The 52,089-nt window shown below is 29.4% G+C and overlaps 1 protein-coding gene across 1 annotated transcript; it reads left to right on the forward strand.

The window, feature by feature from the left end:
* The first annotated feature begins 17,200 nt into the window (after positions 1-17,200).
* On the forward strand, positions 17,201-47,879 carry LOC129968817 (uncharacterized). The gene is made up of 3 exons (XM_056083084.1): positions 17,201-18,064; positions 45,453-45,611; positions 47,389-47,879. Exons 1-3 carry the CDS (start codon positions 18,007-18,009, stop codon positions 47,610-47,612), a joined length of 441 nt encoding a protein of 146 aa, XP_055939059.1. The 5' UTR covers positions 17,201-18,006; the 3' UTR covers positions 47,613-47,879.
* Positions 47,880-52,089: the final 4,210 nt, after the last annotated feature.

The raw sequence follows: 52,089 nt of genomic DNA on the forward strand, positions 1-52,089 counted from the left end.
GAAAGCATCATGTGCTTACTGAGTATTATTTCTTAAATGTGATGAGAAATATTCAGCACGGCCCAGCCCATTTGGATGAGTTAAACAACAAACGAAATTGCAGATCTTGGACTATATAAAACTCCACTGGATTTCACTAAATACTATCACTTCAGACCTAAAGTAACGTAAAGGCTGATTATCGGAAAATAAAAGATTTTGAGAAAAATTTATTTCAAAGAAAATGATGACCTGATGATCATTCATTCAGATTTCCTAGCCTCTCAATTTGTCCAGAAATTTTTTTTCTTACTCTAAACTCGTCTATATCTTCCCAATATTTCCTTACAACTTTTCATATACTTTAAAGCATCATTAGTCTTTCTAAAATCTAATTACGATGTTGCTGTTCTATCTGATTATTCAAGTTCGCTGCAATCGCTCTTCTTAGTAATCTATAGGAGCAACTTCTCGATTACACTTACCTAATTCCAGAGACAGGTAATTATATTCACGGATATCTTATTATATTCTCCCCGTTACTTACAAGAAATCCTTTTATCTATATGTGCTAGAAGTGTTATTTTCCTAGAGTTTGATTAATGAGTAGTTAAACACACATTTACTCTCCCACCTATCTTCAAGAATGAAATGAATGATGCTCCAAAGATAAGACTGGGTGGGGTAATCTAATGAAGTAAAACGACCTGATATTCTAATTAACTTCGTGTCCAGAAGCTTTTCATTTCTTAATAGGGCATCATTGTTAAGATATTCAAAAATAAAATTGGATTTTTGTCGAGATTCAACAATGATTTATCACCATGATTTTTATCAGATTCATCACCGTGCTTCACTTATGCATATGTTTAAAAGTAAGCGTTAATAAATTATTTGGTTTATGAATTAAACCTCAGTAACACACATATATTGTACAATATTGTGTTATATTTAACAATATTTACAATATTGTATAATATTGGTGAATATTGAACAATATATGATAACGCACAATATTGTATAATATTGGTGAATATTGAACAATATATGATAAAGCACAATATTGTATAATATTGGTGAATATTGAACAATATATGATATCGCACAATATTGTATAATATAGTTCAATATTGAACAATATATGATATCGCACAATATTGTATAATATAGTTCAATATTGAACAATATATGATATCGCACAATATTGTATAATATAGTTCAATATTGAACAATATATGATATCGCACAATATTGTATAATATAGTTCAATATTGAATATATAATATGATAACGCACAATGTTGTATAATATTGTTGAATATCGAACAATATAATATAATACTGCACAATATTGTTTAATATTGTGCAAAATTCTGAGTTACTTGGTCTTGAGAGAAATGCTTCAAATATACGATAATGAAAGAATTTTCATAATTAGGCTAAAACTACAACGGAAAAACAAATTAATGTTGCAATACATAAATACATCAAAACATTGAGATCTTATTACATTGTTTTTATATATTATACGTAAAATAAATTTTATCTTTAATGCAAATTCAAGGGATGTTTCATCTTACTGCAGAGTGAATATAAACCCTTTTTATTTTTTAATGATGAATTAATATATGATGCAAGAATAGAAAAATAAATGGCTTAAACATTCGTAATTTGTATGAAGTTACTCTTTTCATTACTCTTTGTTTCATTGCAAAATTTTCTGCAGAGTTCCCATTCTAATTATGTTCTTGTAGTTAATTTCTAAACCATTCGAGAAAAACATTTGCGTCTTGGTGAAAAAAATGCTCTAAATGACGTAAAAAAGTAATTTTTGAGTCAATAAATGTACTCCTGAAAAATATATGAAATATAAAATTTTTGAGCCCTTACTTGTTAGACATATTAAGTAAAAAATTCTTGACATGTTAATATTTTCAACACAAAAAGCTCCTTTCTCCTGCCACCACAAATGACCGAGTTATGAAGCTCTGAAACATCTCTATATTAAACGCCTGTAGATCATTTTAATAATAACTTTGCCCAATCAAAAGGCTTCATTTCCTCGAGGTGCCTATTACATCGATCTAAAGTAATGAAATTCGAAGTTTTATAACGCGTATAGTTTTAATTGCAGAAGTATGAAACGTTTTTAAAAATTTAAAATGTTAATGTAATTAGAATATTTTACTAAAATTAATATTCAGACGGAAGATAAAATGCATAAAAATTTAGATTTCACAATTTTTCAGAAATCCTTTATTGATTTCAGAAATACAAAAATGTCTTTATTGCATTTAAATGATTTTCCTATTGTAAGTATGTATCTGTCTTTAATAGTTTAGTAATTATCATTGGCCATTATTATCGTGGACATAGTGGATAGTAAAATAAACCAATAACGAGATTTTAAATTTTGTCATATATTATTCAAATTTTGTTTAAAATAGTTGAATTATAAAAATAGTATGTATCATTTTATCAACAGATTGAAGTAATTTTTTACTCGAAATTTCGGCCATTAAGTAGTGAACACTGATTACTTTAATTTCAAATTGTTTTCTGATTTCATAGGTGGTTAGGCTTCTTTAAATTTAAAAAAATCTTTCAAAAAATCATCAAAAGTAAATGAACGTTTTAGAAAGTAACATTTAACAGTCTCAAGGATGATATTTTTCTCTGTAAATGGAAATACTTAAAAAAAATGGTGTGTTTTCTTTTTAATTATTTTTTTTTCAAGAACTTCTATGTAAAGATGCCACATACAGCAATGGTTAAAAAATGATAGGAAATCAAACATTTAAAATTAATGTCTTAAAAATACTAAAATTACAACAATAATGTATATTTAGCTGTATCAGTTTTGAAATGCATGCTATGCAAAAAAAAAAAAAAAAAAAAAAAAAAAAATGTTAATTTATAATAAAATACAAAACTTTCAATAAGAGCGTCAATAAATACAGAAAACCTCGAAAAGCAAAGAAAGTGCTCTAATTGCCATTTTATTTTCTATAGCTTGTTTCTATTTCGCTAGAAAAGAAAGGGAATTATTCAGAATATATGTTGGAAATTATATCATAATTTTTTTTTGCTTGCTTTCGAATCGATTCTTATGAGACATCAGGGACTATTAAAATGAATGGCTCTATTTTTCTAATTTGTTTTTGTATGAATGGACAAAGGGGTGACACATGAAGACCATCTGGTAATTTATGACGTTCATTTATTAATTATCTTGTCGTTACCACCCAAAATTAATTCTTTATGTGGTTTGTGTCGTTATACATAGTCAATAATACAACTACACTCGCGTATTTTTCCGTATAAATAAATGCAGAGATAAGTTATATGCTGATTATTAATGAGTTTTTCGTTCATTTTTCATTGAAGCTTAGGATATACGATGCTTTTATTTCCTTTCATAATAGGAAGGCACATGAGATAAATTATTTTGAACTAAAAGTTATAGTGGATAGTTTTAATAATATATATAACTTTATAGTGCATAGTTTAATAATATTTATAATTTTATTGTGGATAGTTTAATATTTTAATAATATAATGGATAGTTAATTTTATAATAATGTAAAAGTAATTATGGAGTACTTAATGCTATTTATAATTTTAAATCTTTTGGAAATTGTTGAACTTCCAATCAGATAAACATTAATCTAAGTGATGCTTTTATTTCTTATCCATTTATATTTTTAAACCTTTCGGAAATTCTTAAACTTGCAACTAGATAAAAAGTATTCTAAGTGGTGCTACTTTCGTTTTTGCTCTAGTGTCCATAGAGATATTGTGTAGGTTGTCTACATTGGAGACAGATTCCATCTGTGTACTAATAATCATGCTGTTTTGAGATTAAATAATTTTTTAAAGATGCAACTGCTATATGTTTTTATTTCTTAATATATTTTTGAGGACATTTATATTGTTTTGTGATCAGGAAATTTATATTGTTTTAATTCTATATTCAAATGAGCATATTTGACTGATTCGTTTAAAATTTTAACCAAAAATGTCAAATTTTATTATTTAATAATAAAAAAAGTGTTTTAATAATGTGTGGTGATTTCATTTTCGTTGCTAGATATTCTATTTGATTTATTCATAAAGGCAGAAGAAGCAACAAATATTTTAAACTTTTATAAATTTTGCCTAATGTTTTCCTTTATATAAATGCGATAGTTAATAGGAAAACCTAGTATGTCGTAAAAATAATTTATATTTTATGTAGATGTGACTTTTTAAAGAAATTGAAATCGAATTTTTCTAATCATTATCATTTTGATTAAACATGCAAAATAAAACAATTCTGGTCATAAGAAAAGAGAAGTAAATGATATTTCCTTGATTTAAAGCTTAACAGAAAAGAGAAAATTCGAATTAAATTTAAAAAAATGAAATTCAGCATGAAAGTGAATGAAATTATTATGTATTATTATTATTGTTATATTTTTTTACTTACAAACGATTATTTTAAATTATTGCTGCATTCTGTAAAAAAGTATTCATTAATTCTTATTTAAATTATTTATTATTTTTACGAAATTAAAGTTATCAAATTTCAAATCAATTTCAATACAGGAAATACAATTATAAAATATAGTTTATACTATATAAAGTTTTAATAATAGTTAATAGTTTATAGTAAAATATAGTTTATATGTAGTTAGAAAATATAGTTTAGTTAGCGATCAAAAATCATTTTCACTTCTTCTTAGAACATTTAAAAAGTGATAGCTTTACGGAGTCGGGGGGAAAAATTGTTAGTATACAATTTGTTAAAACAGACGATTTCTTTCCCTCTCAGTTTTTTTTTCTTCGTTATTCAGTTTCAGACTTTGCATGGAACAACAATCGTGCTTATTTTCACCAACTGATTCGCACGGTTTAATCCTTTCGTAACTATTCGGTCTCAAATTTTATTTATTTACGTCAACTTTCCCTGAAATAGAACGGTTTTTGCTCACGCTTATCAAACGATAAATTTTTTCTACAGGAAATAATGTCTCTCTCACCAAATTGTATCTAACAAAATAAAATATCCGATGTAATATATTTTCCGTCTTTTAGAGTCTATTAAATTCTGTGATACAAACAAAAGAACAAAATAAACCATTTTGTTTCCTTTCTTCCTTTGAGTCGCATTTTATTTTCCAAACTGGGAGTGGCAACAGCTCATCTAATCCTATTAAATCCGTGACGTCGACGGGTGAGTGACATTTCATTATCTTTTGTTGTTGTAGGAGAAAGTCGGTACAAACATTCCATGTTAGGGGATTTATTTCAGTTCATGCTTGATGCACATTTCATTGATATCAGAAGGGAAATATTTGGAATGCAAATTTGTTTTAGTAGAAATAGATTCTACTGAGATTTATATTTCACTAATAAGCATTGTTTGAGAATTGGTTAAGCTTCAATTTAAACATATTTTGGATATGCCATGGGATGCATTATTTAAAGTAATTTAAATATGCATTGTTATTTCACTATTAATTTTTAAAGAAGAGTAGATTAAATTCTCTTTTAGTATTCATGAAAAATTCCTTTGTAAAACTTCCTTATTAAAGAAGAAAATTACGATATTCTTCCAATTTTTTTGTTTATCCTTAAATTTATATAAAAAATGTATTAAATGTGTACTAATTCGATCGTAAAGATCTGAAATTTATTTATTATGGAAGAATAAATGTGGATAGAAATATATTCTTTGGTATTCGATTTTTTTCCAGGAAACTACTTTGTAAAACTACAACACTCCGAGTATCCGGCCTAATGTGACGGAACGATAGGCCGGATAACAAAAAATCCGGATAGGCCGTAGTTCTATGAATTCATTTGTTAACCCGCCAATACCAGAACACAAAGTTTTTATAGCAAAACTCACTATTACAATACGAATTTTCTCACTTCTTATTGAGTACTAAGCCTTCCATTTATCTTAAGCCACGTAGAATGTGAACGCGGCCGCGGACCGTTGAATCATAGTAGCAGTAGCGGGTAACGAGTAGAGTTAAAACAGAAGGTTCTGTACTTCCTGTTTATATATGTTTATATACTGCACTGCACGTTTCAAGAATTAGAGAAAAAGTAAGTTAAAGCATATAAACTGTTCACATTTTAACATAAATTCTGTAATGCCTAATTTAAATTTATCAAACATAAACAAAACATTAGCGTAAGTCGTACGCCTGATTCTTAAGAAAATTGGCTCAAAATGATTTCCTTTTTCACTGATTAATGATTACACAGATATGAAAAGATAACGCTTAGATAAGAATCAAAATTTATAGTTTTAGGTAGATGATAAATTATTTAATAGACACCCTTAATGGAGGCCTTGCCTTCCTCATTTAATTACGATAAAAGAAAACTAGACCGGATAGTCGCAAATCGGATATTCGAGAGTGTACTGTATATATTTGTGTTATTGGTCATAAAAATATATAAATGTGGGGTGCAAACATCTTTTGTAACACCCACTAGTGCTTTCGTCGTTACAATTCTTCCAAACTTTAGAATAACTGCCCCTCTGAAACAAATTCCCCATTAAAAGAAAAGAGAAAAAAAAATAGTGGGTCATTGCTATGTTCCTTTTAAAAGAAGAATATAAAAAAATGAAAGCTACGATCGCAAATTTCAAGTTATCATGTGAGATTTTTATTTTTAAGTCATTATTTGCCTTAATTAATTTAAGTCATTAACCAGTTTAAACCGGTTTGAAACAATCACGAGATATCGTCGTTACAATTCTTCCAAACTTTATAATAACTGCCCCTCTGAAACAAATTCCCCATTAAAAGAAAAGAGAAAAAAAAAATAGTGGATCATTGCTATGTTCCTTTTAAAAGAAGAATATAAAAAAATGAAAGCTACGATCGCAAATTTCAAGTTATCATGTGAGATTTTTATTTTTAAGTCATTATTTGCCTTAATTAATTTAAGTCATTAACCAGTTTAAACCGGTTTGAAACAATCACGAGATATCGTCGTTACAATTCTTCCAAACTTTAGAATAACTGCCCCTCTGAAACCAATTCCCCATTAAAAAAAAAGAAAAAAAAATAGTGGAAATGAAAAATTTTAAATTGAATATATATATATATTTCAATTTTTCTAGCTGGCAAAACAAAGTTTTGGAGCTCTACCGATTTTGAGATGAAAAAAAAAACCCATCGTTTCTTTAAATATCGTCGTATGCGTAATCTGATAGTCTCGTGATTGTTTCAAACCGGTTTAAACTGGTCAATAATTTAAATTAATTAAGACAATTCGTAAGAATTCAGAAAATGAATAATTTGGAAATTAAGTTGTAACTTTAATTGGCGATAAATTGCCAAATGTGACAACCTTCTGCATTATTTTCTATATACCATAAAATCGAGAAATTGATGCCATAAAAACGATAAATTGCGAATTTGCTGCCTACGCATTTTGAGGCTTCAACAATTTGTTGGCTGCGCATTTTGAGGCTTCAAAAACTTCAAACCAAAACAACACCATGTTTTCACATGATAAAAAAACCCACAACAACAACAAAAAAGAAAAAGAAAACAGAAAAAATACCTGCAGGAAAAATAATATGATTGAAGAACAATTGAGTAACAAATTTTGTCGAGTAATTTTACACTTGGAGGAAACTGAGAAGCTTTGAATACCTGTAATTACGAGATACGGGCGTGCGTTGTCAATATTTCAGCTGGACAAAATTTGTTCTGACTATCGGAATCATGAACTTTTTTCTTATTCAGTAAAAAGGACACCAATTCATTTGCATTTGGAAAGTATTAAAAACTTCAATAATTTTTTAAGCGTGGTATAACAATGCTGCGATGTAATTTCAACGCCTAGTAAAATAAAACAGGCAGTAAATCATTTTAAATTGAATACAACTTCTGAAAGATTGAATATTATTTATCAGAAAAGGACAAAAAAAGCAAAAGCAAAACATGGAAATGTTTGGAAGATGTATCAGATTCAAAAACAATCTATTACGCAGTGAAGTAAAAATATTTTTGTGTAAAAAGCAGCATCATATCTATATTTTATCGAACTGCCTTTCTCTCCTTATCTAAATCTGCATCAGAGAGATACGATGCATAAATTGCTTAAAAGGAAATTCAGAGCTGTTTTGTTGAAAGGGAAAGATTAGACTTTTTTTTAAAATAAAAGACGCTCCAGGCACATTTTTTATTTCTTTAAAAAAACCGAAACTGTTTTTTGTTAAAAAAGTTGAAACAACTCATTTTTTTTGTTTTTAATTTTCCTTTTTAAGATATTAATGTATTTTTTGTTGCAACACAATATTAAATTTTGAGAAAGCGATATTTTTCGGAGTTATTTCATCTTTTATATTAAGGGACCATCTCTATATTCTCGGAATTCTCCTATAGACATTTGTTAAAATGATTGCAATTATTTCCATCATTTTTTTCCTTATTGTTATCACTTGATATAATTTTCAAAAAGACAGAATTCTGAATTGGCTCTAAATAATTCTAACTTTTAATTGTCTCGGATATAAATATATATATATAAATTAATCTTTTGATTTTCAGGATTTGATTAATTCAAATGTTTTAGATCTTCCATACTCAGAAATAAACATTTTTGAAAATATGTTTGTATGTCTCATTGTGTATACGACATCCTGAAAATTAAAAAATAAATAATAAAAAACCGCAAAAAATAATGATGATCTAAACCTGTATTTGGCATATGAATTGTAAGATTGTAAATTTGTGTAAAATTCATTTTTGAGAAGATACACTTTTCTCAAACATTGTAAATTTGTATCAAATTATGATCCAAATTTCTTTTTGAGAAGATAGACTTTGTTCAAGCATTGGAAATTTGTATCAAAGTTTGAGCCAAATTCATTTTTGAGAAGACACACTTTTCCCAAACATTGAAAATTTTTATCAAATTATAAGCCAAATTCTGTTTTGAGAAGATACACTTTTCCCAAACATTGTAAATTTGCATCAAATTATGAGCCAAATTTGTTTTTGAGAAGATGCACTTTTCTCAAACATTTTCCTAAATTTTTCCCTCAAAAATAATCCATTGAAGATATTAAATGTATTTTTTCAAATTTAAATAACATATTTAGAATTTAAAAAAATTAAGAATTTCAGAAATCAAGGGTTGGTAAGAAGAAAATGAAATTGAAGTAATAGATTAAATAAGATTAAAAATCAAGGCAGTATACAGATCCAATAACAAAATAAAAAGTTATTACTGGGGAAACGTATCGTTTGGCAAAAAGAATTTTTAATGCCAAAGTGTTTTTTTTTATTTTTTTTTATTTTTTTTTATAAATGGCAATCAAAAACAATCATTTGCCAAGTACAACAAAAAAGCACAACGCTTTTTGAACATATCTTGTAGAAATAACTTTTTGTAAAAGTATGCAAGAAAATCGTAAAGAAAACATTGCAAAATTACTTTTGAGCGGAGTAACAAATAAAATCAGTTGTTAAAAACCAAAAGATTTTTTACTGGCTCAAAACATAACATCGTTTGATAGAAAAAAAAATGTTATTTTGTCAGAAGGAAAAGCGAATTTCTAGTTTATTTACTTGTTTGTTTTTAATTTAATTCTTAATTATTTTAATCCATATCATTAAACATCATAACAATAACCTGTTTTCAACTTTAGAAGTCCTGAAGCTTCTATCTTGTTTGATATTAATGTAGGCGGACTTCGTTCAAAGAAAACACACTACAGGAAACGTAAATGGTAGAGAAAAATTAGATTACACAAAGACAATGAAGTACGACATAACATATGAGAAAAATAATATGCTATGATTGAAATTAAAAAATGAATACATGTTCTAAGAATAAAACGAACAAAAATTAGGCTATATGTGACGTAAATACGAACGTGAAATATAAATATAAAGCAAAATGAGCCCACTGTATTATATGTAAATTACAAAAACAAAGATTTATAATATGCATATTGTGAAATACAAGATAATTAGAAGCATTGCCCTGCACTTGGCAATAATACGAAATATTGCACTTAATATTAAATACATTAGTAAAATAACAAAATTTACACAATATATGCAAAAAAAAATTTAAAAAAAAAAACTCGTTGAAATATGTGTAAAAAACAAAAATACGTTATAGAAAAATATTACATTTCGTCATTATTGTTTTAAAGAATCATATATCAATTTTTTTCCAAATAATTTTATTGATAACACTTTTAGATCAATTACATCTGCGCTCGTATTTGCTGCATTGATATGTGATATTTGTATGTCGTTTCAAAATGCCACATGTCGACAGTAGAACAAGTTGTATCAAAATGTCATGTGCATCTTTCTATGTGTTTTTTTTTGATAAAACGACATTTTGAGATATAAAAAAATATAAATATTATAATTTACGTTATATGTCAATAAAAAAGTGCATAAGTTACGAAATACCAACTTAAATGAGATTAAATACTGAACAATAGATGAAATGCTGAATATATTGATACCTTGCATTAAATCTCTTCATATAATAAAAATCATTCTGTCTGTGTGTATGAGTGTATGTATGTTGGATTTCTACATGCTAGACCGTACGATTTAGAACTACCAAATTTGACACATTTATCTTTCTTACTCATCTTTATCTCTTTTGGAAGAGTGGATATGTGTACATCGAAGCGATTTTTTAATTAAAGAGTGCTATTTTATGCATCATGAGTTGATAAATGTTCTGATCAATACCGAATTTCATATTTTTATGTAAATCCTTGGTCCTATGAGTCATATTTAGAAAAATATTCTTGAGACATTTACATTTTAAATACAAAGAAGGCCCACTGTATTGGCACTAACTGAGTTATCTAAATTTGAATATTATCTCATGAACATGTACGGATTTAAACCACTCCATTTATCGTTTCAAAGAAAATACACCAATCAGAATTCAGATTTTTCCTAAGGCTGATTGGCCTCATATTATAAAACTATTAATTTTTCTAAAATATTGATATTCAGAACCTCATAACTTGATCACATTTTGTCGCAGAAAATAGAAACGCTTTAAAAAATTATTTAAAAGTTAGAAAGGAAGAATATTTCACTGAATATTTTCCCTTAGGACCAAAGGGCTCTATAAAACTTAGACTTCATAATTTTTTCAAAAGTACATTTACTGACTGAAGAAAATAAATTTATTATTATTTATTAAATTTAAACCCCTTTGAAAGCATATCTAAAAACTCAGTTTTATAAGACATTGTAATTTTTATTTGAATAATTCTTTGAGATATTACGTAAATTATAAAAAAAAATTTCTCTAGTGTACTTAAGACTTGAATGCTGAACGATTCGTTGCATTAAAGACTGCAATGCTAACGGATTTTTTTTGTATTGTCGTTCTTAAGAAAACATGTTTGGTTTTAATATAAAAAGTTTTTTTATTAATTGAAATTTAATCACTTCCACTTCAATTCAAAGTTCAAATGTCCTGGATCTAACTGAAAATTTAGAAACATATATTGTACAGAATCAAGGTTTCTGTAATAGCACGAGTTATATTGAAGTCTTACGCATTATGTAAACTTTAACCTTAAAAAATCTTACAAGATCTGGAACTTAAAAATATTTTACTGAAGAAGTTATTAAGAGAATAAGTTGCATAAAATATTTAATTGAAAATTATATAGAACATTACTCCTGGCGAATTAATTGGTCTCTAAAGGCGGCTAGTATAAAAAATAAAAATAAAATAAAATGCTTTTTAACTCACGAAATGCAGAAATGTCAAGAACTTTACATAAGAAAAAAAATCTGAGTTACCGCACAATAGCAAATATACAAACACAAGCTACAAAAATTTATTGTATACCGTATACTATTCAATATGATGAAAATGTTGCATATCAGTTTTGAAGATCTTTTATATTAAAAATGTAACATATAAATTATTTATATCATGTATTTAGAGTTGATTAAGTTATGAGATATCGGAATTATACTGAATGCATAAGAGTAACATAAAAATCTTGTATTTTGAACTTCTTGTCCAAATCATCGTAACATTATGACGTTTTAGTATTCATTTGCTAACACTGTATAACACCGTCTAGCTTGATTGCAATAGTCTTTGCATTTTGTGAGTAACAATTTCTACATCATGTGATTTACAGAAAGAATGCCGATTTGAAAAAAAACATGTTAATAAAAGATGAAGTGAAAATAAAATTTTATAATTTATCGAAAGAATTTTTTAAAAAAATATATCGGAAGAAAATATTTTTCTTCATCATAATTCCAACACTGGTAAAAACACACAAACGGTAGATCGATGAAATAATAAAATATGTTTAAATTTCATTGCAACAAAAAAAAAAAAAGATATTGTCACAAATTGTATTTATTCAGATTTAATATTGGTACAAATTGTATTTATTCATATTTAATATTGTTATATTGTAATTATTCATAGTGAATATTGTTACGAATTGCATTTATTCGTGTATAATATTGTTACAAATAGTATTTATTCATATTTAGTATTGATACAAATTGTATTTAATTAATTATTTTCTTTAATTGTATTAAAGAAAAAATGCTCGGAAATAAGATCGTTATCAATAAAATCGAATTTTTTTAAAAAATTTAAGAAACGTAAAAATTTTTTTGTGTGATATTATGATTAATTTTTTTGATTAACTTTTACTTTATTAAAAATCAACATAAAATTTTGAAAAACCCTTTCTTAATACGGACCTATTACCTAAAAATGTAATTACTTATCGAACTTAGTAATTCTAAATTCAAAAATTTGTCTTACAGAGAATTAATAGAATTAAGAATAATGATTTGTAAATATAATTATTTACCATGATGGTAAAAGATCTACAGCTGTTCTGTTACTTAAATAATCATTACAAATCATATAACATATTTAAAACAATAACACATAAAGTTATTTGTAAATGAAATAAAAAAGTCCTCTTTTTTCAGCTGTTCTGAAAAATATGACAACTTTTTAAAATAGTTAAAAGATATCAATCCTTTTCGAATTTCATGGAATTCTCGCAATTCCAAAGTAAAATGGAAGGTGAAATATTTTTACTGCGTGAAATCTCAGACATATTGATTTTATTCAGAACAAACATAACATTTGCCTTTTTGTCCAGTATTATCATAATTTTTATCACGACAATTTTCTGCAAGCGGCGTGATTCTGGAAACGTGATCTGTTGTTGTTAAGCGCGAGTATCACGTTCGCTTTTGGAGCGTATCCCTGTAATTTCGCTGAAATATTCTTTGGAATGGAGCCAAAACTCGAACAACCCTTTAAGGAAATTTTGGGAATCATTTTTATTTCATTTTCTCTAATTGTCTTCAAATGCAAGCAGCCTAAAGGCGGAAATCAAACGAAAAAAGAAAAAATGGAAATTGGCTTTCTAATGGCTTGCTTTCTTGTATGCTTCTCTGCGCAAAATAGATTGAAGTGGTGGAGAATCTATCTTATTTCAAGGAATTCAATTTCGAATTCTGTTTTATGTAGCGAACTAGTGAATGAACAATGTAATATTCCATCTTTTCTTTCTTTTTTTAATTTAAAGGAGATTTGAACTTTTAGTCCGAAATACGGTTGCGTGATATTCTCTTAGATTTGATTCGTATGCTATTTATATTATCGCTAAAATTTCTTCCTAACTTTATATAGTGGCGGACTTAGGGTTTTTGCGGCTCTAGGCAGTGTTTATTATGAAGACCCTATTTTAAAAAGATCGACAGTTTTATTTTACATTTCAGCACATTTTAAACAAATTAATGACATATTTTATGTAAATGTTTTTATTCTTTTCTTTTATTTGCATTTATGTTTATTTTTTTACTATTACACATCTGCCTAGGTTGCTAGTTTGATAGGAGGTTCCAACAAAGTCACTTTTAAAACTTTAATTTTCTAGCTGCCAAATAAATATATATGTAAAAAATATACAAATACCATGATTGATGTACAAATATACAAATCCATGATTGTCCGGCATTTATATTTGTACTCAATTTTATTAAAGCACAATATTCGGTTTTATAAGTATTCTAATAACTAAACATAACGAAATATATTACTAAGCACAAATTGGCTACTCCTATCCACACTAAGGCACATGGAAAAACTTTAATGACCGGACTGTCGCAATAGAACACTGGCGGGAACTGTGGGTGAGTCCTCAGGGCCACTACCGGCTACGACACAACCTTTTCCGTGAGAAGTACGTTCCTTCTTTGATGAGAGGTAGCTATTCTCCCACCTTTTTCCCGGGTGGCGAGAACCAACTACAATGCCGGAAGCTTCTCATCCTCAACACTAAGGTGCTCTTCCCCCATGGGAACATAACGAAATATATAGGAACTTATATAATTATGCTTCATTAAGTACTAATATAATCCTACTATTTTATCGATAATGTGTATACTTTTCTTACATACAATTGCATATTTATTTGGTAATTTGGAAAATAACTGACTTACTTGCAACCTCCTATCAGCCTAGCGACATAGGTTCCTAATTGGAAATCGATCACTAACTTTATTATAGCGAAAAATGTACATAAAGAAATGCATTCAATGTTACCGCAAAAAGCTTGTGTATAAATGCAATTTCTAAACAAATACACGGCGCAGTTTACCCTGCAAAATTATTTTGTGTCAGAATACTAGCCTCATCGCATCACTAAAATAATAATAATAATAAATGTTATGAAAGATATTTAAAAATATTTTTAAGCGTTATTAATATTGAGAGAAATTGTATATTGAGATCAGTAAAAATCTTATTTTTTAAAATTTTTTTCAAAAAATGTAAGATGAATTTTTGTATTATAGTAGGTACCTAAATTGTTAAGGAAAATTCTCCTAAATTGTTAAAATTTTGCATTGAGAGATGCAAAGTGATACATTGAGTGACATTACAGTTGTGAATAGCAACTGGTATGAATGAAGCTGTCATTATACAGCAGCACGTTTTTTTTTTGTTAATTAAGTGAATTGGTTTGTTTGCTAATACATTTCAAAATATGTCAGAGAGTTATTAAATATGATATGTTATTGAATATATAATATCTCTCTTGATATTAATACATGTCTGTTTGATATATTCATGCCTGCAGAGATCTGCACAGGACGGAAAATTTTATTCCTTGACCATAAATCAAGTCAAATTGCTATTCAGGTTAAAATTTTTAAAATTTTATGTAGAGTGATCAAAATGTTAATGTTTCATGTTAACAATTTCTCCGATTACAAATTGTTAACATGAAATACGTATGTGAGAGAAGTATTATTAGATTTTTATCGTTGAATAGGTGGTACCTACTCCATAAACATGAAAGGCGTATAAAAAGTTTATTTTTTACGAAATACTGGCTTCCTGGCGTAGGAACAGCGCGTCTTCCCCGTGTTGGGGGAGTCCGAATTCGAGTCCCATTTCGGGCATGGTTGTTCTGCGTTCTATCTGTGAGTTGCGTGAATGTACATCCCCGCCTTTGCAAAAAGTGGTTGTGCAAGCGAATGTGACGCACGAAGTAGCTAAGTCGCACTCTTGGCCCTAGTTGGCGTTACTGAAAAAACAAGAGACGCTCATTTGGCTTAAATCACTGACAGATAAAGACAGCAGGCTTATAAAGTGCCATAAGTCACAACAACATTTTTTAAGAAATGGTGCCAAAAAGAAGAAAAAACCGCAGTGAAGCTCATGGCTTTATGAAAATAAATAGAACATTTATGTTCAAATGGGGAATAGACAATGTTATGAAAGAAATTCTGTTGCCCATAAAGTCTATTAAGTAATGGAATAAAGAGTTTAAACGAGCCGGAATGGTTCCCTCAAATCTTTCTCGCATACTCTCTAATAAAGGTGTTAACCCAGAGAATGGCTTGCATAGCACTGGTGTAGGTAGTTACGAAAAATTAGCCTTTTGGAGGGAATTTGGTATTTTTACTGAATGTATCGTGTGATCCTTAACGAGTTAAATATATCAAATTTAGTATAGGATTAGTTTCAATCGATTTGAACCCCCCCCCTCTCCCATCTAAAGCAGAAATTCCATTTACGGATACTTTTAATGGCATGATGGGGATTAACCGTCAACAAAACTTGCCAAAAATCACTCGATGGATCCAGTAAAATTGCTAAATTCACACCAAAGACTAATATTTTGTAACTACTGTACTCCAGTCCATGCAAGACGTTCTTTGTCTTACGTCTGAGTGTCCTGAAATTCACAAGTTTTTGTGATGGTCAGATGAGAGAGGGATCTTTATAAAAGAATATGCGAAAAAGTTATATGGAGATCATTTCCGCTGATTCCAAAGGTCCGTTGTTTTACCAATTCATTCGATTCTCGGAACAGTGACAGTTGAGCACATTCATAAATTGCAGCATTGGTAAAGGTTTTTGAAAATTGTTGTGGAGGTCTATGATGGCTCCACAATTGAGATTGAGAACTAAATAATGCGGTGTAACTAATTGAAATTAACTATGTAGCTATAAGGATGAAAACGATGCTTCTATAAAATGCGGTTTATTTCTATGAGAAGGGGCATGGAGTCACCCCACTACCAACGGTAAGCATCGCGTTCCGAGTTCTTCGCAGTTCTGGCGGGTCATGACCCCGCGCAGTTACAAAAAAGGGAGCAACCCTAGAATGGGCGCTTGCCAACTTGGCGCGTTGGTAGCAAAGTACTGAACAAAAATAATCCAAAAAGAATATTTCCTTATTTTATAAATTCATTACATACCAAATAAATATTTGATAAGTTTCTCAGGCTCATCAATGCTAACAATATTGGGAGAAGAATGGTATATTTGTTGGTGAGAGAATGGTAAAAATTTTATTTTAAACTTGAATGAAGGGAATGTTACTTTAGGAGATATACTGGTAGAGCTCTTTTGTAGACCTTATCTCTGACGTTTACAAAAATTCTTTTTTTTTTATTTCCCAGAAGGTTATCCCTTATCGTTATTTCCGTCTTTAATCTGCATCCTAACCAAAGACAAGAAATTCTTTTAAAGCTTCCGGTAATTAGATTTGAAACATAATTCCGGAAATTTATTTAGCTGCCGGATATTAGCTGTTCTTTTTTAAGTATAGTTCCTGAAATTCGCTTAGCTTGCATACGGAATAACACTACTAGCAAGGGATGATAATTTTTATTCGTATCATCAATAAGGATAAAGAATACTTTATGTTTTATTGAGGATTTCAGGTCTTCCACCTTCCTAATTCTTAAATAGCCAAGTTTCCATCTATTTCCCAAATTTTCATCTATTCGCATATTGACTCGCATGTTCCTTTTTGCATAAAATAATTGGAATTAAAAAAGGAAATAAATTAAAATGTCATTGGCTGAACCAGGACCGGACTACAAATTAAGTTATTCGAAATTGAATCGGTCTCTGAAAAACCAGGCATGCGCAGAATTCTAATTTGTAAACGCTTTATTAGCAACAAACTTCATTTCATTTTGTACAGAAAAGATTCGATCAAATTTCAGCGTAGTTCAAGCTTTAGAAATCACTTTGAACATGCTCAGAAATTGCGACAACGAATTCGATTTTCGAACCTATCTCAAGTACTGTAAGATATGCCGAAGGGAAGACAAAATCAAAGCTTGCATGGCAAACGATTTGGCGCGAAACGAATTGCGCACCCCCTTAATGAGATTGGCGAATTCCTTTCTTCACTTCACTTAATATTGATGAAGAAATCGTCTGTGAGTTTTTATCCGATCGATGGCCCACTCTGTTTTGGGTATGACGTCATGGGGGGCGCATGCGCTTGACCAAAGAGAACTTCGGTGCATTTGCGGGATTTCGCAGCTGATTCACGTGAGTCTGCAATATCGTTTGCATGGAACTGTTGTATGGGAATTAATTTCGAACAACAGAATGCAATAAAAAATGCAGTTATTGAAATATTGCAACTGTGAATTAGAACATCAAATGGTATCAAATTTTATTTAAGTTAGCTTTTTACAGAAAAAGTGCAATGGCAGAAACACTGTTGCCTATTTTCTTTTTACTTTTAGGATTTTCTTTACAGTTCGGTAAGTTTGTTTTAAGTATTTTAGTTGCATTTTTTTATTTATGGCTTTTGAAAAACCAAATTTAATTTCAACGCAAATTAACTTCTCTGCCCTTTAATTCAGTGGAGGTACTTTTTAGTTAAGACACTTTAAAAAAATACCTTATAAGTTATGGAAATATATTAATAAAAGAAAAATGTCTCTATTAAAGAGAACATTAGATAATGCCTAGTACCAGAGTAAGGAAATACAAATTAATTAGGATTCTAGAGTATGATACAGATGAACTTTTTTACTCACATTAAAATAGGAACGGCGTTTAAGAGCTACATTTCATAATCTTGCGATTGGGGTAAGATTAAATTTCTTTGACAATCTAAGAGCAACTCTTTATACACCCTTGGAATTTCCAAGAGATATTTTATTCTAGAGCTCACATTTAAATCTTTTTACAAAATGTAATTGGTTTATAATAAACAATTTATATATATAAAATCCTCAGTGGAATTTTCTTCACAAATATAGCCTATACAATAACTTAAAAACAAGATTTTGCTTTTTTCTTCAAGCATTTAAGTAGAAACAAAATGATAGTTTTATTCAGAAATAGAATATGGAAGTATTAAAAATATTGAAAAACATTCTCAACGAAAATTTATTTTCAAACATAGTTTCGAAAACCTTTAAACTATTTAAGCAATTTATTATTTTCAATTTTACGTTTCATAATCATTTTAGAGAACATTTTTTTTAAAAATTGTTAACGCTTTAAAAATTGGCTTATGATTTCTTTCTTTACTATGATTTGCACAATAAGAAATTAATGCATTTTTTAAAAATATAATTTATGAAAGTAATAACTCGATTTTTTTTTCTTGAATTCTTAAACTGCACTGATAATTCATTTTTAGGCTGAATGATCTTCTTTCATGTGATTTGGAAATATTTTTTTATGCATTCGTCCGCCGAAATAAAAAAGGATGTATATTTTTTGATTTATTGTTTTTTCAAGTCTGTCTTCAAATGTTGATGAGAAACCACTAATGGTTTTTAAAAGTTCATAGGAATTCTACGTTAATGAACTTTTTACGATTTTTTTAATGATTAGTAGGATAATTATCACGTGAAGTATGTTAAGTTTATTTAGATAATATTTAGCTAGGTTTTACAGCAATCAATCGTAGCAGACATTTTTTGTTATACTTATTTCATTCGAATATTTCAGGCTCACTAACTTGCATTATCTAACTTATCGTTTGGCCAATTTTGGTTTCCCGAGGTAAATGCTGATCATTTATTTCTCACATTAATAAATTTTTTTTTTCACATTGCTTGATGGGATTGCTTTTTTTTATTACAACGGAATTTTGTTTTACAAGAATTTTTCATCCCTTTGAGCATTTTGATAGAAATCTATAAAGTTTTTTTCTTAAGGTGGAATCAATCAAACTAACAAAAATGGACGAAATTTGAAATCAGCAAAAATGGAAGAAAATATATTTTCTTTTTATTATTTAATCATCAAAACGTATATTTATATTCAATTAAAATTTTATTATAAAATGTATTGTTCAATAAAATGAATATTTGAAAGGTCTAGAGAAAAAGAACATTTTAATGACTTTTTTCAAAGCGATTTTCTAATTAGATTAAATATCTTTGAAATGCTCCAGCTGTCTTGATTTTTGAGGTTATTAAATAAAATTGATAATGCAGATTTCGGTAAACCATCAAAAGAAACTGAGAACGCATTGCAAGTTTCGAGTTTTTTTAGATAGTTAAAAGTCAATTTTTGTTTAGATAAGCATAAAATTCATACTAAAATTCAATGCGTGAGCCTAAAAACATTTCTAAAAAATTGCTATTTAATTGGAATTACAAAATTATACACAGTTTTGTCCCCCAAAACTCATATAGTATAGTAAGAAAAAAATAATAGAAAAAATTAAAAATTAAGTGTCCTGGAATATTTCGAAATTTTTTTTAATTATATTTATTTTCATTTTTTAAAAATTATATTTATTTTCATTTTTTTTAAATTATATTTATTTTCATTTTTTTTTAAATTATATTTATTTTCATTTTTTAAATAATATATTTAGTTTTTAAAGACTTTTTTAAAGATAATTTGCGTATTTATATTTTAACACATATGCATAAAAAATTTCATAACCCTAAGTGAGTAATTTGCAAAGTTACCTTATACAGTCCACCGTTCCCTTAAGCACCAATTATATTTACTCTCTAGGAGTTTTATAAGCAGCGAATCATTTCCAAAACAATGAAATCGTAAAAGATAAGAAATGAAATGAATAGCCAATTATTATGCATGCAAAATGAATACCCAATTATTATGTTTTTCAACTTGTGGGATTCATCCCACTTAAGGGGCGAGATAGCAAATAAACAACGAATAATAAAAAATGGAAAAGTCCAATAATAAATAGAAACTAAAATAAGAAATGATGCATTCAGTTAATAAAAAAGAAGAAAGGCATAGAGAGTGATTAATAAAAAGATGGGTCAAATGTGAAAAGATGGTAATACACATAAAACCAAACAAGTTTCGTCACGGTTATCAGGTCAAAGATAGAGACTACAAGTAGTAGAGGGTGCGCGATGTTGAACGTGATGCATTGAGTGAAAATACAAAAATAACATTGAATTAATAAATTCACATTTATCAGAAGAAAGGACCGTTGGCACGATCGCTAACTTCAATGCATACTTCATTGCAAACTCAATCTAGCGCTCTTAGCTTCTTGCGCCCATGAAGTGGTCTGTCCATTAAGTTTCGAGAACTGCTCAACAGCCCTTGTACTTTCTTAAAAATTATATATTTATTCTTTAATAAAATTTGCCAATCTTTCTTTATTAAGATTTCGATGCAGTTGAGGGGACGGTGGAACTCTATTAGACACTTTTGCGAATTATTTATTTAGGGTTACGGGATTTTTTATGTATATGTATTAAAATACAAATAGGTCAAATGTTTTTTAAATAAAATATTTAAAATTAAGTATATTATTTTCAAAAAATTAAAAGAAAGATAATTTTAAATAAATTTAAAATATTCCAGTTGATTAAATTTTTAATTTTTTTAAAGTTGTTTTTTTTTATTATTCTATATATATATATATATATTAAATTAAAGAAATATAATGAAAAAAAATTCAAAACAATCTAGGTGATTTAATTTTTAATTTATTATTATTTTTTCCTTTTTACTCTATATAAATTTTGTTCTAATAAGATTGCGAATGATTTTATAATTCCAATTAAATGTTCATTTTTTACAAATTTTTTTTATGCACATTCATTTAACTTTCACAAGAGTTTTATATTTTTCTGAACTAAAATTGACTTCTAATTATTTAAAAAAAAAAAAACTCTAAGCATGAAATGCATACCTTATTTTTCTTTTAATGTTTATCCGAAATCTTTACCTTCAATTTTATTTAATTTCTTCAAAAATTAAGATAGCTGGAACATTTCAAAGATATTAAAATTTAGTTAAAATACCATTTTGAGAAAAGTAATTAAAGTGTTCTTTTATTCTCGAGGCCCATCAGATATTCTGTTAATAAACATTTTGTAATACTATTTTAAGATATAATACATTTTACAATACATTTTGTATTTTTAGTTGAATATAAACATATATTTCGGAGATAAAATAATAAAAATAAAATTTCATATTTTTATAATTTTCTTTTTTTTTAAACAGGAAGGTTTGAAGCTTGGAGATTCATCAAAATTTTGTGAACCAATTTTGCAACAGTTATAACATTTTCTCTTTGTATTCGATTAAATAATAAAATGTGGCTGGTGTGATTCCCCGATTTTTGGCAGTATTCTCTCCAATATAGGTTTTCTCTTATCCTAGTACATTCGCATAAAATTGTGGACCTTAAGTCAGGCAACGAATTCCTTGGTGAACGATAGTGGCGAAATACAGATCTTTGGTATAAATCTAATAATTTTATTGAATATATCGCAAGAATAGGCATTTTGGATGTCTCTTTACAGGCTGATTGACACCAAGATTTCCCATAAAGTTATCTCTCTTGTCACAAGATAACACACTGAAGCTCATTAATTTATGTCATTACGTTTATAGCATTTACATACATGTGGAACTGCAGACCGACAGACGATCAACCTTTTGGCAAATTTGGTTTAAAATTTGATATTTATATTTTAGATACTTGAATACCAACAGCCAGCTAGACAGACTTTTTGTGAATGAATTTCCTACACAAAAAGTCTTACACAAAGTTTGATAAAAATTTGCAAATTTGTAGCAGATATAATATACCAAATTTCATTAATCTAGGTTAAAACGTTTTTGAGTTATCGCGTTCACAAACAGACAGATATAAGGCCAAAAATGTGTTTTTCATCTTCAAGGGGGTCTGAAGCTTGAAGCTTGCTTAAAATTTCGAGTTCGAATTTTTGACGATTGCAATACTTTCCCTATATTTCATACGTAAAATTAAAAATGGTGATATCAAATAAAGAGTAATTGTAATTCCGAGAAAAAAAAATAACGTTTCAAACATTAAAAGAAAACCATTTAAATGCAAATTCAAGAAAATAATTGCAAAATTGTTTGGCAACGCAATGATTCATTCTTTTACACAAGACCAACATTAAGCGTAGTAAACTACGAATTACCATACACTACTGTGAATCCCCCTCGTACTGTCACTCACACTGATTGAGTGTTATGTCCTAGTCCATTTCTGTCACAGACTTGCTCTTGTGTATTTAATTAAGGCTTGGCCCATCATAATTGGGTGTTGCCCGGTGGAAGAAAGAAAACTGTTTTCTGCACAAAACGACAATCTGAACGATTATTCTAGCTGACACTCCTTTTTTCTTTGTCTTTCTATCAATTTGTTTTGATAATTTCAGATTTTTTTCTTTTTATTATAAAAATTGAAGTAGATTATTTAAGTTGAGTGGAATTTGAATGCTTTTTGAAATATACTACAATTTATCATATTGTTAGAATTATTTATATACTAGCCGCCTTTGGCAACCAGCCGGTTCGCCAATCTTAATGTTCGTTAAAATTTTAATAATTAAATATATTATGCATGTCCTACTTTAATAGCTTCTTCATCAAAATATTTTTAAAAACTTCAAATTTTGATAGTCATATAATTTAGTCATAATATTATAAATGCCTTCAGTCATAACGTAATATGTATTTCTCAAATTTTCTGTCAGGTCTCATAGAATTTATGCTTTAAATTAAAGTGCAAAGGATGAATCTGCAATTAATATAATAATATTTTTTACTGAAACAAATTATTTTTTTTGTAATATGATTTCTGAAAAGAGTTACTGAGCGTTTAAATTTATGGGCACTAAAGAATATCTTTCTTAATTTATGTAATATCTCAAGTATTTCTCAACAAATTTTTCTCAGGTTCATCATGAGCAGATCGATTAATTGACAATGTTTAATTTGAAATGCATCTAACACTAAGAAAATAAAACGAATCGTTTAAAATAATCGGTCGAAAACAGGTTAAAAAAAAACTACTTAAAACTATAAGCATATACAAAAAATATATAACTAACATAAATACAATTTAATTACAAAAGCATGCAACTAACCTAAAAATAATTTAAATCAAGTCGCATCCGTTGATAATAGTTGTCAACAATCACAACACAATGCGCATGCGTGAATTTTCAACGCCAGTTACGGTAACGCAAATGCGTGAATTTTTCTACGCCAGTTGGGGTAACGCTATGCAGATTAGAAATTTTTAATTTCCTTTATTCTGTTTTATTTTAATTCAAAAGTACTGCAGAATGAATCTGAAAGATCGATTAATTAACAATGTTTCATTTTAAATGCATCAAACATTAAGAAAATAAACATAATCGTTTGAAATAATCGGCCGAAAAATCTTAAGCCCAGCCTCATTAGCGTGGGAAAAAAAAACTGAAGCCTTACTCATTTGCGGTGGGGAAAATGAAAAGATTTTTTTGGCGGGAAAGTTAGTTTTTAATTAATAATAAAAATTCTAATTAAAAATTCAAAAAAAGGGACACTAGGTGCACATTCCCGAATAATTCATATAAGGGTTGTCATAATATAGAAAAAAAGTAATTGTTCTAATATATTGTACATTGAAATAAATTATTTCAAAAGTAACGATATTTAACCTTCTGTCTGATAGATGGTCACTTTTTTTTTCATTTCTTAGTTCAGGTATTTTCAATAATTGTTTCGAAAGCATGTTATCAGAGGCAAGTAACTTGTTACTATTTTAAAAATTGAAATATTGCATATTCAGTAGCTATTTTAATGTTATCATATTTTCCTAATCTCCAAAAAATTATTAAAAAATATATATTACCCAAAATATATTATATTTTTATAAACATAATAAGACGAGCATTAATAAATGGACAAACTTGTAACCCGCATGTTAATGTTATTATTTAAAACTGTTTAATTTAAATATTTATGAATATTTCGAAATTAAGTTTTTTGACAGAAACTGTATTTTCTCAACGTATATATTTTATATAATAAAAGCAAAAGAAGATTTAAAACTTGATTTTAAACTTGCATGATAAAAATATTCTTGGGGGGGGATGCTGAGTTTTAGTGTATTTATCACTCTGTTCAAACTACATGAGTAAAGAAAAAGTATCAATAATGTACTGGTTCCTCAATTTGTTATATTGTAGATATATAACTGTAGAGACAAAATTTTATATTTAGTTCGGTGTATTTTCTGGACAAAGTGAGATCTAACATGGTAGAATTCATAAATATTTCGAAATTAAGTTTTTTTTAAACAGAAGCTGTACATTCTCAATGTATGCATTTTATATAATAAGAAGAAAAGAAAAAAAGAAAATTCTGTTAAAACAAAATTAAAATACTTTACTCAATTAGTCTTCCATTATTTCCGGTATAAAGTTCACTTATTGTATTTATTACTTTTTTGTATATTAACGAAAAAAAATGCCATGTTTTAAATGTAACTTTGTTAGAGGAGAAAGAGTTTCGTCTTTGCATTTGAGCCCTTTTCCTTTGATTGATTGGTTTCAAAATTTGATATAAATCTAAGAATTTTGGTATCAAAATCAAAAGCGAAATTTCATTTATTATTTATCAAGGTCACGTTTTGGGTTATTGTGTTCATACACATGCGGGAAAAATTAATTAATTAATTAATAAACATTCCATCGTTTGATAGATTTATTAAATCAAATAGACTACAATTTTAACAATGAAACAATGCGTCAAATATTATCTGTCTGATTTCAAGTTTTTGGCTCTCACAGATAGACTTACCGACAGTCAAAATGATTTCCCATGGGCATTTTTTATTTAAAATTTGAAAGAAATGTAAAATTTTGATGTAAAAAGTCATATCTCTTTGCGTTTTCATTTATTCATTTATCGACAGAATTTTTTTTTATATTCGAGGAGATCTAAAATGAGGAGAGTTATCAGAATCTCGAAGTGGCATATTTTAACAATTTCAATAAATTGTCAATACACTATTTGTATACAAAAAAAAAATCCTACAAACACATTTATTTTGATATTAAATGTCAAAATGTACAAATCTATCGGATGCCAGCAGAAAGATCACAAAAGTTGCTGAAAGAAGGCCGCTAATGCGATAAGTTGAGTCAGATGTTTTAGAAGTTTCTTTTTCTCTAAACCCTTTACCCAATGCCGTGTATCGAACGGTTGCAATTTCTTTGCAGTTAAAAATCGATAAAAGGCGGCAGTTCCAAACGGGAAATCTAACAGCATCTGGTAAGAAGTCAATATGAGTATCGTTTTCTGTATTTATTTTGAAAAAAAAATGCCCTTTTCTAATTTTTTTTTTCTAAATCGTTTCTTAGAATTTTATTGATATAATCATCATTTTTTGAAGAGAATTGTAATGTTTGACTGCCGTTTTCAGCCATATTGTGGTTTCTTTAGTTGTTGGATACCGTAACTAATGGATACCGATAGTGGAAGAATTTCTACTGACGGAATTGTTAAATGAGCAATCAAAGTGGGAAATCGCTCCATTCTGAGCAAAGTAATGGATCTTGAATTTGTTTTCAAATCTATATACTTGATGATTGTTTATTTCCGGTATAAATGATTTCCGTTCATTTGCGCAGAATGTTACTTAAAATTGCGTTATCTGAATGGCTTTTAGACAATTTTTGTAAAAAATTTATTGGAGTCTACCATTCTAATTGGAGTTCAGTGTCATTTTGTTCCAAATTGATATAATTTAAATCAAATTCTCTAAAGAAATGAATGCTTTTTTTTGATGATCTTTAAAAACAGTAAGATCTTTGAATATAACATAAAAAATAATTCACGTTTAGGTTTTAAAAACGCTTTTGCTCATTTTCCAAAGAAAAAGTTATATTGAAAAAAAAAATCTTGAGTGGTCTCCTCAAAACGTTCTCGCACATTATCTAGTAAAAGTGAATAACCAAGGTGACGACCTGGATTAGCAAAAAGCTCAGACACTTCTTTCGACTCTTTCTTCCCTAGAAAAATAGCCGAACAATCTTAGAGAGAAGAAAGAAGAAGCAGTGGGAATGGTCCCCTCTAATCTTTCCCCTTTAAACAAAGCTGTGATGCTGCTTCCCAACATGGTTGGTTCTATCACCGGAAAGATTGATTTGCAGTCATCTGTATTAAATGCTGCCGGATGCCGAGCAAGTGGTCCCAGAGCTTGGTGCAAACTTGGCAACCATTTGCCGACTTAACGACGAATTTGGCTACTTTGGCAACAAAATGGATAATGCTGGAAACTTCTAGAATTTTATGGATCCGTCCATTAGGAACCTAGAAACTCTTGATTGGTCTAGAAGCTTCTAGCTCCATCTCCCTGGAACTATAAAAGGACAGCACTCTCAAGCTGTGGTTTGCCGTCGAGAGTCGTCGTCGTAAATTGTAGTCGGATCGCCGACAAGTAATGAGTCTTAGAGAGGATAACGAAGAAACAGTGGAATGCCAACGTTGCATGGAACGAGTGTTGAACTGCTGTGCCGAATTCTGTTGTCTACTGTGGAAGCAGCGTCGTATCTTTTGTGTCGTAGCCAGTTGTCAGAAGTAGTGAGTCGGCAGCTAAAGCGAAAAGAGACAGTGAGAAGTTCAGCCATTGGAGAGACCTAGAGCGAGGATCCGTTCTTCTGCTGTATTCTGTTACTACTTGTGGACTACTGTCTGCTATAGTGTGCTGCTGTGTGCTCTCCTGTGTTCGTCTCTGCTGTAAATATTTGTCGTCTTTGAATTAGTGTCTTCGTGTAAATAAACGTCGTTGTTTTCTAGTGAGGCCTGCTGATTGTGTTCTCACACCATACACCCACTATGAAAAGAACCCGGCGGTAAGAAAAATCCGTAACAGTATATTTCTATTTCTCAAATTTGTGTATTTCTTTCAAGTTTTGAATGAAACCCATTCAGAGCAAATCTGTATATCCGGCTATTTGAGCACAAGTAAATAGCTATTAAATGTAACGATCTAGATACATAAAATTTGCTACATAGGTTTAGTATCTAAAATGTAGATTTCTATGAAATTTTGAATCAAATTTGTCAAAGGACTGATTTTGTCGATCTGTATTTTCGTATGCATGTAAACACAATAACCCCAAAACTCAATGACTTAAATATATCAAATTTGTCATATGATCTGGTGAGAACAACTATAGTACAATGTCACAACCTTTTGATCGATAAGAAATAAAGGGCAAAATGCATAATCGTTTTTCGGGTACTTGTACATAAACCGGATGTTAGGGATTAATCGCCAAAAAAGTCTGTAGCGGATTGTGATGAGCGAGGATACAACCTGGGACCTTATGGTTCCCAGTCCAGTAACATGACTATGATACAAAAGCAATTGCTCGTGCAGCGTAGCTGTTAACTGGCTTATAAGCTTTCACCACAGATTCTCCCTCCAGTGAGTCGGAGGTGAGACGAAAGATATATCTGTTGAGTAATGATGTATTTATTAACTGTTGAGTCTAATGTGCCTGTACCCATTTGAGTAGCACCAAGCGTTATGGCAAGCGTGGGTGAGTGGTTGCTGATGCTGTTGCGCCAAGTGAGTCTGACGGCTTTGTGTTGCTGCGTCAAGTGAATCTGACGACTTTGGGTTGCTGCGTCAAGTGAGTCTGACGACTTTGTTTGCAGGTAGATGGCGCCACAATAGCTGTACGAAGATTGAAGGTTCATAGTCCGAGGTCACCAATGTGGCGGATTGGAATGAGCGGGGATAGAACCTGGGACCTTGTGGTTCGCAGTCCAGTAACATGACCATGATACAAAAACAATTGTTCGTGCAGCGTAGCTGTTAATTGGCTTATAAGCTTTCACCACAAGTCCACAAGATCATGCGTTAATTTCAATAAAATTGTTATTTTCAATTCAAAGATCTATATTCTATAATTATTGTTCGCTACTGTCATGCAAAGTATTCACGGTCTTTCCTAAGGCACGTAGTTTTATGAGATGGGAGGGGGGGGGGAGGGAAGAGAGAGCATTCTTATATTAAAATATGCGAGAACATTTTTGGTGAGACTTCTCCCGCTGGTTACAATAGAACTTGGAATCGAAAACGCAAAGACAACCGCTATAAAGAACTTTTTGCACGCGAATTAACTAAAAGAAAAAAATGCATCAAATAAAATATACTATTAAAAACTGGTAATATTTAAAGAAATGCAAATTTACAATTGCGTAACAATACAGTTCTGTGAATGACAATGTACCAGCCGTATCACTTCCGACAACGAAGTTCTGTGAATACTTTCTCTAAGGGTTCCAACGATTTATTTTGGACACCATTCCCTACCTGGCATTTTATATGTCGCGTACGATTTGCAGTGTTGTTATTTACGGTTCTCAGTCATTACATTGTTGTGAATCTGTGTTCCATTAAAATTGTACCATACATTTTTTCTTCTGCAAATTATTACTTCCTCGTATCCTATTTCAAAGCAGAAAACCGTAGTAAACAGTTTCAAATTATTATCATTTTTATACGTTTGTAAATTCTGTACATACTTATTTCCGTTTTATCTCCTGTAAATATTCTGCTGTTTAATAAAATTCCCGTGACATGCCCATCAAACCCTTTAGTGATTAGAATGGTTACTGATACAGAAGTTCGTTTTGTTTTGTACATTTTATATGGTGCATCCCTTTCTCTCAGCTTCCAAATATTCTTCATAAAGGTTTCAATAGCACCTTGAAGGTCAAATGGAAGGTCATTATTAAGATATTAATAGTGACTAATTAATATTAACTAGTTGATAGTGAAAATGTCAACGATAATCATTAGACGGGGCTGCAATTTTTTGGTATCTTAATCTATGCTTGTAATTTATTACAATCCGAAGATTTTTATATTTTTTGAGACTATTTTTGCGAGTTGTAAATGTTATTATTTATATTTTTGTGATTGTTGTATTTGGAATGAGGACTATTTTATTTAAAAAAAAATAACCTTCCTATTTTCCAGTTACTACTTTTACAATTTTATAAAATGATTAAATTGATAATCTAGACAAGGATTCATTGACATTCGCAATTCAGAAAATAAATTACATATATGCATGACATTTTTCAATAACTCAACTGTTTGCACTATATCATCACTGCTATGTGAGTGGATTAGAGAGTTTATCGTTTTTCTAAACTAATAAATTAAAGTCATTCACAGATATTCTAATCTGAAACGGAAAGTCCAGGACATTCATAAATCTCTCATATCTTCTGTATATTCTTAATAGAATCGAAACGACGGCACATTGTAACTAGATAATAGAGAAAATAAAACAATTACATGACTTAATCTGTGACCTACTAATCTTTCTCTTAACGAAACGGGGGTATTATTATTTCATGTTCTATTGAACTGTTTTGCTTATCACTTTTGTTATTCATTTGGATAATTCTTATTGTTAATTCTATTATTTTAATCAAAAACTATCAGGAACTGTGACATAAATCAATTGCCTTTATTCGCTATACTATTTAGAAGCTTAAAGAAAATTTTGTTGCATCTTTGGTTGTACATTCAAATCTCGAAGAATGGAACATTGTTTGAGAGGAATCTGTCCAGCATTCTTCTAGCAAGTCTTATCGTTTTCTATCGCGATAAAAAAAAATTTGGAATTTGAAACTTCCTGCTTTGGTTTTGTTTCAACAAAAATTTCAACATGCTCGAATGCTTTGTATGTGTCAGGGTGCTTAGTTCAAAAAGCCTGTCTAAGGACCTGACTTTTAGAGAAAAATAATTCTCGTGTCCTATATTTAAAATTATAAATACTATCCAGCTTTGGTTAGTAAATTGTACTAATACTATTACAAATTTATGGCATTTCTTCCTTGCGGAATTAATTTTATGATAAATTAGAAAAGAATTTTACAGATAGCTTTAATGGATGCCCAGAGCCGTGATCACCATTTGATGTTTCGGAGAGAAAATTGGCGTCTTTTACATCAAAAATGAAGGATTCTGAATATAGCTCCATAAAGATTCGATTTCTAGGATTTGCTTTAGAACATTCTTTTCCTTATCATGGAGGATATACAAATTCTTGAGACAGAGTACAATTTTAGTTGGTATTAATTTAATAATTAATTTATCTTATCGCAATAAAGGGATGTACTATTAAAATTTATATTTGCGTAATAAATAAAAAGCATTTATTAATTGGATGTGATTGCAAAATTGCTACTAAAATTGGTTAAATCAATCCTTTTGTCGAGGTTTGTGGCTTAGCCGAAGTTTTAAATCTCTGGAAAATCAGAGTTATTGATGCTTGGCGGTCATTCATGATGTATTTAAGGACCATAAACTTTCATAAAAAATAAAAAATTGACAAAATTGAAAAAATTGTTGTGGAGAATGATGAGGTTTTTCTCAGAAAGAATTTGAAATTAAGTAGTGTTTCTTTGAAATTTTTTTTCGCAAATGAAGGTAGCGGAAGACAAAAGAATATTGATAACATATCAAGAGATCATGAATTTTCATATAAAATAAGAATTGATGAAATTGGACCGGCAGTTGGGTTTGGGTTCTTTTATTTTTCCAATTATTTTAAATATATAAGTAAATCAGATATTCAGGCAATCAAGAGAGAAAATATTAAAAAAGTGTAGATAATGTTTCATGTTTGCATTGTTATTCCGGGGTTCTTTCCCGATTTGTTGGTCGACGAAGAAAAAGTCCTTTAGTAACGAATGACGACTTTCTGCAAACATGAAGGACAAGAATACGCGCCAGCATCGTGGCCTAGGGGTACCACATCTTCCCCGTGATCTGGGTGTCCCGTTTTCGAGTCCTGGTTCGGGAATGGTTATTCTTTACTCTGCGTTCTATCTGTGAAGTGTGTTAAAGAGCCCCCCTGTAACAAGAAGTTGTGTGTGTGTCATCTTCATATGAGCAAGAAGTCCGACTTCTGCCCTCGTGTTCTCAGGGGCTTTTACCCTCAGAAGCTACTGCACAAACTCGGCTTAAATCGCTGATTTCATCAGCGGGCTTGTTTATAACAAATGCCATAAGTAACAACAATGCACAGACAACAAATATACAGCCAAGACGAAAGCAGGCAACACGCAATAGCTCACAAGTAATAATAGGTAGTAATAATTTTAGCACACAAAGCTGCCAGACGGAACTCAACAGGAGGGAACGGTCTTCGTAGCTATTCTCTATAGTCTCTCCAAACGTCTGCAATTTCTCCACTGTCCCCTCGCTTTAGCTGTGTCCAACTGCCGACTCGCTACTACACGACTAGTTACTCCTCGCACGGTAAAGGCTGCTTCCACAACAAACACTGGCACTCGGCACACAGCTCAGTTCAGCAATCGTTTGAGCCCCACACAACGCTTGCTCTTCGCTGGACTGATCCAACAATTCGCTGTTGACTCTTTCCACGATTACAACTGTCTTCGACTTGAAACTGCCCGCCTTTCATAGTTCCCGGAGGCAAGCAGAGAAGGCTCTGGAACAATCGGGCATATCTTGGTTCCTATTGGCTCAATCACTAAAATTCTGGAAATTTCCAGTATTATCTAGTTAGTCGCCAAGTTCTAGGTTTCACTGATTTAGCATCCGATCAGCATCCAGCAGAGCACCTTAAAACGTTCCAGTGATTGAACTAACCGTGTTGGGAAGCAATATTACAGATTTGTAACAACATTGTTCTACATGGTTTAGCGATAGACGGTATTATCACTTGAAATGCACTGATCGCTGAATTTGACAATATCATGAAGTCCATGAACTATCATATCACATATAAATTTTTTCCCCTCTCCTCAGGATATTATCCTCGATCGTGATCTTCCCAAAACTTTCTCGCAGGCAATCCCAGGGGTGTTATCCCTGAAACATCTTGCATAGCCTTGGTGTAAAATAGTTATGAAATATTAATCTTAGGCATGAAGCAAGCATTTTTGCTGAATATATCGCGCCATTCTTGTGAGTTTTTTTGGCGATTAAGTGCTGGCATGCGGTTAATAGTATCCGAAATTGTTGAACACGTTTTTCCTTAAGGACTGGACAAAAATTTAACACGGAACTGCACTTATAGTCACTAAATCGCATATAAAATTTGTTACATTTAAGCCATCGCATTTTTGGAGTTATCGTGTTTACTTATTTCTGAAAGTACAGACCGACAGACAGTCAACCCAGTTGTTGGATTTGAAACAAAATTTAATAGATGTCTACGCTATAGATATTAAATATGTGTACCGTATCCTATGCATTTCACTTCGTTTTGTATTTATCGTGTTAACTTATATTCAGATAGACAGATTTCCTCTGAACCGATTTTACTCAAAATTTGAAAATTTAGTTATCTTTGCCATAGACAGACAGACGGACGAATATTTTCCAAAAGTGTGTTTTTCGAATTCATGGAAGTCTAAAACGTAGAGATTCGTCAAAATCTCGAGTTCGAATTTTTTTAACAATTACAATATTTTCTCTACACTTTGCATACTAGAAAATAAAAATTGTTCCAAAAATGATTTTCTCTTTATTTCGCTAAATATCAAATATTAAAATAATGAAATCTTAAAATATCAAATATAGGTATGAAAGAACTAAATTCAATTAAAATGAAATTTGGCGAATCCGAATGTTTTTACTTCTAGTTCTTCTGAATATTTTTCGGTAGGTCCTTGAATTCTACTATTATAATAATAAAATATATTTTCTAACATTTGTCATTTTCAAAGCTAAAAATTAGGAGGTAATAAAAAGTTCTTGATTTTTATAAGCTTTCTACACATTCATTGCGAATTATTTTGTTTATTTTTATATTTTATTGTACAATTGTAGCATAAAAAGTATCGCATACTATTATTTTAATTGAGATAGTTACTTATTAATTAAAACTCAGAAAAATGAAATATATTTTAAAATTTTTTAAAATTATAACCATTGTTGTTTAATATATGAAAATTGAATTAATATATATTTAAAAAATAAATTAGTATATTATTGATTTGTTTATTAAACTGTCAAACTTAAAAAAATAAATCTTCTAATTTTTGCTTTCTCGTGTACGAATTATTATAATTGTCAAAAAATTCGAACTCATGATTTTCATGAATATCCATATTTTAGACCTCTCCGAGTTCGAAAAACATATTGTTTTGACATTGTCTATTTATCCTTAAGTCTATCTATCACAAAGACAACTCACAAACGCTTTAAATCTAGATAAAATAAAATTTTATTTGCGGTCTCTACACCGAATTTGTAAATTTCTACCAAATTTTGAGCAAAATCCATTCAAAGGAAGTCTCCCTGTCCGGATATTCGAATGTAAGTTAACTCAATAACTACACAAAGAAGAGAGCTAGATAGATAAAATTTAGTAAACATATTTAACATCTATAGTGTAGATATTTATCAAATTTTGAGCCAATTTCCAAAAAGGGTTGAATTTATATCGGCGCGTAACCTCAGAAACATGTAAACACGGTAGCTAGGACATTCAATGGCTGAAATGTTCATTAATTATTGTCGGGGTTTTCGTACCTAATAACTTTCGAATAAAAAATATTACTCAAAAACCGATTACGTATTCGTAAATTACAACTCAAAGAATTTTATTAACGATATTAAAGTGTAAAGCTTGCACAATTTGCACTTTGTAGGCATTCAGTTGAAGGCGATTATGTATTCGCAAATTAGAACTCAAAGGATTATGAATACATAAATTACAACTCAAAGAATTATGAATACGTAAATTACAACTCAAAGAATTATGTATTCGTAAAGTACAACTCAAAGAATCGCCTTCAGCTGAATACCTACAAAGTGCAAATTGTGCAAGCTTTACACTTTAATATCGTTAATAAAATTCTTTGAGTTGTAATTTACGAATACGTAATCGGTTTTTGCGTAATATTTTTTATTCGAAAGTTATGAGGTACGGAAACCCCGACAATAATTAATGAACACCCTGTATATCAAATTCTGTATATGATTTTGTGACTACAACTGTAGTTCTATGTCACACTTTTATTTCTTTCGGTTGAGTAAAATCACCTCTAAAACACTAATTTGGTTTTAAGATACTATTAACTGCATGCCAATAGTTAATCGCCGAAACACTTACTGAGAATGACATGATAGATTCAATAAAAATGATACAATCTCGTTGATCATTGTACTCATTTTCATGCAAGATGTTCTTTGGGATAACACTTTTATGAGAGAATACGCGAGAAAGTTTAGGGAAGACAACTCCCAGTGGTTTGTTTTAAAATTATTGTTTTCTTTTACTGAAAGCATTTCCAGATGCAATATTCAATTCATTTTTCTAAAAGTTAGATTTTTGTTGTGTTTCCGTCACTTTCAAATGAACCTAGATAAGTTAAGTTAAACTAATAAGTTAAAAAAAGTGCTTAATAAAAATAAATTACATTTCTATATTCGTGTAATGTTGGCGGGAAGTATAAAGAATTGGCAAGATGCTGTTACTTGCTTCTGATTTATTTTTAAAAGTGGTATTAATCAAAACGAAAGTTGCCTTTCATACGAATGTTTAGAGTAAATATAAATATATGCCCATAAATGTAGTTTTAGAATTTAAAACTTTTAAAAATATCGAAACACCTTTAATAAAAATAACTTCTTGCGTCGCAAAACACATTTCACTTAACTCCCCTTCGGCATCCTGAACCATTCATCTTTCTAGAGCATTCATTATCTACAAGAGTCAGTCAATGAATCCTGTTCCAGGTAGTTGATTTAAATGCAGAAATCCCATCTTTCATTCAACCTGACGAGCAGACAAACCCTTCGTCTTAAATTGAGCGGAAGACGGAGTCCAATCCGTCTTCATTAAACGACAAACACTAACCGTCGGAGAGCTTAATGATCATAACAGGGGCGGCCGGATCGATGGGGCCTACGTGCCTTTTGCCCGTTTTGAAAGGCCGCCTCCTTGGGGAAGCTGGGATGACAGGAGAGATCAGAAAGCGCTCTTTTCGAATTTCGTTCTGACTTCTCTTGTACACTAAATCAATGATTCTGCACGTAATGACGAATTCTTTCAAGGCAGATGGGGATGTTTGAAGGCGTGTGGGATGGGGCAAAGAAAATGGCATCGGAGAAGTGTGGAGGCAGAAATGTCTTGACTTCAACGTGGCATGAAGGCTGGGATAGGGAAGGATGTTTATTTATATTTGACAATTATGTTGCATCTGGAAGTGGATCCTTGCAATTGTTTATTTAGTTTAGAAAAGATGCTTAAAATCAATTTGCATTTTCTGTTTGGAGTGAAATGGAATGGTAATCAAACTTTTTCTTAAGTTTCTTTTTATTGTATGCTTTGGCAGATTGAGATAATGTTACCAATTCCATAAAAATTTCAATTTCTTGAACAGTACTTTTTTAAGCCTCTTTTCTGAAATTGCTATTCAAGTTAGAAACAATTTGGGTCAATAACTTTCCTTTATAAATATAAGGGTTGCAAGTTAAAAAAGACGCTCTCCAAGCGAAAAGGGGGAATGAACTGTCGAATGAATTTAATCACAGATTAAATAAAATCTATAAACTTTATCATAATTATTATACTAATTACCCTTTTAGCTTTCTCTTACGCCAGGAGGTAAATATTTTGCCTTGTCGTATAATGAAGACCGACTAGGAATTTGAATATCTTCTTTTTGCCTTTTTGTATACTAAATATACAGAAGGTGTTCCAATTATCAAAATAAATAAATAAATAAATAAATAAAAAAATTCAAGTCTCTAGTCAGTTGAATAATCTCTACGTTTTAAACCTCTGCGAGTTAAAAAAAACACATTTTTGGCCATATATCTGTCTGTGGAAAGATAACTCAAAAACGTTTTGATGGATGAAATTTGATATATAAAGTTTACATTACATTTGCATTAATATTATATTTTGAATAATCATACATTCTATAATGTGTTTAAAATTTTTATTTTTTATCTCAATTTTGATACACGAATATTTTAATTTGAAATTTTTTCAAAAATGAACAATTTAATTTTAACATTCGTTTTGCTATCTGAACTTATTTAGAATTTTTATTTTTCTTGGTGGTGCTTTTTTGCATACAGTGTCATTCGGTACTGATATAACGGTTTTCTTTTGTATTTTGTAATGCAATTATTTTTGTACTCAAGTTCCCTTCCGCCCGGTGGAGTGCACATTAAACTACTCAGTGAACTGTGACTACGTGAGCAAATAAATAGATATAGAGTATTAGCGATAAGAACACATACCAAACTTCATTTATTTAGCTTATTACATCTTTTGAATATGACTTTCATATATGTATGAGTAAAAAAAAAAAAAAAAAAAAAAAAAAAAAAAAAAAAAACCATATGCTAAATTAAACATTTCTTTGCGTTCCTGAATTGTCATGTTCACATGTATAATATTGAAAGACAGACTTTCAGTAAATAGATTTTGCAAGACGTTAAAAAAACGATTTTGGTATTATAATAAATATCTGTGTTGGTATTATAATACCCAATAAATTTGGTATTATATAAAAACATATAAAACATAGCATAACAACATGCATATAAAAATCAATAAATTTGGTAATATATATATACCTGATTTTGGTATTATAATCAAATTTTATCCTTTTAGCAGGTTGCAATTTTAAATTTGACAAAAGATCTCTATCCCAAAAAGACCTACATAATTCCAGTATATATATATATATTTTCATATTCAAGGAGAACGATAGAAAGCTGCACAGAAATCGCGAATCAAGCTTTTTGGCAACTGCAATTATTTTCTTTATTCAGATTTGTATGAAAGAAAGTAAAAAAGAAAAACGTAGTTATTTTAAATTCTTTAATTAACTTTTATATTCTCTTGTAATGGTGCCGAGTATTCGTATTCTTGCTATTCCGTATTAATTATAACAGCGAACTGAAAGTGTACATAGCATTCTAGCTCGGGGCTCAAACAAGAGAAATCAGCCTAAATAGGTGACGTCCAGCTCTTAGAACTTTCACATGGAAACATTCGAAGTTGCTTGAAACAACGTCAAAGAGTTGATGATCAAAGGCAAAATTGACAACAAGAATTAAATAGAGAACAAACCACCAATGACCAAGAATTAACTACTTTTATGTTGCTGATTTTAAGCGCAGAATTCAAATTTCGTTTGATCGAAAAGAGTACCCAATTCATATTCTCAACTTAAAATTACTTCAAACAACGCCAGTGAATTGATGATCAAAGGCAAAACTAGAAACAAGTATTACATGGAGAACAAAACACCAATGTTCTGGAATTTTATATTGCTGATTTTGAGCGAGGAATTAAAATCTTGTTTTATCGGAAAGAGTACTCAGCTCATATTCTTAGTTTTGAAGTTGTTTAAAATAATGCCGAGTTGATGATCAAAGGCAAAAATTGGCGACAAGAATTAAATAGAGAACAAAACACCAATGACCAAGAATGAGCTACTTTTATGTTGCTGATTTTGAACGGAGAATTTAAATCTTGTTTGATTAGAAAGAGTATTCAACTCATATTCTTAGCTTGAGGTTGCTTAAAATAATGCCGATGAGCTGATGGCCAAAGGCAAAGCTAACAACAAGAATTAAATGGAGAACAAAACACCAATGTCCAGGAATCAGCTACTTTTATATTGCTGGTTTTAAGCGCAGAATTCAAATGTTGTTTGATCAGAAAGAGTACTCAATTCACATTCTCAGTTTGGTTATAAGAAAATAAAATTCGGGAAGGATATTAATCATCGCGAAATAGAATGTTGGCTTAAAGCACTGTAAGTGGCACATCAGCAGCCTGGAGCTTATCTCGATGTGATTTGGTTACCTAAAAATTATTTTATAATCATTAATGAAAATTAATTATTAGCGGTTATCGTGGATGAAAGATCAAACCTGCTTGTCCAATCCACTTTTCTAAATGAGTTCTGGACATCTGCCTTAATTTCTAAAGAGTAATAAATAAAGGGCGATAGGTATTCATTTAGGCATTCATTCATTTCATTTCATTCGTATTAATATAGGCGAAAGATCTTTACTATTCAGAGGGTGGCTTTCATTAAGACAGCCAAGGGCAAAGCAAAACTCTCGAAGGTCAAAAACCCAAATTATGATGATGAAAGCCAAGAAGGTAATTTCGTGATGTTAGAGGAAAGCAAGACAGTTGCTCTCTAAAAGCGTTTTGCGCTTCATTTAATGAAATCCTTTTATGGGAGGATTTAATTTCTCTTTTATTATCCCCTTCAGTGCAATTCATATGATAATAACGATATATTATGCTTATAATAATTCTCAAAGCATCCATTTGTGTTTTAAAACGTTTTTGCTGCAACAAATGATGCGGTCGACTCAGCTTTGCTAAGAAAATAAAATTGGCTGTTTTTATTTAAGAAGAATGCCTTTTGACCTCGAAATTCATAACAAGTGGGCAATAAAATGAAAAAAAAAATATTTTTGAAGGGCACTCTACTTAATTGCGACAACGAATAAAATAAAATTTCGTCGTATCAGCATGGAATGTTTTTCAGATATCTAATATTGTCATTGAACTCATGTTTACAAACATTTCTGAATTTATTTGACAATAATGCTATTCTAAATTGCAATATTTTTATGTTGTGGAAAATTTGAAAAATATTTATTTCATATCGAATTTTCTTTTTTTTTTCTTACAGAAATTTTTATCCCATTTTATTTTACAAATTAATTGATTTGCTTTTTTTTCATTTAAAAAAGAAATATGCAAAATTCTAATGATTCGACATACGAAGTTCGAAAATGATAATAAAACCTAGATTAGCCCACTTTTAGCAGGTATATCAATCCATATTAAAATGAAACTGAAAAACAATGCCGTGGTACAGGCTACTTGCAGCTCATGAAGTCAAAACATTCTTTTAATTACGAAAAACACAATAGTACAATGTAATTTGACATGTCCGATTTTTTTTATTATCCTTTTTCTATGAATTCATAGGTGCTTCTCATGTGATGTCCTTCCAGCTGTAGTATACTAATACTGACAGAATTCATTTCATTTGGTAGCAAAAATGCTCTGGAGGAACGTTTTCATGTTTACTATATACAAAACCACAGAAAAATGTAATTTATTCTTTAAAAGTAATAAAACAGGAAGTACAGATGACAACAAAAATCGTACTTGCACAAATTTGCAGCACAAAATAAACAGTAATCCACAATTTTAAACAGCCGTAGTCCGAACAAAGTCACTCAGTTTGCAAAGCAATCAAGATAATCGCTTTCACTCCGAAAGACTATAGTAGTGGTGGTGGTTTAGGAGAGCCCGCTTCAGTCAGAAGCTATCTCCTGTATTGGCGGAAAGTTGGATTAAGTGGCCTTGCTTTTCAACGAGCATTTCTTTTCTTTCAGTACAGTATTTATGAATAATAACCTTGAATAGTAGTTTTAGTATAAATACGGGCCCATGCGCAATTATATTTAAAACATAGTTCAGTAACGGTTTTTTACAGGTGCTATGATGTTTCACTTTTGTGAAAAAAGTGCACTATTTTTAATTATTGACATTATATACACACTTTCTCATATTTGTATCCTATTCAACCATTTTGGTTTCTGGAATATTTTGGCCTTGACCTGTTTCATTAATTAATTTTATCTAATAAGATAAACACATTTTTTTTCAATCATTCTCAATCCTTAATATATTTTAATATATCTATATTAAGAAAATAGACAATTTTTAAAGAGACTTATCGATAGAAATGACTAGTCATTTAGTAGATAGGTATATACCTACTTAAATAGATAAAATCTGCAAACCTTGTTTAAATCACTATTATTTTATTTTTAAACTTTAAATTCAATAATGATAATTTAAGAATAATATTTTTAAATTAATTTTATAACTGCCAGTTTTCTAAGGTTTTTAATAATAAATAAAAAATATATTAAAAATTTAGGTGCTTCAATTTTAAGGAATTTTATCTTCCCACTTATTTGAATATTATTAAATATTTAAGATCCAAATTTATGCTTTAATTAATCTAAATAATTATCACATTGGTATAAAACAGTTATTGCTACAGAATAGCATTCTGTTGCCAATTTGTTAAAAATTACAAAGTTTACTCAAATATACATTTCTACGTAGATTTATACAGAATATTTCCTCACTGCCGAACAAAATAATGTTGTATTCATTTTCAGCTAGGAAAGTGTGTGCGATTGTTTTAATTTATTATTACTTTATTTTAGTTCAATTATTTTTGGGTGAAGTCTATTTGAAAGAAATATTTATAATAATCTCACGACTTTTGAGCATTTAATGAAATTTGTCTCATCCATACATTTTAAATCTAAAATTTTCTCCTTTTTTCTTCATTCTTCATAACCATCCTATTCATAACTATTTAAGAATTGCCAAATATATTTAAATGCTAAACTATTATCTATTAATTAAGATAAAAAAAGCATTTAGTATCAAAAATCTCTAAAAGGTGAAAACATGAATTCCAAGAAAGAAATTTACTATAAAAAATTTTCTAATTAGCTTGCTTTTATAACATTAAATCTTTGCTTTTTATTTAGATAATAATTGTTTCAGATTTCAAAAAAAACAGTTTCAGGGGTCTTCTGTTCTTATTTTATCTAAAAAAATGTACAAACATTCTCATTTAAAGGATATTTTTTTAAAAAATTAGCATAGGAATAAATTAATTTTTCTCTATATTATATATAAATTCACATTTTCTTTAATTTTTCAAACTAAATTGAGATATAAATGTTGGAATTCATGAAATAAATTTATTCTTTAGAATTTTAATATTTGTATATCATTTTTGCAATCAAGCATGAAAAATTGTTACTACAAAATGACTATAGAATATTTTAATAGCTCTCTTCAGAATCTTCGATACTGAACCAACACCTAATTTAGTCATATGTTAGCAACAGATACATCAGTGGTGCCATCTTGTGGCTGCAGGATATTACACACGCTTAAAATAAATCATTATTTTAAAAGTTTAACTTTAATAAGATGTTTTTAATTTAAAAATAAATATTTTCAATTCAGAAAATGGATTTAAAAAAAAATTAAAGAATTTGAAAAAAATTATTCACTTATTTATAAAAATTTTCTCATATAATTGATTTTAATAAAATAATAATTACTTAACTAAAAAGACTGAACTGAATGCTAACGCAATGAAATAGAATTCATATACTTGTGACACAAAAGAACAAAATCTTTTGTGTGTCAGTTAGCCTTCATTATAATAAACTCTTGTCTTTTTTTCTCTTTACAATTATGTTTATATTTTAAACAAACCCTCTTTGGCAACCTGCTGCATCAAGAATAATATTTGCTAAAAATTACAATTAAATATTTCGCTTAACCATGTCTAGATCATTTTTCCATTCTTCTTACCAATGTTTTAGTGAGTCCCTCGCAACAATTTTGAAGGCTAATAAATATACATATTGTAGAAGATGATTAAGAGGGTAGAATCAGAAAGTAATCACGCATTCTTTGACACTTATGCAAAGCTGCATTCTTCTAAACGGTGCTTTTGTATACGAGATTCCGTTCATCATCTGTGATATAAAGACATGGCTTTTGAGTTTGCCGGTATACAGAGATATACTGTTTCAGTGTACTGCTGTACAAAATAGTACTAACCAACGAGTTTCTAAAAATGTTGGATCACATATTCATAGAAAATTGCCACTGATGAAAAATCCGTTACATGAAGAATTGATTTTTGCCATTTCAAAAGTGATCGTTTTGAAGATAAATATTTCTTTCAGGATTAAAGCGACATTCGTCAGTCCAAATTATAATTCTCCAAAAATAAAGATGTGATTTTATCTGAAATTGAATACAATTGTAAAATTCTAGACCATATAGTTGTCTATGTAACTGCTGTAATAGTTCATGGACTTCATGAATGATGTACAGATGCCAGTTATTATGTTGACATATTCCCTATACTATCATTTTTAGAATGTTAAGCTTCAAATTGAACTTTCATATACTAGCATGAGAGGGACTTGAAAAATAAGTCAAAATGTCAATTTCCATATTAATTTGTATAATACCTCATCTTCATAATCTCTCTTCAGAGAAGTAAGTATCCTGTAGCTTTTTTTACCTGGATTAAAAAAAAAACACGCCGCTTATAGTCTTGTATAATTAGAGCAGTATTATAATTACCTACAGTATAAATCGGAAGCGTTAGCATAATCGTTCCAGGCATTCCTAGTTAAGAAATACATCATTCTTTTAAAAAGTGCACAGTGGCTAGCAAAATTTTTATTTTCTTATTCAGCTACCCTGTACTTCTGTAGGACATCTTAAAAGTTCAGTTTCACAAGTTTTTTTTTCCGTTTCGTATACAAAGTCGAAGTCGCAACTGTCGACTACTCAAAATGAACAGCATTATGCAAGATTAGCAATTTTTTTAAGTCATGATGATTGAATGCTGTACAATTGTACAACTATACAAATATATTCATATTCATCACATTTCTGAAATAAATGTTTTCATCTAAATTTGTGATTTATGCCCTAAATTTAAAAATGAGTATATCTCACTATTTTATAAATAAAAATGTGAAACTTTGTGGGTGCATAGATGAATGTAAGGGAAACAGTACAAATCGACATTTTTAATCTATGGGGGACATATAAAAATTAAATTTTTGCAACTTTATTTTTACTTTCTGAATATTTTGATACTTTTTGTTTGACGAAACCTTGCAACTGGAAGCATATGTTTAATTGCAATAATCAAAGAAACAAATGCTTGTTCCAATTTTTTGGGTTAATCTGCATATTTACAAATGTATATGTATAAATTTGGTAATTCTAATTCAAACGTTCTTGTCTGTACAGCGACAATAAGATATACACATGCGCGAATGTACGCGAGCGCACACACGTACTTATCTTTATTATTAGTGAAAAACTATGAAATTATTTTAATGAAATACAAAAGTTTTACTAAAATACACTTAATTTTTTTTTTGTAATATAGTGTTCAAGTGTGAACGATGAAATATTTTTTGTATTTATTCTTGATTTAAATTCACATTTAATTTCATATAATGTTTTGTTTTTTCAAATGCATAACTTATAGTCTTTTTTAAAGTTAATACTTAGTTTTATTTATAATTTCAATTAAAAATTGCAAATTTCATTTCATCACTCCCATTTAGATTTTTCTGGAGTTTGCTAATAAAAATTCTGATTCATTCATTTCTTTTCGAGAGTATTCCAAATGCATTTCCGTGGAAACCTAATTAGTTTAAAAACATATTTACTAAAGTGTACTCAATCAGTTAAGCTTTATCTGTTAAGAGTACGTGGCCTTTAAAAATTAAAATTAAGTTTTAAAGCTGATGTATTATTCTGTGGTGGTAACTTCATAAACCAGATAACAACCTCCGGAAAGGTGTGTAAACTTTTGTCTTGTGGCTTTGTTATTCGCTATGAACCCTAACGTTGCGAGTTCGAATCTTCAACTTGCACAATGCCTTTTACTTTAGTACTTTACCCGTTGAAAAATGCTTCAGAAATTATTGATAAGTGAAAATGTAAATCCCCCAACAACAACAACAAAAAAGATATATGTGTTATATATTTTTTATCTGTCGTTTTAGCAATATAATCATATGTTTAACATTTATAGTGTAGTAATACTGTTTTCAAATACGGTTTCATTGAATTTAGTTCATTTACTTATTTAAATTGAAGAATTCTTAAAAATGAATTACGAGCGACTATTATTTACTTATTTGAGATTCGGCATTGAATATGAATAGTAATCAAGGCAGTTTAATGTCTCATTTAAGCATCCTTTCTAAAAGTTAACCCTTTTGAAGTTATAATCAATACATGATTTGCACTTATGTAATAAGCACAAAGTAGGCATTCATTTTTACCCCTTTGTTTTTATTCATTTGTTCATTTTTTCCGTTCTACCAACTTACTTCCATCTCTTATTAGAATATAGACTTGTTCATTATGCGCATGCTCAGTTGAATTGTAAAGAAATTTAAAACAATGTGGTTATTTTATATTACATAACAACACTTTCTAGCAACTGAAAGGCTATTTTAATGTGTTTGTGAAGCTATTTAATGTATTTAAGCTTATCCAGTTTCTGACTTGGCATGGTAACTTTAAAGCATATTTAAAACACTTCCATTTGTCGCCGACTGACAGATGTTCGTGCTGCAGAGGCGCAGTTCAGGATGTCAAACATTTGATATTTGAATGCACCAACTGTATTCACGAAAGTCTTAAACTTAGGAATAACCTTCTAATAAACAGTATAGCTTGGTCTTCTCATTTATATGTCTTTGTACAGAGCAAATAATCTTATATTTCTTTTCGTACATATATTAATAGTAGTTTTCCCCTTATTATTTAGACTTTATTTCTGTGTGTTTGCCTACATATGTTTGAATATATTCTTTCATGCCTTTTGTATTCGTATTTTGAATATTTTATTTTTATTCGATCATGCTTTTCCAATTGTATTATATCATTTACTATATGTTTCCGTTGGTACGTGAACAATTTTGTTTTATTTTTTATTTGTATTTGTGTATTTTCTTGTTTCTCCCTTTTTTTTATGTTTGTGTCTGCGTCCTTTGCATTTGAAATTTCTTCCACTATTAATTGTGCACTGACTTATGTTTGTAAGCCTTGTGGTATACTTTTTGGCACACAAGGAGTTTATTCCTCGAGAATTAAAAAAAAAAAATGTATTTGTGAGTGTCAGAATTATTGTATTACTTCCTACTGCAATAATTTCATTTTTTGAATGTAATAAAATATTCTGAAAGGAGTTTTGATGTGCATTCATTCCTTCCAGGCGAAGGCCTTCGCTGCTGGGAGTGCAATTCCAAGTATGATCCTAACTGTGGAGAACCTTTCAAGGAGTACACGATTGCTCTGGTAGATTGCAGCCAGAGGTTTCTCAAGCAAAATATGGACGCCAATGCAACCATTTGCAGGAAGATAACACAAAGAGGTAGAAAATCGTCCTCGTATTTTTAAACGATATTTTAAAGATCTGTTTTCAGCATCTTATTTGAAGATTTAGAGTTTAGAGATCGTGATGTCAAAGAATATTGTTTTTAAGCACTTTCATATAACTTAATTTGTTTCATGCTTGTAAGCATTGACTTTTGCAACCGATAATTCATTTGCTTCCTGATTTGAAATTTTGGATATTTCTGTTTATGATGACACTATATTTTTTAAATATGTAGCTTAATTGTTAATTAATTGATTAACTTAATTAAATTGTGACTTCACACAGGTGGTGCCACTTATTATTGGATTTGAGAAAAAATATTTCTGTATTTCCTTGTATTTATAATAATTTAAACAAAAGTCTTACAAGTAGAAAGTAAATAAAATAAAAAAAATTACTCTTAAGAGTATTGATAAAATAATTTTTTTTGTTAGATTAATTTATTTGTTAAAAAAAGGAAAATAATTATTGCATAAAATTTGTGTAATTGAGGATAATATCCAAGTCAACACTTCATTCACTTAATTCATTTTAAATCACTCTAATTCGGAAAGATGGAGTTTCAAAACGTTTAACACTTTCTCTACGTGAATCGCCTTTATCAAAATCATTAATTCCATTTCTTAGTACAGATATTTGTATGTAGTCATCTGTTGGCAGAGTAAATGAAAAAAGTTAATCAGCACTACTACAAATCCGCGCTCGAAAAATAGTCGATGCGATTATGGGACATCTTATTAAAACATACATTTGGGGGGAGGGTGAATATAATCTGTCAGTATGTGGCAATAATGAGTAATCAATATCCAGTTCGTGATATACTGCATGGATTTTTATTTCATTATCGATAACTTCAGAAATAATTTTTCAGTTTTTCTCAAATTCTTTTGATGTCGTATTGAATAATTTCGTCAAGTTTGTTCTTTACATCTCTTAGAATCCAATAATCGATTTATAGTTCTATGAACTAATGTCCTATTAAAATAAAGATATTTTAATTGCTAAAAGATTTTACCTGCTGAAATTACAGGATTAAAGTGCTTGTTAACCAATATCTTATTCTATCTTTAAAATAATCTTAAAATTTTGCTTAGGACAATAATTCGTTTCCAATGTCGGAAAATTGCTAGATGCGCAGTTACAAAGATAAATCGGTTTACCAAATGATTAAAAGCAATTCTTATTTTTTGGAATCTTACGGTATTTAATTACGATCATTTGTGTATCCGATAATGGAAACTACAATAAATTATTTTAAAGAAATTATTTCTAAGATCGGATCTAATGGATCGGATCTAAATAAATAACTCCCCAAATATAACTGAAACAAATTTCTTTTACCTCGCGTTTATTTAATTATAAATAAAATATCAAATTGCTAAAGAAGGACCAATTAATTCATGCTCACCATATCCATGTGGGATACCGGGTGTCTGTTAAGCCGCCTTTGAATCTGCCTCGATAACAAGGACGGGACTTGAGCTGAAACTATGATATGCCGAAAGGAAGAAAATTTAACTCACAATGGATTTAATGATCACCAGAATTTAATAAACTGCAAATCTATGGTAAAATCGAGTTTCGAATATTTAAACTTCTGATTTCGAAACCTAGACTCGATCACTAGAACTAAGAGTTCTGGAAAACTAAAAGAGAATGGGAAGTTACATGCTAAATGATATGCATTTGTATGTTTGCTATGAATCGATTACTTTATATTATACAAAAGGATTATAATTTCAATTCACTGTACATTTAAATTATTTTGCAGTACAAGGTGATATGCGGATCATTCGCAGCTGCGGATACTACGAACCAGAATCCGCAGGTACCTGCATCACAAGAGCTGGAACCCACCTAGTGTTCATGCATTACTGCCAGTGCGCGGGGGATGGATGCAACAAGTCCTCGTCCCTCAACGCACCCTCTACACTGTTGCTTGCCTTCATACTGACTTTGGTGTTCGTTGCTTCGAAGTTGCGCATCTGCTCTTGAATGTAAAGACCTCAGCTTTCAGAAAAGAAGCATCCAATATCGCTTGCCAAGTGAGACAGTGGTTTTGAATTTTGCTTCAGCTTAGTATTCATTCTGATTGGATGAGATAAATGAGAACATGGAACTGGTGAACATTCTTTTTAGATGTGTATGGCTGAGATATAATACAGTACTTTGAAAATATCCTTAACATAAACTACAATTATTATATGCAGGAAAGAAATAGAAGGTGTCCGAGTGTTATTAGATTTATTTAAAAAAAAACAATGTGAAAAAATTCATAGAATGAAAAACAAAAATTTTACTGGAGTAACTTGCAACCAAATAATCAATTAAATTTTAAAGTGAGACAGTAAATGTAGAGTTTATCCAGGAATATGTCCAAAGGGTATTTGATTTCAAGCCATGTATGGAGAAACATTTGAGAAATTGGTACAAGTTGCCTAAGTTTCTTCCAATTAATATAAAATATTTAATGGACAGAACATATTATTTATATTACATGGGGAAAAAAGATAAGAGAGTTAGATCAAGCAAGCAAAGAGGACATGGAATGAAACCTACACGAACTTACGATGGAATACTCATTTAGGTATTTTGGCTATAAATAAGAATCATCTGCTAGGCTGTGGGAAAAGCAACAGAAAATAGCTACAATACATAGTTTTTTTTTCTTTCAAATTTAATTTTGAAATGAGTCCAATAATTCTCGGACATACCTCATCATTGGTCTTCTTCAGCATTAACAGAGCTAAATATTTCGATTCATTATTCCCTGAATACAATAAGTGAGATATATTTCATCATGGGTAAAAGCTTTAATTTTATGAACAAAACAGAAATATATATATATTATGTTAATGAATGTCTGAAAAGTCTATTATTCTACGAATGAAATATTGTACTGCACGTCGTATATATTGTATGTTACAACCGAATTGTATTATATTTAGAGGATCTAAGAAAGTTTTCCCAACAAATATTTTTCTTAAATCTACTTATTAGCATGATTTTATTGCACTTTATTATTCTTTTATTACTTATACTATACAGCCTGTTTAGTATAAGTAATAAAAGTTATATTTTATAATAATTTATATATTGAGCATTATTTTAGGAAATATTAATAAAAAATCAAATATTGTAAAATTTAAAAAAAAATTAAAATTAGCTAAAGAACATTTTAACCTTTTTAACAATTACAACTTATTTTTATTTCAGTGACATTTCATGACTAAATTTAGCTAGATATTTCTGAAAAGTTTATAACACAATAGTAACATACAATAATTTTCATTACTGAATGTATTGCGTATATTTTAAATCACATTTCGTGTATTATAAATTTTATTACAATACATAAAAATTAAAATGACCATCTTTATTTCAAGTCCTTTAGATCTTAAATACTTTGTAAGGAAATGATCAAGTTTTGTTTATTTATTCTTTTATGTTCGATTCTTGTATAGTTTGATTTTGGATTTTGTAAATTGAATATATTGCCTTTTGAGAAGCATAGTGGCTGAAGTCAGAAATTCATCTTCTGGTAGAAATAATATTCGAAGGTAATTTCTTTCTTTTGTCGCATGGCGCCATCTGGGGGCAACGAGTTGAGATATCTGACTCTTTTTCTAGTGAGAAAAGATTGATTTAGGTGTTATTTCATTTAGAAGTTTCCTATGCATTCCTATGCATTAACTCGCAAATTGATTTTTCTTTCGAATCTTACCACAATGATTCTCAGCAGGCAATTTATGCTTACAATGTTATCTCCTTAGCTTTATGCGTTATGCACTATCGAATACTTGCAAAGTTAAAAAGATAATTTTTACACTGCAATGCATAGGATAAATCGGAATCATGGTAAAAAAGATGCATTAACGACGTTACGACGCTATAAAGAAGCTTCACTGCATATTGTTTTCATATTCAAATGTTTAACCCTTTGCGCTCGAAAGAGTAATTCGATGCATAATTATTCATCTAATACAAGTTTACTGCTCCGAAAAATAATTATATACTTGTTTATCGAATTTCCTCAGAAAATTACTTTACATCTTCTTACTACTCTGCAGGTATTTTGAACAATCAAAATTTAAAAAAAATAAATGAAATGCCAAAATGATGCACCGTTCTAGATAGGTGCCTAAGATGAGATAGTCGAGTGTAAAAGGTTAAAATAAAGCAATGATGTTTGATATGTTTTTTCCATTGTAAAGATTAAGGGACCGAAAAATCATGACATACCTTTGATAGAGTGACTTTTTTAACTAGATGTACGCGAATTCACTGAAAGCCTATACGATATTAAATTTTAATTCCTGTATAAAATTTCTAAACATTTTGAAATTCACATCATACCTGCAATATTTAGAGCAATAAGAAAATTCCTCTTAAAAATATTTAAATACAAAGAATTTTTGTTTCTTTTCAAACAAGCATTTTCATCCGGCTGATTGATCTTATGGAAGAAAAGAGGAGATTTATAAGAAAGTTAGATTTCTAAGAAATAAATAAATTGTATGATGCAATTTGATCAAAGTCAGACTTAGCTCTATTGTAGTTTGAAAATGGTTTTAGATTCTACTAGCCATAATTTTGAATATTATATAAAGTGTTTACAAGGCTTATACTGTAAATATTGTTACTACATGTTGCTAATCTAGCTAACTTTAAACTGTATTTTCTTATAATATTTGTTAAACTATGTGATCATCTAATTAGAGATATTAGCTATGCACTTTTTATGGTCTTTAACTACACATTTGAAAATATTGTAAAACAGCGGATCTATACATTCGCTGATCTAATAAGAAAATAAGAAAGTGGTGACCTAATTACTTGAAAATAAAATCCATCAAGGATATCAACAAGCGTTAAATGCATATACAATTGTGATTATAAAGTAAAGGGAACAATTAAACAGACGCAGCAGTTGGTTATCCATAGAAGATGATTGATTTGATAAACAGCTTGCCTTCGGTTGCCATTTTTCAGAACTGTTAATGGTCGCAATTTGTATGCCCTTAAGAACAAGTCGAATTACTAAATTTATTTACTGCCATCTATGCATTTAAAACTATGGAAACTATTTTGTTTGAATTCAAATATTCCACAAGTTTTGTTTTTCAATTTAAATTTTAGTGCAAGATGTAATCAGTCCTCACGTAATATGAATATATATATAGCACTTAAGCACGTCTGTTCAGAAAAAGAGAAATAGAATTCTACTTTAATATCCACTTTCTTCTAAAGTGAAGTTCGTCTGCTTGTAGTACGATAAATACTTCCATTCTAAATTTCATTCTCAAAGTATTTCAATCATATTACTTTTCATTGATAATGGTACAAAAAAATCAATGAAAAGTGTAGATGATTAGTTGAAAGAGCTCAAAATTTCAAAATGTCTCTAATGTCTTTCATTCTAAAATTTTGAAACTAATGTATACTAGTGTTCAAAAAAAGCTCAATTGTTCTATACTTAGCACTCATGTTTTTTTGTAATTCTACTTACATACTGAAATTCCAATTTTATATTGTATTTGCCTACAAAGCTTAGATAAAAATGTATTTTATATTTTACATTTGTGTTTTTTGAACACTTGTAGTATCAGAATTTATTATCATAATAAATTTATTTCAAAAATTGAAGTTGCATTCATCTTTGAATATTGCAGGTAATACAAATGAAAATTCTATGCTTTCAAATATAATGAATTCAGTAAAATAGCTATAATACATGAAACGAAACCCATATTGAATAATTATGTAGGATGCAATTAAATCATGGAGAAAAATATCAAAAATATATTTTGATATACAATATAACTTATTTTAAATGAGAGTTAGCCATCTATTTCCATTTAGAAAAATGCTCTGAATGTTTAAAGAATTAAATTTTGTTATTTGAGGCAATAAATATGCTAATAAAAACAAAATTTAAAATTTTTTTACATTCGATCATATTAATCATATTTAAAAAATATAGCTAGTACATTAATATTGTGAAAACAAATTCCATCGTTTTATGATTAAAATGACTGAATTGTGAAGCTTTGAATAATAATATTTTAGACTATTTCACCTATTTCTTGATGTAAAAAAATCCTCCAATCAAAGCACAACTCTATTCACGAGGTGGTCATTGATTGGATTAAAATAATAAAATTCAAAGCTTTATAATTCGATCAGATTTAGTCATAGAAGAATGGATTATTTTTTTGTTTAAAATGGTAGAATGTAAGGAATATTTTACCACATATGATTAATAGGACAGTGGATAATGTATAAAAATTTTGATTTCATAAGTTTTCAGCAATATATTTATTAATTGAATAGCACAAAACATAATTCGCTATGTCATTTAAATTGTTTTCTAACTAGAAATATATGTCTATCTTTAGGGGGTTTAATAATTAATCAGTGATTATATTAGAATGAATAGACTGTAATATTTTTTTATAAAATATTAAAAAGA

Source organism: Argiope bruennichi, chromosome 5 (genome assembly GCF_947563725.1).
Source record: "Argiope bruennichi chromosome 5, qqArgBrue1.1, whole genome shotgun sequence".
Classification (NCBI taxonomy): Eukaryota; Metazoa; Arthropoda; class Arachnida; order Araneae; family Araneidae; genus Argiope; species Argiope bruennichi.

Excerpts from the sequence above, each read along its gene's own strand:
- LOC129968817 (XM_056083084.1), top strand. The coding sequence starts at position 18,007 with ATGGCAGAAACACTGTTGCCTATTTTCTTTTTACTTTTAGGATTTTCT. Across the intron at positions 18,065-45,452 it reads AGGATTTTCTTTACAGTTCG|GCGAAGGCCTTCGCTGCTGG; the intron begins GTAAGTTTGTTT and ends CATTCCTTCCAG. Across the intron at positions 45,612-47,388 it reads CAGGAAGATAACACAAAGAG|TACAAGGTGATATGCGGATC; the intron begins GTAGAAAATCGT and ends ATTATTTTGCAG.